General features: G+C 39.2%; 1 protein-coding gene across 3 annotated transcripts; it reads left to right on the plus strand.

Moving 5' to 3' along the window:
• The first annotated feature begins 7412 nt into the window (after positions 1-7412).
• Positions 7413-58136, plus strand: Slc35a3 (solute carrier family 35 member A3). Of its 3 annotated transcripts, none has more exons than XM_085677783.2 (8): positions 7413-7688; positions 28716-28920; positions 32271-32425; positions 32508-32630; positions 38204-38375; positions 48433-48551; positions 52657-52790; positions 54382-58136. In XM_085677783.2, exons 2-8 carry the CDS (start codon positions 28734-28736, stop codon positions 54470-54472), a joined length of 981 nt encoding a protein of 326 aa, XP_085533909.1. In that variant the 5' UTR covers positions 7413-7688; positions 28716-28733; the 3' UTR covers positions 54473-58136. The 3 variants fall into 3 exon arrangements, with proteins under 3 accessions (XP_085533909.1, XP_085533908.1, XP_048312623.1); XM_085677782.2 differs by lacking the exon at positions 7413-7688 and adding an exon at positions 7934-8093; XM_048456666.3 differs by lacking the exon at positions 7413-7688 and adding an exon at positions 8762-8915.
• Positions 58137-60021: the final 1885 nt, after the last annotated feature.

The raw sequence follows: 60021 nt of genomic DNA on the forward strand, positions 1-60021 counted from the left end.
AGGACAGCCACAGAACTGTGGGGATATTTGGTGAATAGCATAATCCCTTGCACAAATGAACTTCATCTGCAAGTGTATTTTAGGATTAGCTGAATAGAAGGGCACCCTGAGTCACAGCTCCCAACCCAATCAGAGGCTTAAGAAGCCGCCTGCAAGCTTCAGTGAATGAGTATATTACACCTGTCTCTCAGAGTCTCCAAAGGAACTGGGGTCACTCTGTTCTGGTAACTGTTACATAAAGGAAGGAATTGCTGGACACTCTGTTCGGGTAACTCACATATTTTTTTTCCTAGTGTTTTGATTTATATTTAACTTTGACTTTGAGATAAAAAGCAATTTCTTGACTCTCAAAGGACTTTAGAGTATGTATCAGGTGATAAGGAAATTTTGATCAAAGTCAACAGTCCCCATGGTTGATCACCAGAAATGCAAGAGAATTTCTTCCGGACCTGAATCTGCAAGGGCAGGGAGCGACCTCCTCCCAGGAGAGGGTCCCCTGGTACTCTAAGCTGAAAGAACAGCGCCAACACCAGCGGAACCCAAACAAGCAGAAGCTGGTTTTCTGGAACAGCCTTTCTGGGCAGAGGAAGAAATAAAAATCAAATTCATTTCAAAATGCTGGCAGAGCCAACTCAAGCGTCAAAGGCTCACCTGACCACATGCTGTGCACTGATATGAAAGCAGCCTAATTAAAATTCTTTTAAAGAAAACTGATGGAGCAGTAGACAATAGTGCAGGTCTTTGAAGCCTTGTTTACTAATGGGTGAAGAACTACCCAGAACAAGCCAGATTCAGTTCACTTGACACCTTGAAGGAATAAACAAGACAAAACTGGTTTTTCTTGCCGTTGACCTGTAATTTCCTATTCAATAGCTTAAGGAGCTATAATACTATAGGACAAAATAAGTGTTAAAGGGATGGCTAGCCACCTGATTCTCTAAGCACTGAACTATGTTCTCTCTTCCCTCTTCCTATAATTTATTTTGAATAAAAGTCTTTATAGAATAGATAACTATTTTTGGTGGTTTGAAAAAAAGTGTCCCCTAAAGGGAGTGGCACTTTTAGGATGTGTGGCCTTGCTGAAGAAGGTATGGTCTTGTTGAAGGAAGTGTATCACTGTGGAGGTGAGCTTTGAGGTCTCAAATATGCTCAAAATACCGCCCAGTGAGGCAGACTACTCCCTGTTGTCTTTGGATCAGGATGTAGAATTCTTATCTCCTTCTCCAGCACCATGTCTGCCTGCATGCCACCATGCTCCCTGCCATGATGACAATGAACTAAAGCTCTGAAATTGTAAGCCATCACCTTGATTAAATGTTTTCCTTTAGGGCTGGAGAGATGGCTTGGAGGTTAAGAGCACTGCCTGCTCTTCCAGAGGTCCTGAGTTCAATTCCCAGCAACCACATGGTGGCTCACAGCCATCTGTAATGAGATCTGGTGCCCTCTTCTAGCCTGCAGACAGACATGCAGGCAGAGCACTGAGAATACTGTATGCATAATGACTAAATAAATCTTTAAAAAAAATGTTTTCCTTCATAAGAGTCGTTGTGGTCATAGTGTCTTTTCACTAAGACTCTGTCATAGTTCTGTCTTTTCTTTTTCTTCCAGTAGGTTTTCTAACTTCTGACATAATAACATTATAACATAAGTCATTGAAATCTAGAAGCCACCAGCAGTGGCTCTCTGTAAAAACACTGTATTATTTGTGTACATAGGCTTGCAGTGTCAACTATACTAACTACTGTTTGATCTGGTCTTAGTTCCATGGTATGTAATGCATCCATGGTTGTACTTGGATGTGTAGGGCACTGAAATTAGAATATTACTTTCTAAAAAACTAGTTTACAATTTAAAAATTAGTTTAAAGTGAGTTTCTTTACGGTATTTTCATATACGAGTAGTGAATTTATTTTTGTTTTGAGACAGTATCTCACTGACTAGTCCTTGATATAAAACTCTATCCACACCAGGCTGGTTTGGAACTCACAGAGATTCACATGTTTCTTTCTCCTGAGTGGGTGCTGGGATTAAAGGTGTATGTCATTGTGTCCAACCCTTTTTTTTTCTTTTTGGACACATGTTCTTGTGTAGCTCAGGCTAGCCTCAGACTCAGTATGTAGTCAAGGGTGATCGTAAGGTGCATGTCTAATCTTTAGGTATATGCCTTGTGCCTAACTCAAATTAGAATTTCTGATAATGAATTTTTCAGTCTAAGTATAGGCCAAATACCATATAACCAAACAATTGTTGTTTATGTGGAAATTAAATATAACTAGATCATCTATATTCTTTTCTGGCATTTTCTTGCTATCGTTTGTATCTTCGGTGTTGTAAAGATTTGCTTTTCAGGTCTGATGAAGGGCACTGTAGAAATGGCTCAGCGGCTAAGAACACTGGCTGCTCTTTCAGTGTTCCCAGCTCCAGTTCTCAGCACAACTGCCCTGTCCGGGGATCTGACACCGCTTTCTGACCTGTTTTATGCACAGCATGCATGTGGAGCACAGACATGCATGTAGGCCAAATACATATGCACGCATACCGGCGCACACACAGAGAGATCAGATAATAGAGAAACCAAAGCTAGTCTCCTGGCCCAGTGTACCAAACTGCTGTTTTTCTTTCTTGGTTATTGGTCTTCTGATTATTCACTAACACTTCTCACCTCTGTCCCTACTTTTGCTTCTGCCGTCTCTTCTTTATTCTGTGCTCGTTTTTCTTCCATCCCATTTTGAAATTCCTATAGTTAAATGTATTTTCTTTCTTTCTTTCTTTCTTTCTTTCTTTCTTTCTTTCTTTCCTTCCTTCCTTCCTTCCTTCCTTCTTTCTTTCTTTCTTTCTTTTTGAGACAGGGTTTCTCTGTAGTTTTGAAGCCTGTCCAGGACCTAGCTCTTGTAGACGTTGCTGGTCTTGAACTCACAGAGATCCGCCTGCCTCTGCCTCCCAAGTTTGGAATTTAAGACGTGTGCCATCACTGCCTGGCAAATGTAATTTTTAAGAAGTTTTTTTTTTTTAAGTTTCTTTCTTCTTTAGGCGTTCATGGTGTAGCTCAATGATAAAACTCTTGCTTGACAAATGCAGAAGGCCTAGGTTTAGTCCCTAGCATTAAAAAAAAATGTATGGGCTTTCTGGGACAAATGAGGATTTGAGTTTCAGCCTGTCCCTTCAGTATACATGGAAGTGTAAAGTTATTTCATGTCTGTGAGCTTCGGGTTTGCTTTCTGTGGGGTGCCAAGTCCTAATGCTTACTTTATCAGGCTGCTGTGAAAGTTAATGGAGATAATGGGCAAACCAATTAAGAGTGAGTGGATTCTTATTGCCAGAAGAGCTTCAGATTGACTATGTGCTCGAACTCCGTGTCCAGACTCGCAGCTCATGGTCTGCTAACACTTGCTCTGGTGAACTTTTGAAGCATCCTTACTTTATCTCTGATGTCATCATTAACTATTTCTGCTCAGCTCTGCTCAGTTCAGGAAATACATTTCTGGTTGTTGTTGTTTCAGACAGGGTCTGTCCCTTTGCAACTCTCTATATAACCCAGGCTGGCCTTCAGTTCACAAGAGTTTTCCTGCTTTAGCGCCATAAGTATCAGAATCATTATTGACATTGTTCAGAGCCCAGGCCCTAGAGCCTCTAACAGGCTAGGCTAGACCACTTGTCCGTGGTAGGTCAATTAAATGGACAAGAAGCAGTAAAAGGTAGTAGAGATAGAACATACCTAGTGAGGTTCAATGTAACCTAACCACATTAGGTATGTTCAATTTATTTACTATTTATTTGTTTGTTTATTCATTTACTGAGACAGGGTCTCTCTACTCCTGGCTCTCCTGGAAGTTACTAAGCAGACCAGGCTGACCTTGAACTCACAGAACTCTTCCTACCTCTGCCTCCCCAGTGCTGAAACTAAAGACATGTGCCCCACACCCGGCTATGACCACATTATGAAGAACAACAAGTAAAGAGATGCATTGAACACCCCAAAGCCCATCTTTGGGGTCTAACATGAAGTTTAAGTTCAAAATGATTTATTTATTTTTATGTACTTTGGTGTTTTGTCTGCATGAGGGTTGTTGGAGTTGCAGACAGTTGTGAGCTGCCATGTGGGTGGTAGGTAACTGAAACCGGGTCCTCTGGAAGAGCGGCCAGTGCTCTTAACTGCTGAGCCGTCTCTTCAGCCCTGAAGTTTAAGTTTAAATAGAAGGGAAGAAATGTATATAACTATATAGTTCTGGTCAAAGTGTGGTCATGCCCATCATTGACTAATTGTTACCCTGGCTCAAGTGTCTCCTGCAAGGTGTTTTGACAAATTGTTTGAACTGGGTGAAATCTCTTTTCTGGAGAGAAGTTCTTCCTCTGGCTAATCCCAGCCTTCATTATTTTCTTTCTTCCAGTCTGAGACTCTTGTGGAAACTGCAATATCTTGGGAACCATTTTTTAAGGAGTCTAATAACTAAAGGGAGGGGCACAAGTGCCTCCTTAGAACAACTTTGTTGCTGCCAGGATGGTTGCTACAGTGTTACATGTGTGCACCCTTGTGCCTGGCATCCATTCTTGTGGGCGAGGCTCTTTAAGATGCCAGAAATCCAAATCATTAGGATAGCACTGACCTCAAGGAAAGTGTTGAACCATATAAAGCCAAATCACAATACAAGAAAGGAAGAAACTATGCAGATATACCAGCATTATTTGAGATGTGATCGCAGCCAATGAGAAGGGATTTAGGCCCTGTGGAGAAAGGGAGCAAGAAGTGCTTTACGTTTGAAGATGGTGGTGTCTAAGTTGAGTGGGTGGGCCAACTATAAAAACAATGACTGACTGGAAAAACATTTTTAAGTTAGTGAAGACCCAAAGAGAGGGATGGGATTGGTCAAATGCATTCTATACACAGGGAATCAGGTTATGTACTGGACTGTAAACTGTGGAGCCAGAAAAGGCCAGTGAAAGTGTTACTTTTCTTTTAATTAGAAAGCAAGACATGCCCCCAAATTAACAGAATCAGGAATGAACACGGAAACACGAAACATCACAACAGACACCAAAGAAATTCATAATGTTATAAGGAAATACTTTGAAAACCTGTGCTGCATTAAGTCGGAAAAGCTAAGTGAAATGGATGAGTGTCTGGGTTCATCCACACCATCAAAGTTAAAGTAAGAAGAGAGGAACAACTAAGCAGACCTCTGGCCTTCTATTGTCATTTTTTTTTCTTTTTTGCAGTCCTGAGGATTGATCCTAGGGCCTCATACATGCTAAGCAAGCATTCTTTGAGCTAACCTGGCTTCTCTCACATCTTTAAAGCAAAGTTGTCCAGGTTAGCCTTGAACTCAAGGCTCAAGTTATCCTCTTATTTCAGATTCTCAAAGCAGATAGGACTACAGTTGCATTTTTGTACCACACCAGGCTCCTAACTTTACTTCATGCCTTGCATTAATGGTGTAGACTTGACTGCACTGCTTTAGGTCAGTTTTTGGTTCCACACCCTCCAAGGCAGCCAAGCACATGTCACTGCCTCATCATTATAAGTTCTTCTAGCTTTTATTTTTTTTAATCACTTTAAAGTTTCCTGGGAAAAAAATGGAAAAATCTTTTTTTTTTCTGACCAGTGTATCTATGACACTGAACATGGTGGTATCTGCCCATGACTCCAGCACTCAAGAGGCCAAGGTCAAAATGAATTACATGTTTGTAGCCAACCTGGGCTATATAGCAAGTTTCAGCGCAGCCTTGGCTACAAAAGAAGATCCTCTCTTCAAAACCAAAATAAAATAACAACAGAAAAGAATTTATGTTGTAAGGTGTATTTTTCTTGCTAATATATTTTAAATCCTCCTTTTTCTTTATAATCACACATTTATGGAGTACCAACTATTTTCTGGGGATTTGTTTACATACTATATAATATACTGCTCAGAATAGTGCCAAGTTGTAATTATCATTATCATGTTCTAGACACATAAAGTTTATTTTTTAAAGAAGGGAGAAAAGGTTCGATGGGAAAGTACATAAGGTACAAAAGCCTGGGCTCAATTTCCAATAGTTTTGGGAGTTGGGGAGGAGAAAGGGGTAAGGAAGGAAAGTAGATGTGATAGCTCAAGTTTGTGGTTCCAGCACAGAAAGGCTGAGGCAGGTCTTACCAGAAGATCAAGGCCTCCAAGGCCAGCCTGGGGCCAGCCTGAGCTATAATGTGAGATCCTGTCTTTTTTTTAAAAAAAAAAAAAAGTAAAGGTAAGTATTGTATTAGTTATTTTCTTTTTGCTGCTGTGACAAAATGCCTGAGTAAACAGCTTGGGAAGGAGGCCTTATTCGGGTTCATGATTGCAGAGTTTTTGGTTCAGGATCACTTGGTTCTGTTGCTTCTGGGTCTCTGGCTGGGGTGTATGCAGTGTGGCAGCTATTTACCAAAACACAAACTGGCTACCATGAGAGCCCCTGAGGAGAGGCCTGGGTAAGATACACCCTCAAAAGTCAGTGACCCACTTCCAAACAGGCCTGTTCCACAATTTACTCTATTTCCTAATAATACCTTCAAAAATTTAATACATCAGTGGCTCTGGCCAGAACCTTTGCTATCCACTCCCTTCTCCCAGCCCGAAGCCCATTCGTTGGCAACCAGCCTTTACCAGGTGATGGGCCATTTAGATTCAGATCTAGTAAAGACCAAAGTCTAGTTTGCATTCCATCATCCGGAAGTTTTCTGAAGACCGGATGACACGAAGATTTAAAGGGAGGTATTCTATGCTAAGTCATCTAATTTTATTTTTCTCTTAGTTGTTTCATAACTGTTCTCCCCAAAGTCATGGTTTTAATCATTTGCAATATGAAGAAGCATAAGCTTAATTCTAGGAGCATTGTATTCACAGGAAAGGGATAAATCTGCCATATCCGATGATCAAACCGGACCCAGAATATTACATTTCAACCTGCCCACCGCCAGCAGAGGCTACAGTGGTTGGAAGACTTTCGAAATGTATTAGAAGGTTTTAAAAAGTAGTGTGTTTGAGATCCTTGCAGACAGGAATAAGTAAAAGGCTCTCCTATAAGGTGGTCTCTCTCTGTCTGCACCTTTGTCCTATTTAGTGACACTAAGCCCATTTTGGATTCCTGAGACTCTCCAGGGCTGTCCGAGATGGGACAGGGGTCATTTCCAACCAAACAAGCAGGTTCCTAGACTAAGGTTGGTAACCTGCACCAGGGATAATCTTGTTTTCAACTCACTGGTGGTCATTTTCAGGAGCCAAGATCCGCCTCCCGGTTCTCTATCAGGGTTCTTTGGCCCAAAGGACTTTGCCCTTGCTTAAATTACGGGTCATCCTGCCACTTTCTGCAGGCGGACTGTCGACAGGGTCACCCTTCCTATCACGGTCCCGCGACCGTGAGACTGTAACGGGGCTGTCCCGGTGTGGTCCCCTCAGGGACACGGCCAGCAAAGCGCGAAGCTGGGGCCGCCCGAGCCGAGCCGGGAACGGCGTTTGCCGGGGCCGAGGCGGAAGCCGGAGCCTTTGGCGGACGGGACCGCGGGAACCCGGAAACGCCTGGGCCGCACCGAGGCGGCCGCGGCGACAGAGACGGCGGGAGCCGGCGGCGCTGCGGGTCAGCGGGCGCGGCGGAGCCGGCGGGCTCGGCAGCCTGGGGCGCCCGGTGTCGCGGAGCCCGGGGCTCCAGTGCGAGCAGCTGGTCGAGCCGCTCGGCGGGTGAGCTGAGGGCTCTGGCGGGGTGTGGCGGGCGCCGAGGCCGGAGGCTGCGGGCTGGGGTGGCGTGGGGGGCGGCTGAGGTGCCCGGGCCACCTGGACTGCAGCCGAGAGCGGCTGCGCTCGTTCAGAGGGAGCAGATGAAGGGGCGCCTTGTACTCCGGCCCGGACGTGCTGGAACGTTCTGGGTGGAGGAGGAAAAGGTCCTGAGGAGAGGGGTGTGGCAGGCGATGTGCCCGCAAGCTCCAGACTGGCGGGCCAAGTGCCTAGGGGGCCAGGATGGCGGCCAGTCCTCCCGTGGGCTTCGCTGGAGCCCCCACCGCGCCTGCGGTAGGGATGGGTCTTCCCGGCGAGGACACGGTGCTCAAGAAGCTGCAGGGGCTTCAGGCGATGGAAAGGGTGCCCGTGGTAAGGTTCGAGCGAGGGCGATTGGTGTCTGAGAGCGTGTGTGTGTGTGTGTGTGTGTGTGTGTATGTATGTGTAAGGTTTCCATCAGAGGGTGGGGGTGGGACGCGGTGGAGTTCAGGGAACATTTTAACTTAAGTCAACCAAAGTTTCTGCTCGTTCAAATGAATTAAGGGCTATTACATATAGTAATGGATCTTTCTGTAACAAGCCACTTATATTTTGTTTCTTTTGAGGAGCGTGTCCTTTCTTATATTCTATTAAATGTAACATTTAAACACCAGAGTTGAGTCTGTATAGACACTTCGTTTGGTAGTTGGAGGTGATGTTTGGGTGTTTCTCACGTGGTGGTCTTAATGCCATTGCTACTAACTCAAGTTGTTTCTTTTCAAATGAATTCTAGCTTACATTTCTGACTGACTTCCTTTCCTTTATTTTTTCCCCCCTATTGTGTCCGCCTCTATTTTCTGGCCTCTTCCAGATTCTAATAACTTCCAAAGGGAACTTGCAGCTTTTAGCCTGTCTGCTTTACAACCCCTGGCCTGATTGCACGCGCATGCGTACACGCCCTCTTTTCTCCGTCCCGTCCCGTCCTCCCCCCCCCCAGTGTTGGGCGGGGCGGAGAGGGGAGGGCGGGGCGATGTGAACCCCGTGGGAATATTGGGCAAGCATTCATATCACTGAGCTGGAACTTCAGTTCTTTGTAATCGCTTTTTAAAGCCGGAAATTTAATGCCGTTCTCTGGCACTTCACTGGGAAATACTCAGCGGCTATTTATTTATTTAGTGGTCCTGCCGATGGAATGTAGGGCATACTGCGTGCTAGGTAAGTGCTTTCCTATTAAGAAATACCCCTAGTCCATAATAGATTTTTAAATAATTTAGGCAGTCATTAAAAACCCTTCAAAATTTAAACCCTTGCGTGACTCAAATCAAAGTGATCCTTTTCATTCTTTTTAAAAAGTTACTTTATCCAGTGCCTTGTATGTTTTTAGACAACCAAACCATAGGATTTTTGTTTTTATGTTTTATTTATTTGTTTAGTTTGAGATAGGGTTGTTCACATCATAGTCCTCCTGCTGGCCTGAAACTTAATAAGTATCCCAGGATAGCCTCTAACTTGTGGCAATCCTCCATTGGATCCTAATTATCTCTAAAGCAGGGTAATTATTATTGGTTCCATTTTATAGGTGGATATTGAGGATCACACAGCCCAGGTAATTTGCTCTAGGTCCTACTTCATTTGTGTTTGAAGTGAATATAATATGTATTTAAACATGTGCCTTTTAAAGAATTTAAATCCTGAGTTAATATGGACAGGTAAGAGAATTAATGGAAATAATTTATGTTAAAAGATTTATGTTATGATTCAGTAAGTAGGAGCTTCTTTTTTTTGAAAAATTTTGAAAGGTGAATTCCTAAATAACTTTGGGTTTTCCCCCAAAGTTCAGATCAATGTGAATTGGCTGCTTAGTATTAGTTCTAAAAACAGCAAGTGTATTCTAAATCTATTCAACTTAATTGTCTCCATTAATGCAAGAGTATAATTCTCCAATAATGAAAGAGTGATGTGTGTATTCTTTCTTTCTTTTTTTTAGATTTGTCAGGGGTGGGCATAGGGTTGTATATCATTCAGAGCACAGACTTTTGCAACTAGGCCTGCTATGTTTACACACACACACACATACACACACACACAGAGTATATATGTTTATATATGTATGTATACATGTATGTGTATATATGTGTTTATATTATAATTTTAAAATTTATTTTTTAAAAGTGTTTTTAAACATTTATTTTCTATATGTGTTTTGCTTGAATGTATGTATGTGTACCATGTGCATGTAGTACCCTCAGAGGCCAGAAGAAAGTTCTGGATCTTCTGGGACTGGAGTTACTGATGGTTGTATACCACCAGTGGTAAGAATTGAACCCTGGTTCTCTGAAAGAGCAGTCAATGCTCTTAAAACCTGGACATCTCTCCAGCCCTGTTATATATTTTTAGTCATCATTTTAAAATGTGTTTTGCTGATGGTATTTATGGCACTGACTTTTGAAGCTAGAATATTAAGCAGCTTCTATAGTTGTTTGCCCAGAACTGTTTATCAGCCACATAGAAGCTACTATCTCAAATGAAAAGAAACCAAACCAAACTGAAAAAAAAGAAAAGAATAAACATGAAGATAAGTGACTGTATTCTAGGTTCGACAATGCTGTAGAAATTAATTAGAGTTAATCTAAAATTGAAACTTTAGGTCAGATAAAAGGCTAAGAAACAGGTTCATTCCACAGAAAAAGATTTACATATGACCTTATACCTACTGTTTTTTTTTTCTTCTTAAAAGTTGAATAAGATTTTTTTTTTTTTCTGGAGCCAGTGAAATGGCTCAGTAGCTATTTTTATTTTGTATGTATGGATGTTTTGCCTAGATGTGCGTCTGTACCACTTGCATGCAGAGGCCAGGAAAGAGCATTAGATCTCCTGTAACTGGAGTTTTTAGTAGTAGTAGCAGTAGTAGTAGTATTTTAGCACTTCATGTACCTAAGTGCTTTACCTGCATTTATGTCTGTGCACCATTTGTATCCAATACTCTCTGAGGCCAAGAGAGGTCTTTGGATCCCCTGGAATTAGGGTTACTAACAGTGTGAACTGCCATGTGGGTATTAGGAATTGAACTTGGGTCCTAGGGAAGAGCAGTCAGTTTCTTAGTCACTGAGCCATCTCTCCAGCCCCTCAATCTCACTTTCTTAAAGTGAAAAAGAAATGATACTTTCTTTTCAAATTAAATTATATTTAAATAAACAAATCTGTGTGTAGTGACTAGCAAAAAATCTGACATGTTATAGATGCTTAAGGCTCTGAACTTATGAAGTTGTAGTTAGAAAACTACAACTATGTACTAGTTTATGTACTAGAAAACATAAGTGAGAACCTTTGTCTGTCTTCTGTGTGTAGAAAGACTTGTCACCATCCTGAACCCTGAATGTTCCAGAACTCTTAAGGAAGACTTAATTCACAAAGAGGTGATTCTTTATGGAGGATTTAAGAACTAAGGATTTTGTCTTGACTTTTGTAAATCTAACACTGAGCAAATGCCTAATGTGACTGGGGCTGCTGGTGAGGGAGTCAGGGAATACAACACTGAGAAGAAAATTTCTATCATGTTGCCTAACCTAGGAGAGATCATGATCACTTACCTTAATCTTTCTGCTTTGTTTTATTTCCATTTGAGATGTATCTTTTTTTTTTTTTGGTGGTTTTTGTTTTGTTTTGATTTTGTTTTTTTTTTTTTTTTCGAGACAGGGTTTCTCTGTAGCTTTGGAGCCTGTCCTGGAACTAGCTTTTGTAGACCAGGCTGGCCTCGAACTCACAGAGATCCACCTGCCTCTGCCTCCCAAGTGCCGAGATTAAAGGCGTGCACCACCACCACCCAGCGAGATGTATCTTCTAATCTATGTGGTTGATGAACAGTTCTGGGTAGACAACTAGAGAAACTGATTATATTTTAGTTTCAGAAGTCACTGACATAATGTGTGCTGGATAAAATTCACGAGTGCTCTTGTAAGACAAGAGGGCAGGGGGAGGGGCTAAGAGTGCTAGAGGACTGGGGGATAGTCCAGTGGTAGAGCATGTGCTTAGCATGCAGTGAATCCTAGGACTACCAAGGGAGAGGGAAGAGAGAAACACTCCCTTCTCTGCTTGTAGGTCTATAGATCTTACAGGACTCAGATACTATCATCTCTTAGTGAAGTTTCCTAAGTTTTCCAGGAAGGCTTTTTAAAAAGACAAATATTTGTTCAAAAAGTACACAAAGGAATGAATAGTTTGAGATAGGTAGTAGTTTATGACAGGAAATTTAGGTAGGACCAGGTTATGGGGAGCACTGTAGCCTCTGTTTGGTAAGGTGTCAGTTGGACTTTACAGATAAGGAAGGGATGTGGTTAAATGTATGTTTTCTTAAGCCACCTGCTGAATGGAGGGTAAGTTAGGATGAGTTTAAGCACATCAGATTATAGTGTTTCTACGTCTCTGAGACTGGTAGCACATCTGTGTGGTGTCTTGCATTTTGATAGTAGCAAGTAAACAAATTGATAGGTACAGTATGGATGTTTGCTGAGCATGGTGAGGTTCTGGGTCCTGTCTCTAGTGTGACTAAAAAGTCTAGAATAAGTAGTAAAGAATCACTTTGTAACGTTGGTAAAGTTTCTCTGATCCTATAGAAATGAATAATTTTTATTTTGTTTTGTTTTTTTCAAGACAGGGTTTCTTTGTATAACAGCTCTGGCTGTCCTGGAACTCACTGTGTAGATCAGGCTGGCCACGAACTCACCGAGATCCACCTGCCTCTGCCTCCAAAGGCATGTGCCACCATACTCAACTTCTTCCTTCCTTCCTTCCTTCCTTCCTTCCTTCCTTCCTTCCTTCCTTCCTTCCTTCCTTCTTTCCTTCCTTCCTTCCTTCCTTTTTCTTTTTTATTTTTCAAGATAGGTGTGTGTGTGTGTGTGTGTGTGTGTATGTATGTATAGCTGTGTAGCCTTGGCTGTCCTGAAATTTACTCTGTAGACCAGGCTAGCCTTGAACTCAAAGAGATCTACGGGTCTCAGCCTCTGGAATGCTGGGATTAAAGATATGCACCACCACTACCACAAGATTTGTTTTTGTTTTTTTTTTAAACAATGTTTTTTTATTGATTCTTTGGGAATTTCACATCATGTACCCTTATCCCACTCATTTCCCAGTCCTTCCATATCTGCCCTCTACCCTTGTAACCCTACAAAAGGAGATAAAAAAATTAAAATTGAAATTGAAAAAAGAAGCATCTCACTTGTCTCCAGTTCCGCCGTGTGTGTACCACTTTACTCCTCCTCCTTTCCCATGTCTCCATCACGTATTTGTTTGTCTAGTGGCATTAGGAGCTGCAGTGTGTCATGTAGTATATTGTTTTACACAAACAGCTTTGCTTGCAAATGTTCATTGCAATGAGTTCTTGGTCTGGTTCAGGTAGCTTCTGCTATGCCATCAATACTGGACCCTCACTGACACTGCTCTCAGCCATCCTGCTGTTGCCCCAGTCATAGAGATCCTTGTGGTTATGGTTTGGCCGCTTCTCCCAAACCCAATCCACCAGGGTCAGTTCTCCAAAGTCCATGCCATCGGGGCCAGCTCTCCCTGGCCCATGCCACTGTGGGCACCACTGTGTGGTAGCTGGAGAGGGGTGGGACCACTTTTCCTGCTGTGGCCGTGTTGAGAATCAGTAAGGACACAGAAAGGCCCTTGAACATCAACATGGCTTCAGGTGACAGCACAGACCATAGGCTTCTGCATGACTTTTGGTGGTAATATGGACCAAGAACATCAACACAGACCCTGGCTGCCACAGAACCGTGGAGGACCTAGACACGGACCCAGATATGGCCTGCAGCAGAGGCCACTTGTATCAGCCTATTCCTCACTGAGCTGCAGTCTCCACTTCTGCCTCTCTCCACAGCATATGGACTGCTCAGCTTCCCTTGCTTGCTCATCATAGTGGCAGGATGTATTGGTGCACCACAAAGTCTACATTCCTTTAAAGTGTTTATTGAACCAATATGAAATGCAGAGAATCTATGTACCCCAATTTTCCTGATAACTGACTGATTCATTTTTATTTTTTGAGACAGGGCCTCTTTAGTTCTGACTGTCTTGGAACTCCATATGTAGATCAGGCAGGTCTCAGATTCACAGAGATCTTCCTGCCTCTGTCTTAATTTTTTTAAAAAGTTTTTTAACATATATATATATTTTTAAATATTTATTTATTTAGTATACAATATTCTGTCTGTGTGTATGTCTGCAGGCCAGAAGAGGGCACCAGATCTCATTACAGATGGTTGTGAGCCACCATGTGGTTGCTGGGAATTGAACTCAGGACCTTTGGAAGAGCAGGCAGTGCTCTTAACCGTTGAGCCATCTCTCCAGCCCCTTAACATATATTTTTTATTGATTTTTATTGAGCTCTACATTTTTCTCTGCTCCCATCCCTGCCTATCCCCTCCCCTTCAACCCTCTCTTAAGGTCCCCATGCTCCCAATTTAATCAAGAGATCTTGTCTTTTTCTACTTCCCCTTTTTGTTTTTGTGGGGTTTTGTTTATTTGTTTTCTAAGACAGTGTTCTTTATGTACCCATGGCTGTCCTGGAACTCACTATGTAGATTAGGCTGGCCTTGAACTCAAAGAGATTTGCCTGTCTCTGCCTGTGCTAGAATAAAGGTGTGCGAATGCCACCACCCTAGCTGGATCAGTTCTTTTTAAGTACTGAAATTTACTTGTTTTCTGTACATCTATATGCATGTCTATATGCATTTTTGTGATGTGGATCAAACCCAGAGCCTTATTCATGGTAAGCACACACTAAATTATACTGCATTCACACACACATACACGCACTCCCCAAACTTAATTCTTACCAGCTTCCCTAACATTAAGCACTTTCTTCCTAATTTGATACAGAGAAAAGTTAATTTGTTTTAAAAAAATATCAGGTTTAAATTCCTTCATGAGTTTTTCTGTGGCTGCTGTAAAAATTAACACACAGTTTGGTAACTTAAGACAAGAGTTCATTCTCTTACCAGAGGCCTGAAATCCAAAGTCAATGTTGGTAGGACTTTGCTCCCTCCAGTGGCCCTAGGCAAGTGTACATTCTTTGCCTCTTCAGTTGCTGGTGACTGCCAGCATTCCTTCCTTGGCTTGTGTCTGCAGGACTCCATTTCTGAAGACTAGCACCTTCAAGTCTCTTGTTCCTCATTATTGTCTGCTTGACCTAAGATCTCACTGTATTCTATCCTTGACCTTGTAAACTTCCTGCCTCAGTTTCCTGAGTAAATTATAGGCATGCATCACTGTTCCAACTATTTTCTTCATTTAAAAATGCATTTTTGTTTTACTGAGTTATATTAACAAATAGAAATTGTCTATACAAGATATACAGCATAATGATTTTATGTATATCAGGGAATGATTTCCTTAACATACCCATCATTGTACTGGTGATAATTTGTGTGTGTTTGGAGGGGTGCTACAAATTTTTCAAAGAAAAAATGGAAGCAGAGATCTGTGTTTTCTATGGGTCCCAAGACTGTTTTGTTTTCTCTGTCTGGGGAGACTTTTTAAATTGATAGCAGGGCAGAGTGTGTACACATACTGGGTGGGCAAGAAATCTGGGGACTGGACTCATCCTCAACCCTAACAATTATTTGTGACTGTCTTCTCTTTCCTTAGATAACACAACTAAGTTGTGGGACTCTCTCAATGGCACTTTGGCAATGACTTTTATTGAACTGCCTGGAGAGACGACTCAGTGGTTAAGAGCACTTGATGCTTTTGTGGAGGATTCAGCATTCTACCACTCCCATGACAGGTCAAAACTGTCAGAAAGTTGAGTTACATGGGATCCGATGCCTCTTCTGACCTCCACAGGCTCCTGCATTCGCATGGTGTACTGACATACATTCAAGTACATATACATACACATAACATAAAAATTTACTAAAAAAAACAAACAAGCAAAAACCCCTCTAGTTGTTGCACTTTAAGTTCATGCCCCCTTTACCGTTCTCCGTCTGGAGATTCTGTCTCCCTCACAGAGAGGGAGAAGCAGGCACGTTTAAGCTAGTGATGGTGAACTACCAGAGCCATCAGTTGGCACAGAGGCTAAGAAGTCTCTTGGTGTTGTCACCAAGTGCTGCTGCAGTGGGGAAGCAGGGTACAGTCTACAGGACAGAACTCTAACTTGTCTGTTTTCCTTTTGTTCTTGCTTACTTTTTTGAGACAGGATTTCTCTGTGTATCTCTGGTTATTCTGGCTTTCACTCAGTAGATCAGGCTGGACTTGGAACTCACATAGATCACCCTGGCTCTGCTGGGATTAAAGGCTCTGTGCCACCCCTGCTGGGCATTTTTTACTTTTTTTTTTAATCTGAAAAAAAAATCAAATTTTACATTACTGCAACAGAGAAGAGAGCTAAGAACAAGCTTCTGTGTGTAGCCTGCCATCCACAGAATGATCCCATTGCCTCTGGCCACTGGATGGGAAATCCATCTTTGACTTGTGAGCTCATGGAAAACATGTAGTCATTTGCATAGCAGTTCATGTCAGTCCTGTAGAGCAGCGCCATCCCTGGGTCAGAAGTAAAACTGGTGCTGAAAGGCATGCGTGGGCTTTGCAGAACCTTCCATTTCCTCCTTGTTCTCCCTTCACACTGAACTGCTGCATTTTCCTGACCTTGACTTGTAGGGAAAGAGTGAAGCAGTCTTTGTCACGTGTAACAATTTTGTTGTCTATTTTTCTCTCAGCCTCTTAACCATAAAAGGAAGAGTAACAATACTGAATATCTAGTAGAATCCTGTAAGCATGTTTAAGATACTACTCTCTAAAAATAAGTTTTGAACATTTTTAAAAAAGAAACAATATTATTCACTGTGCTGTGTACTAGATCCTTGTGTATTATTCTCTTATGTCCACTTTTTTGGAGTTGAGGGGTCTCACTCCAAAGCTCTGGGAGGCTGAAACAAGCCTTCCAGAGTGAAAATATATCAGGCTGGCCTTGAACTTGAGGTGATCTCTTGCCTGTCTGCCAAATGCTGGGATACAAGTATGCACACTTGGCCTATCTTAATATTGCTAATTTCTTAATTTTTTTTTTTTTGGTTTGTTTCTTGAGACAAGGGTCTCATGCATTCCAGGCTGTTCTCAAACGTACTCCATAGCAAAGAAGACCTTGAACTCTTCCTGATGCCCCTGTACCACTTCCCAGTTGTTGGAATTATAGGCTTGACCCATCATCCTAGCTTCAAGAGTGTTAATTTCACTTGCATTTGAACATAAAAGGGCACTCTTTCCATAACCTTCTCCAAGTAATGAAACAAGTGTAGGTTCCAGAGACCAGAATGTAGTATTGGGGGTAGTCAGCCTCGTATAAGTTTGGATGACTGAAATACAGAGTTTATAAAAGTATGCAGAATATAGGACCCTGATCTGTAAGGTTTTAAATTCAATCTGCCTTTATTTCAGCCTCCCATAGGACCAGACTGAATTTTTTTTTTTTAGAAATGCCAAGTTTGCTAAATGAAGCATGGTTTTGTTCCAGGACAGTGGTTGAAGCTTTCTGATTCTGTCTGGCTCTTGGACTGTGAATTTGGGGCCCAGTTTTATTCTCTCCGAGTTTTGTAGCTACTTAGAAGCTACCACTGAAAGCTCTTGTGCTCCTGTTGCCAGCACAGTGGTTGCTTAGCCAGTCCTTCATCATGCATCTTTTGTGGCAGACTGTACAGGAAGATGTAGCCAACTTTTCCCTCTGCGTGACTTCCAGCATCTCTGTTCCTGTTAACCTGGTCAGATGGGAAAAGTAATTCCAGATTCCTGTCATTATGATTCTTGTACTTCTGAGGAAGAGTTAAGGCCACATTTGTTCTCAATTACTGTAGCTAGGGCTCGGTTGGGAAAAGAGAATCCTTTAGTGTTATGGGATAGGACATTTAAAATAGTAACAAGTAAAATAAAGGTGAAAGAAGAAGAGAATTAATTTCAAACCTGCTAAGTGGCCATTGTGACACAGGTGTAGGCTGGACAAGTCAGAGCTTCCAAAGAACTCTAGGAAGTCACATGTCTGCAATCCTGCCATCAGAGAAGGAACATGGACTAAAGCTGGTGAAAAAATTATGGAGCACTGCCACCTCCACAAGGAGGCTCAGAGTCTGTTCACAGTCTGATGGAGGCTGAGGCCACTGCTGCCCATTGGGAAGAAGGGCTGACCTGGAGCTAGGAGAGTTGAGGAGACATTGGAACCTGCTGGTACTAGATTAAACAACTTTAAATTACAGTTATTTGTTATGTGTTTATTTAGTGTGGCACATATGTGGAAGTCAGGACAGCTGTCAGGAGCTGATTCTCTCTTTTCATGATGTGAAATTCCAGGAGTTGAACTCAGGTTGTCAAGCTTAGTGGTAAACACTGCCCGTCCAGTCATCTCCCCAATTCTCCCTACATTCAACTCTGGCAGTCTTCAGTTAAAGTCTCTTAATTCACATCTACCTTCTAATTCTAGTGCATGTTTAGTGTTTACCTGGTTATAATACAACCACATACAGAAAGACTTTGGGGGGGGATCTTTGGAGCTTATTTAAGTTGACATAGCTTCTCTCTTTCTTTTTTACCCTATATTTCCTTTTCTTGCTGTAGCAGTTCATATATAGTTTTCATTTCTTTCCTCTCTCCCCCTTTCTCCTTCTCTCCTTTTTCCCCTCCTCTCCTGTATCTTGAATTGTTTGGGTGTATCTTCCCTGGTAAAGAATAAGGCCCTTGCAGAAACACAGTTTAGGTTGTTTTGATTTTTACTGTGTACCCAGTGCTAACGACAGTGTCTGACCATACTAAGTGTGACTTACGTATCTGATGGCTTATTCCAATCTGGACGGTTGAGACTTGTTTATGTTTTTAAATTCTTGTCTCCTTAGTTTTGAATTTTTCATAGAAGTTGGTGTGTCTTAGTACTACCTGGCTTTTCCATTATGTCCTGTTCTTTGAAGGGTGCCTTTAACCCTTGTCTTTAGTGCTGGGAAATGAGCACAAGGGGAAAGTGACAGTGCAGACTAGTACAGGGCAGGAGGTGGTACAGGGAGTGTGTGGAGTTAGTTCACTGATGCATGACCACACAATGCAAAGGTAAAGCTTCTATTGTTAGGCCACATTGTTTTCCATATCACTGGATGCTGAATAAATTTTATCTGTAAGTTGGCATGACAGGTTTTGTATTTGTATAGCTGAAGAAATATTTGAGTGCAGTTTTGCTTGAATATAATAATGAAAACTCAGTAGTCTATGAAAGAACAAGTTAAAAATTGACAGACCTGTAACTCACACCAGTGATAGTGTCTTGTTTAAACAGACACGGAACACCTTGGAGGAAGAAAGGGCAGTGAGAAACAGTGAAAAGCTGTTTAATTTAGAATAGACTAGGAACTTGTAGGCCAAAATGTCGGCTGAGGATGTGGCTTAGTAGAAGATTCTTGACTAGCATGTGCAAGGACTTAGGTTCTGGAAACAGCATAGCAAAACCAAGTTTTGTTTTGAGACAGGGTTTCTCTGTGTATAGCCCTGGCTGTCCTGGAACTCACTCTGTAGACCAGGCTGGCCTTGAACTCACAGAGATCTACCTGCCTCTGCCTTCCGAGTACTGGGATTAAAGGAGAGTGTTACCACTGATCAGCCCCATGTTACTTTAAAAAGTGTGTGTGGGGATTATTGACGTTTATGTATCTAAGAATAAGTACAGGTCATACATCTATAATTCCAACAGAAGCAGAGGATTGCTTCAAGTTAGAGGTCAGCCTAGACTATATGGTGAGACCTGTCTGAAAACAACAGGGAATAGAGAGATGGCTTAGCTTTTAAGAGCGTAGACTGTTTTTCCAGAGGACTCGAGTTCAATTCCCAACACCCACAAAGGTTGTTCAAACCTTACCTGTAACTTCAGCCCCAGGGGAATCTGGTGCCTCTGGCTTCTGTGGGTGCCTTCACTACTCACAAACACATACATATACTTAAAAATAATAAAAAGTAAATTAAGGCATGTTGGTGTGCTGTTTCAATCCCATCACTTGGGAGGCAGGCAGGTTGAGTTTGAGACTAGCCTGAACCTGGTCTGTATATCAAGTTCCAGGACAACCAGGGCTATACAGAAGTCCTGTCTCGAAAAATGCAAATAATAATAAAAGAACAGCAATAACCCTCCTAAAATTGAGCTATAATAACATGCTTTTCAGTTATAGAATCAAAATTGATCATATCAGTATCATTAATTGCTTCATTTTCTTCTCTTATAAAATCATTTTTTTGTATTTTCCCCATTTTGTATTTTAAGAGCAGAATAGTCTTTGTATTTTTTGCATACCATATATGCTTAAAATATTTCTATTTTATATGTATGAGTGTTTGCCTGCATGTATGTGTGTATACCATATGCATGCCTGCTGCCTGAGAGTGCCGAAGAGGGCAGCAGATCCCCTGAAACTGGCGTTGTGAACTGCCATGTGGGTGCTGGAAACTGAACCAGGGTACTCTCCAATAGCAGTAAGTGCTCCTAACTCCTATATCTGCAAAATCCCACTCTTGTTTATACTTTTGAGTCAGCTAGAAGAGATATAAATCCAGTGTCAGATACCTCATCAGCTGTGATGAATTTTGTCATTAGTACACAGTACAGGTTTGTAAGGTTTATCTACATGGAAGATGGTGAACAAAAAAGTAGTGACTGAGCTTAACATTTTCAAATATCTTTGCTTTTTCTGTTTATTTAGGAAAGCCTTAAAAGGTCTGCTTTTCCATCAGTAGTTATGGGCTAGTAGCTGGTGTGAACTTAGATTTGTATAACCCTATGTATGTATGTGCATGTGTGTTATAAGGCGTGGTTTTATTTTATAGCCCATACTGGCCTCCAGCTCACTGTGCAGCAGTCCTCCTGCTTCAGCTCCTTCAGTGCTGAGGTTACAGGCATGTGCCACTCACTCAGCTTGTGTCTTCACTCGTACTCTGCTGTGTTCTGATTTTTAATAGACTATTATATTGTACTAATCTAAAATCAAATTTTTGTTTTTACAATAGAAAGAAAATTTCAGCATATTTTTAATACTTACTTTTTTGGAGTGTATGTTGGGATTTTTCTTTTTGGAATAACATCTTGCAGTGCAGCTAGACAGTCGTTGTATTTGCTCTTCCTGCCTCAGCCTCCTGAGTGCTGGGATATATGCTACCATGTCATGAGTTTATTACATTTTGACAACAGTGTGTAAGCATGTAATCTGTTCATTTTTTATTTCTTTCTTTTCTTTTCTTTTTTTTCTTTTGCACTCCTCTGAGTCAAACCCAGGGCCCTTGTAAACACACTAGGCAAATGCTTGTACCACTTTGCTGTGTCTCTAGGCTTCCTTTCCCCCCCTGAAGACTGTGAAATAATAATTACTGAGAATCTTTTCGAATTTGAAATATGTCAGTAAATTTTTGTTCAAAATGTTTGTTCAAAAAGAAAGTTCTGGTCAAGCCACCATCTGAACTCATTGAATCTAAATGAATGGAATTTAGATCAATGATGCATATTTTCCTTCAAGAGATTCAGAAGTAATAAACTCAACTTTGTAAGTATTAAATGCACTCAGCTATTCAGGTGAAATGTGACAGTTGATAAGCAAGTACAAGTTTTATTGATGAGGGCTGGGACCTGACCTAGTATGTCGGGACCTGTCTTTGATCAGTCCAAACAAAAAGGAAGGGGAGTTCTATAAGAGAGCCTAACCAAACTAGAAACACTTCCTGCCCCGAGGACGAGAAGGGTTTGAGAGGTAGGAGCTGCATGGTTGCCATCACGTCACTGTGGATTTGAGAGTGTGTACACAGATGTTTGGGAATGGAAAAGCAAAATTATGAAAGTACATACTGACTTAGGCACTTTGTTTATTGAGACAGAATTTAACTGTGTCCCTGGGTGGCCTGGAACTCTATGCAAACCAAGCTGGTCTTCAGTTTGTGGTGATCTCCTGCCACTTACCCCCAAGTGCTGGGTTTACTTGCATGTACTACCATGCCTGGCCAGAAACTGAACCTTTTATATTTTCATTTGCTAATAAATTGGAACATGGTTGTTAAAATCCGTGTATTAATATTCTTGGTAGCACAGAATAAGTCCATAACTGACTTCTTTGAACATATTTGAAATCACTCTTAGACATTTTCTGTGGTGGCTGGCAACTTTCTTTCTTTATAGAGAAAAAAGCACCATCGTGCACTAGCATTTTACCATAGTGTGTACTATGAACCAAGAAAGCTGTTAACTACATGAGCTGGTTTTTCTAATATCTAATTATGTGACCATGAACAAATTTTCATACTTAATTATTTTATTCATTTTTAAAATGAAAACCAGTCATCTTAGATAGTTTATAAAGCATGACCAACTTCTAAAATGCTGTCCGGTTACTTCCCACTCCCCAAGTGTTGGCAGTTTAATAAGTATAGCTTATTGTGGTTTTACTTTTATTTCTTAAATGTCTGCGAAGTCAGACATTTTTTTCTTTACTGATTCATTTGTCTTTATTATTGGTGAAATATCTTTTGATAACTTTTAAATTGATTTTTGTCTTCTTTCTACATTATAACAATTCTCTCTATAAATTACATAATATATATTCTGGATATAAGCCCAGTATATAAATAATTATTTATACACATAGGTGTATATATACATAAATATACATATTTATTTATTTTTCACTTTTAACATGAGGAGGTTAAAGTAGATGTTGTTCTCAAGTATGAATGACCTACAACATGCTATCTTTGCATTGCATATTAGAACTTTTCTTTTTTTTGCTATTAAGGGTTTACAGAAGTGAGACAGTGGAGTTAATAAAGAAGTCTTTGTATTTGTTCCTGTGAGGTGATTCATTTGTATAGCAAAGAATTATATTGTTTAAGTTTTGTCTCTGAAATTCAAATAAAATGCTTATGATAGTATCTGTAGTGATTTATGTTTGTATATTTAGTGGTGAACATGTTTTTCATTATTAAAATTTTTATGCTTATAATGTGGCATTTGTTCATATTTGGAGTATATTTAGAAGTGGATTTGAATTGCCAAATTTTGTAAACAGCACTTTTGCCTTCAAGAATAGTTTTCTCAGCTGGAGAGATGGCTCATTGGTTAAGAGCACTGGTAGCTCTTGAGAGGACCTGGATTCTAGTCTAAGCACCCACGTAGTAGCTTACAACACTTTGTGACTCCTTTTCCAGAGGATCCACTGCTTTCTTTTGGACAGTGTAGGCACTTCACGAACATGGCATACAGACGCACATGCAGGCAAACACTCATACACATAAAATAATAATGACAGCATTTTTAAGGGGCTAGAAAGATAGCTCAGTTGTCCAAAATATTACTATTGCAGAAGACCTGGGTTCAGTTCCCAGTACTCACATGATAGCTCACAGCCAACTAATTGCAGTTGCAGGGGATTTCACATCCTTTTCTGTGCTTCATGGGCACCAGGCACACACTTGGTGCAATGCATATATGCAAGCAAAACACTTCTGCATATAAAATAAAAATAAATGTTAATCTTTTTAAAGAATAGGTTTCTGAGCCAAGCAGTGGTGGCACACACCTTTAAAGGCAGAGACAGGCAGATCTCTTAGTTCAAGGCCAGACTGGTCTACAAAGAGAGTTCCAGGATAGCCAGGACTGTTAAACAGAGAAACAGACAACTTAAAAAGTATTACTAAAGAATAAAAGAAAAAAAGAAATCAGCTTTCTAGCTTCTAGTAAAGAAGAAGGTATTTTAGTCATTGTTCTATTGCTGTGAAGAGACACCATGATCAAGACAACTCTTATAAGAGAAAGCATTTAATTGAAGGGCTTGCTTACAATTTCAGAGGTTTAGCTCATTATCATCATGGCAGGGAGCATGGAAGCCTGTGGGCAGGCCTAATGCTGGAGAAGTAGTTGAGAGCCACATCCAGATCCACAGGTGGGAGGTCTGGGGTGGGGGGGGGGACACTGAGCCTGGCTTAGCCTACCACCTCCAGTGACACACTTCCTCTAACAAGTCCACACCTCCTAATTCTTCTCAAATAGTGCTACTCCCTGCTGACTAAACATTTAAATATATGAACCTATTGGGGCCCTTCTTGTTTGGTTCACCACAGAAGGCTATAGGGATTTTATTTGGAATTGTATTGTATCTTTAGATCAATCTGAGCAAAAGGTATAAGATCTTGGGTGCGAAACACTGGCAACAACTATGCTTAAGCTGTTTCTTGGAAGATCTGAGTGAACTGTCTCCTTGTGTTCTGTAGTTATGATAGTTTATAGAATTGTTGAAGCCTTCTAGATCTTTACTGATTTTTTTCTCATTTTCTTTTTAGAAAAGTAGTTAAATATTTTTAGTTATGACTGGATTTATCTATTATTTTTCCTTTATTTTTGTTAATTTTGTTTTATGTGTTTCAAGCTACCATAATGGGATACATATACCTTAATAATTTCTTTAACTTGCTGGTCTATTGACCCTTTTGTTGTGGGATATTTGATTGCACAGTGATGCTCCAAGACAGCTAATGAAGTTAAGCCTTGAATCAAGGGTGGAGTCCACAACTATCTAACCAGAATTAGCCTTAGAGATTTTGGCTGGCCTAGATAGAGAGGCATAGGAAGAAATAGGGAGGAATTTGGAGAGATTTGCAGCCTTTTCCATCTCGGAAGGTGGAGAAAGAAAGTCAGCAAGTCGTTCCTCTGTTGCTTTCTTGATCTATCAGGTTTGTACTCCATTGTTTGACTCCCAAATTTTTATTAATAATAGAACAATTTAGGTAAACACTTCACTCTTTTATTACTATGAAATATCCTTCCAGTCTGGGAGTAATTTTTATGTAAACTTTTGCTTGATATTAATATAAGTCCATTTTTGTCATACTTTTTTCATGGTATCTTTTTCCTTCCTGCCCATCTCTCTTTCCTACTCCTCTTTCTTCCCTTCAACAAATCCCTTCCTTTTTTGTGAGACTGGACTTCACTAAGTTGCCCAGACTGGTCTTAAGTGATCTCCCTAGCTTCGTCTCTCAAATAGCTAAGACTCTAGGTATCAAAGGACTAAGATGGCCTAGTCCTTTTACTTTTCAACATATTTCTGGCTTTACATTTAAGGTGAGTCTATTGGGACTGAATTGTAGCTTAGAGAAAGACAGCAATGTCCGTGTGTGTGAAGGTGTGGGTTCAATTCCTGGTGTTATCCAAATCATATTTAAAAGAAATAATGATAGTACTAGTAAAAGTCTCTTGGAGCAATATTGACATATTTTATTGGAGTAGAAGGACTGTGGCTGTTGTTATTAGGGAACCTGGGTAAAAGTGCATGAAAACTATTCTATTTTTTGTCTTTATAAGTTTAATATTATTTTTAAAAGTTTAATAATTTCTTGTTGCTATATTTTCTTTATTCTTTGAGTCTTTCACATTATTCATCTCCATCACATTTATTCCCTGTCTCTTTGTATCCACCCTCTGCCCTTGCAACCTTACCACCAAAATAAAATAAACTAATATCTAAGAGGAAAAAATAAAGAAAAAGAAAATTTAATATTGTCATCCAAGTTGTAGTGTGATACAGTGAATCACACAGTAAACTCTTTTACCCATTTATCTTTACTTGCAAGTGTTCATTGCAAAGAGTCATTGGTCTGGTTTGAGGCCTCTGGTTTCTGCTACACTATTGATGCTGGGTTCTTACTGGAACTCTTCTTGGTTATCCTGTTATTACCCTCTGTCATGGAGATCATGCAGCCTTGGGTCTGCAGGTCTGGTCTCTTCACGTGCTCCAGTAGATCTCAGATGGGGCGGATGTTGGTGTGGGTCAACTTATAACCCTGGTTCTGGGTAATTGCAGGCAGGGTTGGTCAGCCCATTAACTCTCCCTTATCCTCACCACCAGGGTGGACTCTGCAGCACTGCCCTGGCTAGTTCACCTCTTGCAGTGATTAGCAAGGGATACAGCCAGTTCTCCCTCTTTCATATCCTCAGGGTCGGTTCTCTCACACCTACCTCTTCAGAGCCAGCCTACTATGTTTCCTAAGTGTGGCCTGGGAGCCATTCTCCTGAGTGTTACAGTTGATGAGGAGCTCTTTTTTTTTTTTATTTTTTGGTTTTTCAAGACAGGGTTTCTCTGTAGCTTAGGAGCCTGTCCTGGAACTAGCTCTTGTAGACCAGGCTGGTATTGAACTCACAGAGATCCGCCTGCCTCTGCTTCCCGAGTGCTGGGATTAAAGGCATGCGCCACCCCTGCCTGGCAGCTGCTCTTATGACCTAAGTGTCAGCTCTCCCACCTACCTCAGGCATTGATGGGCAGGTTTGGGGTGGGGTGTGGGAGGGCAGCTCTCACAACTTTGGGGCTGGCTCAACCACATCTCCACCAACAGGACTATTGTGTTGTCCAGGTGAGGTGCAGGGCCTGCTTTCCCAAGTGTTGCAGTTGACAGGGAACACGGGCAGCTCTCACACTCTTATGACCTCAGGGCCAGCTTTCCCACCTACCTCAGGTGATGATGGGGGCATCTCACCCCCATATGCTGCCACACGACAGATGAGTAATGGGGACATCTCCCCCATGCTCACCACTTTGTGCCTGGCTCTATTGTGCCACCCAGGCAAGGTGCACTGCCTGCTCTCCTTGTGTTTTGTTGCTGTATTTTTATGGTAACTTCCTTAAAATTCTTGTGACACCAATATCTGGGTTACTTTTTGTATCATCTATTGATTGTTGCCATTTAACCAAGTTAAGATTTGTCTTGATTTTTGGTGAATTGCCACGAGCCACAGAATTACTCAGTAATTAATCAGCCTCTTTCACAAGGTCAACCCATCAGAGCCAAGAGCTCTGGAGGGTTAGGCCAAGATGCAAGGCATGTTGGAATTATCGTCTGCTGTTTCTTGCTATAGATTTCTCTCTGTAGCTTAACTCCTTCTGTTACAAATTTGGAATTTATCTCCCACAGTTCAGTACTATTTGATCATTTACTGGGCACAATTTCCCCAATGCATTTGGGGTTTACTGATTATATCCCCTAGTTATGTGTGAAAACAGTCACACAATCAAGAAACCTGCTTCCCACTACCAGGTCTCTGTTCTTTCCTTCAGTGTAAATTTCTACAGTTATCTTTATTGGCAGGCATTTGGTCAATGTCTATGGTCCAGGCAAAAGTATTCCATTTAAGACATTCCCAGATATACAAGGACATATAATTACTACATACCCAGAACTGTTAATTCATAGCTGCTCAGATAGAAAAAATAAGCGTGCCCTGATTTTACCTCATTTGTAGATAAGAAAGCAATGAAACTAGATAAGAAATAATAAAAACTAACCTTGCATTAAAAGATTCCTAACTCCTCACATTCACCTTCACCTCAGTTTATTGATGACTTTAGTTCAGGAGATTTACTGCTTGTTGTCTTGTTCTTGGGAAAAATAATTAACCATCTCCCCACAGCCTGGAGAAAGACAAACCTCCACTGCTGCCTCTGATAGGCATCAAGCCCCATATCTGATAATTTAAAGGCTTGGGTCTTCTCTTTGTTTCAATTGCTTAGAGTAAATGCTGTGAACTTCAGATCTAAAAGGCCTTTGAGCTTGCTAACATTTGACAAAAGTGCTAATGGACCGAGGACCATAAACTTCCCTTGTCTCTGTACATGGGTTGCCTGGTTACTCACTGCCTGCAAGATTTTGTGGGTCTTTATCATTGGATAAGAACAAAAAGAACAGAACATAAGTTGGAGCAGGAGTTGGAGCTGAAGCATTCTGAAATTAGCAGAGATAAGAAAAAGAAGGAGAAGGAGGGATAGGAGGAGGAGGAGGAGAAGGAAGAAGAAGAAGAAGAAGAAGAGAAGAGAGGAGAAGGAGGGGAGGAAGGGAAAGAAGAATGTAGCAGATAATTGGAATTAGAATTGAGACAGAATTATAAGAAATTATAGACAGTTAGGACAGAAGAACTAGAATAGAGAACAAGGAAGAGAGCAGTAAAGAGACACGGCTAGAAAGAATATGTTGTGAGGAGATTTTTTTTTTTAACCCTCGAAATTTAGTCTTTTCACTTATTGTAGTGTCTTTCTTTTGAACCCCGAGAGAAAACTCTAGAGGCCAGACCTTTAAAGATTTTGATAATGAATATACTCATTTTCAGTTGTATCTTGAACACTTGTATATTGTGAAACTCTGGTTCCTACTTAAATCTTTTTTTTATTTTTTTATTTTTTTTTAAAAATTATTTATTTATTTATTTATTATGTATATAATATTCTGTCTGTGTGTATGCCTGAAGACCAGAAGAGGGCACCAGACCTCATTACAGGTGGTAGTGAGCCACCATGTGGTTGCTGGGAATTGAACTCAGGACCTTTGGAAGAGCAGGCAATGCTCTTAACCGCTGAGCCATCTCTCCAGCCCCTACTTAAATCTTTTTTATTCATTGCAGCTTGGGCAAAGAGTGGAAATTCTTCTTGCTGATACTCACTTTGTATGTGGCAGGAATGACCAACAGGGACACTCATAGTCTCTGCAGGTTCTAGTGGGAAAGGGAGGAGTCACCACCTCTGCTCTCATTGCTTCAGGTGCTGGGAGTTAACAAGACTTTCCCCTATAATTCATACAGTATTTCGCTGGAATGGTAACGGTTTTTAGGATAATTGTCTATAGTCGTTCGATTAGAGAAACTGTGTTTTCCTCAGATGTTTGTTGTTCTACACTGTTGGCAGTTCCAAATTATATGGTACTGTAACACTTGGTAGAAAACATAGGTAACCAAAAATCTCCAAGAATTCAATACTGGCTCATCTCTTAAGCCTAAATCAGCTTGTCATATTTTTTTCAGCCTGAGTTTTCTGGGAGGTGCCATTGTCTGCCATTTAGTCCAGGCTTTTTGTTGCTATTAGAAAAAGGGGAGGCTTCTATCATCTTGTTTGGAACCACCATCTCTTGTTGGATAGTAGTTTCTGTATTTTAAATATAGAATACTGATTAACTTGCCCTGTTTATTTTGTTTTTCAGACAAATGAACAGAAAACAATGTCTGCCAACCTAAAGTATCTTTCCTTGGGAATTTTGGTGTTTCAGACTACCAGTTTGGTTCTAACAATGCGTTATTCTAGGACTTTAAAAGAGGAGGGTCCTCGTTACCTGTCGTCTACAGCGGTGGTTGTGGCTGAACTTTTGAAGATAATGGCCTGCATATTTTTAGTCTACAAAGACAGTAGTAGGTATCTAGGGTATCCTTTTGCTTTTAATTTATTAGTTTAATTTTTATATATTTGTAACTGCACATTTGATCTCTTGCATTATTTAATTTCTCTAGACATTATTTAAATTCTCTAAACATCTCTATTTAAAAAAATTATTAAGACAGGGCCCAAGGAGAGGGCTCAGCTGGTAAAATGCTTGCCATGTAAGTGTGAGGACCTGAGTTTGGATCTTCAGCCCCCACATAAGTAGCTGGGTGTGGCTGTGTGAGCTGTTTCAGCACTGGGAGCCAGAGATAGGAAGACCTGAAGAACCTATTGACAAGCTTGAGGTTCAGTGAGAGACCATGTCTAAAATGAGGTAAAGAGTCACTGAGGAAGACAGGCAACATCAACTCATACACACACACACACACACACACACACACACACACACACACACACACACTTGTGTTAGTACCAGTTTTATTTGGTTGGTACTAAAGCTATTCTAGTGTTTTTTGTTTGTTTTGGTTTTGTTTTTACTTTTGTTTTGTATGTGGGTTTTTTTGGGGGGGGTAGAGTTTCTCTGTGTAGCTCTGGCTATTCTGGAACTTGCTCTGTAGACCAGGCTGGCTTCATACTCACAGAGATCTGCCTGCATCTGCCTCCTGAGTGCTGGAATTAAAGACATGTGCCACCACCTCCTGGCACCAAAGCCATCCTGTTCAGTCTGTAATATGATCCATGCCTAGTTAATGCTATGAATATGAATCCAACTGCAGTCATAGTTTATTAAATTGAAAAAAAAGAAGTTCTCTAATTCTTTGAATTATAGAGTCTACAATAATTTTTTACTAAAGACTTTTTCTTGTTCCATTGACTAATCAAACAGTAAGTCACTCATTTGGTGCATTTAAAGGAGTTCATTGGGATATAATTTATGAACTGTACAGTTAATTATTCTTTGGTGGTAGAGGTTGAACGTTGGGTTTTATAGGTCCTAAGCATGTGCTCAGCACTTGCTCTAACATCGGGGTACATTCCAGCCTCAATTTAGCCTTTTGCAGGCAGGTTTTTTTGAGATTCAGTTGTGAATTTTTTTTTCTTGCTTGAGACAGTGCCTTGTTATGTTATTTAAGTTGGCCTCAATTTCTTGATCTTCATTCTTAGACTTCTGTGTTTTAGGTTAATAGGTATGTGTTAATTTTTTAAACTTCAATAATGTGTGTACATACACATGTGTGTATCTGTGTGTATGTGACATTTCTCCATTGCAACAATGCATTTTTATATTAACAATGTTGTATGGCTATCACTATTTTCAAAACATTCACAGTACACTGAGTAGAAAGTCTATGACTGTTAAGTAGTAATTCTGCATTCATCTTTTCTGCTACTGAATTTATCTATTCTAGGTATGTCATATAAAGTAGATTATATAATGTGTTCTCCTTTGTCTGGCTTAATTCACTGGCATATTTTCAAAGTTTATGTGTCAGATTTTTTGTTTTTTATACTATTTCATTGTATAATATACCTCTTTTTGTTTTCTTAGTCATATGTTGGTAGACCCTGGTTATTTATACCTTTTGGCTACCCATGAACCGTGTTGGAATGAGCAGTGGTTAATGCTGCAATAGCTATACAAGTATCTGGAGTTTCAGCTTTCATTTTGGGGGGATAGGTATTTACCCTCCCTCCCACAAAGCATAGTTGCTGGGTCATTGTCATCTGGTTGTTCTTCATTTATCTTTTAAACGAAATGTACTACATGTATGTATGTGGTGGGTATGCATGTACCATGGCACGTGTATGTAGGTCAAAGGACAACTTGTGGGAATCCATTTTGTTTGAATATCCCAGGGATTGAATGCAAGTCATTAGCAGGTACCATTACCCATAGAGTCACGTTGCTAAAAACGTTTTCTTTTTAAGGAATTATTAAACTTTTCCCATAGTATCTGTACCATTCTGTTTTATTTTATTAATTTTTTTCATTATTTATTTATTGTGAGGGTGTGTATGAGTGTGTGCCATTGTGCAAGTGTGGAGGTCAGAGGACTACCACATGTAGGAGTTCGTTCTCTCCTTCTATCATGTGGAACTTGCAGCTTGAACTCAGGTTGTCAGGCTTGGCAGCAAGCTCCCTTACCCACCTACTGGATCGTCTTGCCAGCCTCCATTTTATATTTTTGCTGGCAATGTATGAACTTTACATTTTTTCACCACTTCTTTCTTCCTATTATACTCTTTCCTGTGTGTGTGTGTGTGTGTGTGTGTGTGTGTGTGTGTGTGTGTTCAAACCTACAGCCTCATGTATACTAGACAAATGGTTGTCCTCTGAGTTGTGCTCCAGTCCCTGCCTACCCTTCTTTATAGCCATTCTAGTGGCTATGAAGAGGTATTTCATTGTGGTTTTGACTTGCACATCTCTAATTGCTAGTAATGCTGAACATGACTTGGTTATATATATGAAGGTCAGGAAAGAAGGCAAATACAGTTTTAAGAATGATTTATAGGTTTTTAGATTAAACTACGGTACATGTAAGTATAACAGTAAAATATACAGAAAAGATAGATTTGGAGACAAATCAAATGATTTCCTTTGGATTTATGTTAAGTTGGAGATACCTATAAAGCCAAGGATGAAACTAGATAATATGTACACTAGAGGATAAGAAGATTGAAAAACAGCCCTGGCTCCTTCCCAGCACTCAGAGGCCAGATTCAGAAGGTGCAGTCAATAAAAACAGGCTATGAAGAAGCTATCAGCAGGACAGAAAACTATGACAGTGTAGCAAGACATCAAGGAGGTCAGCTTTTCTTGCTAAGGTCTAGATATTACTGCATTAATACTGGAGCCCAGGAGACCTTTAACATGAATGGTTGCATTGTGGCTAGATGTGCGGAAACCAGCCCTTCGTGAGCTGAAGCGTGACAAGGTTCACAGTACACCAAGGTGAGTTCCAGGGCTGGAGAAGTAGCTTAGGTCGTACTTCCTACTTTAGTTGCTTGGCATTAGTGAAGTCTTCAGTTCCATCCCTAGCGTTGTGGAAAGCTGGACCTGGTGGAACATACCTGTTATCCTAGCGCTTAGGAATGTGTCTGTCTGTGTTTGTCTTTGTGCCGTAGTGCAGGTGCTCCCAAAGGTCAGAAGTGCTGGATGGATCTTCTTGAAGCTGGAGTTACAGGTGTCTTTAAGCCACCCAGTCTTGGTACTCGGATTCAAACTCTGGTCCTCTGCAAGAGCAATACTTTCTCTTCATTGCTGAGCCCATCTCCTGTCCCCATTTTTCTGGTTTTAAAATAAAAAACTGAGGCCTATAAAGAAGGAGCTGATGATTTCTTCAGAGCTTACTGATATTTTCCCCATTTTGTATTCTAGAGTGTAGTGTGAGAACGCTGAATCGAGTACTGCATGATGAAATTCTCAATAAACCCATGGAAACTCTTAAGCTTGCTATTCCATCAGGGATATATACTCTTCAGAATAATTTACTCTATGTGGCACTGTCAAACCTAGATGCAGCCACCTATCAGGTATCTAAGGTACATTTCTAATTGTCCTTTTAAAAAACAAAAAAAATGCAAGCATTAATAATACTGCTGTTTTCTTTTTTAGGTTACATATCAGTTGAAAATACTTACAACAGCGTTATTTTCTGTGTCTATGCTTGGTAAAAAATTAGGCATGTACCAGTGGCTCTCCCTAGTAATCCTGATGGCAGGAGTTGCTTTTGTGCAGGTAACTATTCAAAATAAGTATGCCTTTCGTTTCTATCACAGCTTGAAAACTTGACCTATTTTGCATAGAGAATATGGTTCTATTACTTATTCAAGCAAGTAAATGCTGACAGTTTTTTTTATAGCTTCCTGTAAGCATTGAGAGTATGCGGTATAAATAAATAAACATGTGAATGAATTTTTCATAGTAAAGAACTGAATAGTTGGGCTGCAGCATAGCTTTACTGACGGGGGCTCACCTTGGTCCTCAGCACCACACAAACACCCACATAGCACTTCTGAGTGCTGAGATTATAGGCATGTGCCACCATGTCTAGCTTTTTTAAAAAAATTATTATTATTTTTAAATTTATTTGTATGTGTCTGTGGGTATACACATATTTGTATAGAGGCCAGAGGAGGGTGTCCTCTATCACTTTCTGCCAGTTGCTTTAAGGCAAAGTCTCTCCCTGAACCTTTTCATGGGTTGGGTGGAAGCTAACAAACCCTAGTGATTTTTCCTATCCCTGCCTACTTCTGAGCTGGGATTATAGGTATGCCCAGGATACATAAACCTAAATTGTGGTCCTCGTTATTACACAGCACACACTCTTAACTGCGGAGCTAGCGCTAAAGATGTAGATCTCCATCTTTTAGACTTTAGATTTTTTTATTAACTTTATATGTATGTGTGTAAGCCTGCATGAGTTTATACTGTGTAAATTCAGGAGGCCATGAAAGTGAGAAAATGTGTCAGATCCCCTGGAACTGGAGTTACAAATAGTTGTGAGCTGAAATGTGGGTGTTGGGAACCAAGCAACAAGTGCTCTTTACAGCTGTGGTATCTCTCCAGCCCTCCCTTTCCCCGCAAGAAGGTCTCACCATGCATTCAGCTCACAATCTTCTCTTTCAGCCTGGAGAGTGCTAGGATTGTAGGTATGAACCAGAACGTTTGAGAAGAGAGAAAGAAAAAATGAAGGAAAAATCCAAGAAAATAAGGCATGACACAATGAAACTCTATCTCAAAAACAAAACAAAGCAAAACAAAACAAACAAACAAAAAAAAACAGCATATAAAAGAAAGAAGCTTAGGTTTTATGAGAACCATGGAAGATCTGAGATCATTGGTGATCCTCTGATCCCTTTAGCATCTACTGTCTTTATTGATACTGTTTCCTAACTCTAAGAGCTTTCTAATGATTCCCTATTCTTATTCTTCATGGAGTCATTGTTCCCAACTTTTGTATTCCTTTTTATTTTGTATGTGTTTATGTGTATGATGTGTGTGTGTGTGTGTGTGTGTGTGTGCGCGCGCGCGCGCGTATGCGTGCACGCTTGGGAGTCACATTAGATAACAGTTATGCTATTAGTAGAGACCTGGAATGTTTCTATCCTCATAGAAAGCATACTGGGTAGTTACATAGAGCCAAGGGAGAAAGGAAACAGTCTCAAGAGTCAAGGAATTAGTCCATCAGTGTCATGTTGTTGCAGTGAAGGATAACTGAGTAGGAAGTGACTCTTTCATTGTTAAAAGGTTTTAAGGGGGCTGGAGAGATGGCTCAGTGGTTAAGAGCACTGACTTCTCTTCCATAGGACCTAGGTTCAATTCTCAACACTTACATGGTGACTCACAACTGTGTGACTATAGTTTCAAAACTATTACACAGGTACATACACAGGCAAAATACACATAAAAATGAAAATAAAATTTTTTTATTAAAAAGATTTACTTCTCATTTTATACACCAACCCCAGTCCACCCTCTTTCCCCTTCTCATGTTTCCCCTCCCCCTCAAATAAACAATTTTTTAAAAAGTTGTTTAAGCCTGTATGGTAACCCATACCTATAATCCCTTCACTTGGAAGCTGAGGCAGGAGGATTGCTGTGAGTTAAAGCTAGCCTGGACTGTGTAGTTTACTTTCCCACTCCCATCTCTCCAAGATTTATTTAATGTTGAAAAGTCTCTGGTAACGATGAAAAGGATGATTTTAATACTACTAGACATAGAGATAAATTCAGATATAATAAGAGTAGATAGGTGGCTTCAATGCCTAGCTCTTTTTTTGTTTGTTTGTTTGGGTTTTTTGGTTTGTTTGTTTGTTTGTTTGTTAAGACAGGGTTTTTCTGTAGCTTTGGAGCCTGTCCTGGAACTAGCCCCTGTAGACCAGACTAGCCTCGAACTCACAGAGATCCGCCTGCCTCTGCCTCCTGAGCGCTGGGATTAAAGGTGTGCCACTGCCTCCCAGCAATGCCTAACTCTTTTATCTATAGATCGTTAACAAAAGTAATCAACAAACTTGAGAATTACAAATACTTATCTTGTAGAGATATAGAATATTGTATCTTAAGGTAAGGAATACAGATTCTTAGGTAGTCTGGGATTTTCTCCAAAATAGATCACATTTTAGGTCATAAAACATGTTAAAAGTTGTGAAAGATTGCCAGGCAGTAGTGGTGTGTTCATTTAATCCCAGTACTTGGGAGGCAGAGGCAGATGGATCTCTGAGAGTTTGAGGCCAGCCTGATCTACAGAGTGAGTTCCAGGACTGGCTCCATAGTTATTGAGAAACCCTTTCTCAACTCCAGCCCCCAAAAGCTGTGAACAATAAAGAATAAATTTTAAAAAAATAAATAAAACCTTCCTCCAGCCCTCTACATTAAAAAAACTGTAAAAAATTATTAATATGTGGGTAATATAGCTAAGGAATATTTCAATTACTACTCTATAGAAATTATAAAGTATATGTGGAGCCACAAAAGATCCTGCATAGCGAAATCAATCCTAAGTAAAACTAGCAATGCTAGCCATGCATGGTTGCTTTCATGCTTATAAAATCTTAGTACTTAGGACTCTGATGCAGGAGAATAGCCATGAATTTGTGGCTGTCTTGGGCTACCTGGTGAATTCTACGCTAGTGTACTACAGTATGAGATCTGCCTCTACCTGCTCTCCACCCCATCCACAAAGCAGTGCTGGAGGTATCACAGCTCTTGATTTCAAATTATGCTTTAGAGCTGTGATAATAAAAACAGCATGGCACTGGGTACAAAAATAGACTAGTTGGCCACTGGATGAGAGGAGAGGTCTTAGGAATAAACTTGATTTTTGAGCAACTTGATATTTGAACAAGGTGATTAAAGCATGCATTGGAGAACAGAGCCTCTTCAACAAATGATACTCAGAAACTACACATATGCATCCACAATAGAAGTCTAAGGCTAGCACATTCTGCCTCACTGTGCACAGAACTCAGTTCCAAATGGACTGAAGACATTAACCTAAGCCTTGAACCCTTGGAGACTCTAAAAGGGAACAGGGACAGCCCTTAAGAGATAGCCAATGAGCCGAGTGGTGGTGGTGGTGCACACCTTTTTATCCCAACACTGGAGGCAGGTGGATCTCTGAGTTCAAGAACAGCCTGGTCTACAAGAGCTAGTTCCTGGACAGGCTCCAAAGCTACAGAGAAACCCTGTCTCGAAAAGAGAGAGAGAGATAGCTAATGGCATGGATTTTTTTTTGATAGATCCCAACATTAGGAAACAGTAGCAAGAATTAACAAATATAATTGCATGAAATATAAAAGCTGCATGGCAAAGAAAACAGCAAACAAAAGAGACAATCTTTGGAAGGGGAGCTGGTGTTTACTAGTTCTTCATCAGACAGGATTAACATCCAGTTATATAAAAAACTCAAAAAATAACTAATCAACCACAAGTCCGAAACCTATCAATAATCAGGCAAATGAACTCAGCAAATAGTTCTCAAGAGAAGACAAACCTAAAATGTTCAGCATCTTCTTTGTCTTAAGACAGGGTTTCTCTGTATATCTTTGACTGTCTTGGAACTAGCTCTGTAGACCAGGCTGGCTTCAAACTCAAAGAGATCCATTTGTCTCTGCCTTCCGAGTGCTGGGATTAAAGGTGTGCACCAGCACCACCCAGCTATGTTCATCACCTTTAGCCGTTATGGAAATATAATCAAAACTACACTGAGAGATTCCATTTCTCCATAATCAGAATGGCTATTATCAGGAAAACAAACAACAATGTTGGTTGGAAAATCAATCTTTCTACACCTGCAGTTGAAATATAATTGAGAGCAGTCAGCTGGAAAATAGTATGGAGATTTCCTCATGGGAAGATTTTGCTTGTGTGTGTGTGTGTGTGTGTGTGTGTGTGTGTGTGTGTGTGTATGATGTGTGATATGCATATCACAGAGCTCATGTCAAGGTCAAAGGACAACTTTATGGAGTCAGTTCTCCTTCCACCTTTATGTGGGGTACAATGATTGAACGCTGGTTGTCAGGCTTTAGTAGCGAGCACTTCCTTCACCAAACCATCTTGCTCATATAGTAAAAACACTATCATATGATCCAGCTATACCATTTCAAATTATATACTTGAACACACTACAGAGATATTAATATTTTTTTGCAGGATTGTTCACAATAGTTGTGGAATCAGCCTGCTTGCCCATCAGTGTGTGAATGAACAATATAAATGTGTGTGTGATAAATAAAACAATGGAGTTTTAGGCTGGTGGTGGCACATGCCTTTAATTCCAGCACTTAGGAGGCAGAGGCAGGCAGATCTCCCTGAGTTTGAGGCCAGCCTGATTACAGGACAATTAGGACAGTTGACAGTTACACAGAGAAACTCTGTCTTGGGAAACCACACACACACACACACACACACACACACACACGCAAAAAAAAAAAAAAAAGAAAAAAAAAAGAATGGAGGGATGGCTTAGCCATTAAAGGCTAGGCTCACAACCAAAAATAGAAGAGTTCGGTTCCCAGCACCAACTGCTGTCCCTCCAGGTATTAAAAAAAAGAAAGAAAGAAAAGAAAAAGAAAAAAATGGAGTTTTATTTATCCATAAAGAAGGAAATTATATCATTTATTGGAAAGTGTAGAATTAGAGATTATTATTTTAAACAAATTAGGGTAGACTCAAATAATGTATTTTTGAATTTGAAAAAAAGCTAGATTAAGGGCTGTGCCTGGTGGTGCACACCTTTAATCCTAGTACTAGGGAGGAAGAAGCAGATGGATCCCTGAATTTGAGGCCAGTATGGGCTACAGAGTGAGTTCGAGGACACTCAAGGATATGTAGAGAAACCCAGTCTTGAAAATCCAAAAGAGGAAAAAGAGAAGGAAAAATCTAAATTAAAAAAAATTATATGAAAATAGAAAGGGGCTAGTTTGAAAAAGACAGTAGGTACCACGGCGAATGGATAGCAATAGTTAAAAGATGCCAATTAATACACCATGTCAGTAACATCAAGATCATGTGGGCAGGCCTGGTGTAGTCACTTTATAGTCTTTCATTTTCTGATGGACTGTATTTTCCTTACGGTGTATGGTTCCCTTCCCACCAAGCTTCCTTTCTACTGTGCTTGATTTAGCTGTCTTCTTCCATTTGTAAGCACTTTCGCTGGTGCAGCACCATGTGTACTGTGGAGGTCAGGGGACAACTAGTGAGAGTGGGTTCTCTCCGTCCACCGTGTAGATCCGGAAGCTCAGACTGAGGTTGTCAGTCTTGACTGCAGTGTCACTGCCCTCTTTAGTGTTGTTTTTATTTTTATTCAGTGGCCTTCAGATTCTCAAGAGGTGACTTCTAAGGAACTTTCAACGGGCTCGCAGTTTGTGGGCCTCATGGCAGTTCTCACAGCATGTTTTTCAAGTGGCTTTGCTGGAGTTTACTTTGAGAAAATATTAAAAGAAACGAAACAATCAGTATGGATAAGAAACATTCAACTTGGTAAGTTTTAAAGACTTTCTAATAATATGTAAGCCAGGCAGTGGTGGCGCGTGCCTTTAATCCCAGCACTTGGGAGGCAGAGGTTGGCTTGGGAGACAGAGGTTGGTGGATCTCTGTGAGTTCGAGGCCATCCTGATCTACAAGAGCTAGTTCCAGGACAGGCTCCAAAGCTACAAAGAAACCCTGTCTCGAAAAACAAACAAATAAACAAAAAGGATTTTCTAATATGTATTTATTATTGATTAATTTTTCATTTATTTTTCATACTGACCACAGTTTCTGTTGCAAATTAGGTGGGTACGATAAATAACCAGGCCAGCTCAAGAATAACAATTATATTTTAATGGTTATAAGGGGAAGCTCAGGCTACAAGAGTGGGAGGTCTGACTTCCTATCTGTGCGGTGGGAGCCGCACACAGAGAGTGCACTCCTGGGTCCTCCCAGTTTTTCTTCCTGGGCTCCAGGTAGCCATGCCTTAACTAGATATGATTGGTTGACAGAGTTTGCCCATCATCTCCCTCTTTTTGTCTAAACAAGGTCGATCCAAACCCAATACAACTATATACAATAAGAACAGATACCAAATAGAAAATTACAAACAATAAACAATATTAAGGAACGCATAACAAAAGTTTTACTAAACATTCTAGTTTAAGGAGTCTAAGTATTGTATTGAAATTAAGCTTGGCTAAATCATGAGGAAGGTAACTACAATTATCTAGTCTTTAACTCCATCGCAGATCTGAGAAGGGAAACAATATTACTTGAGTGAGCGAACAGGAAGTGCAATCGATAAACTTCCAAAATGTGTAACAAATGACAGAGACAACTGATTACCTGGGCAATCACCCAAAGTCTCATTTGTAATATTGAAGCAGCTAACTTTGGCTAAGGCCTAAGGTAGCTGACATACCATTTTTAAAGGCAAGAAACTTTTTAAAACTATCTTACCCTGTCTTAGCAGGATATGACAGTCCTGTTTTTTTTATTTATGGGTACTATGTATCTTTGTTAGTGGTTTAGGTATGGGCATTTCTTTGTCCAAAGGCCAGTTCTGCCAAGAAGAAAGCTCGGGGTGGAGTGCCTTTGGTGCTCAACATTCTTTCAGGAATAAATTGGTGTTGCCAGGAGCGATTGTGTCTCATTACCACGGAATTCTAAGTTAGATTAAATGTCATTTTCTACGGCTCTTTGAAGAGGTTGAAGATTATACTATCTATACTGAATATAATCTCTATGTATCTTAAGAACTTGATTAATCTAATTACAAATATGACAAACATAGATGACTATTGATCTATAATTCTCAATACCTATTTAACTTAAAGACTAAGACAATAAACAACTGTGCAATAAATGAGGACAATGACCTTCAAATGTAAACAATGTATAAGTATCTTGATCAGAGGTAGTAATGTACACTGCAATATGGTAACTATATATATCAATACATAAACAATGTTTTAAACAGAGGTAGAAACATACATGTATACAATATTTAATATAATTTAACTTTGTATCAATATACAGGAATCTATACCAGTATAATTGTCTAAAAACAATAACTCACAAATGCCATCTATTATCCCATCATCTAACATTAAAAAAAAAAGATCCCTGAGCTTATAAAATTTCTCCCCCAACCCTCAACTGTATACCAATTATAATCAACCCCTAAATGATGTCCCTAAGCCTGAGGGCAAAGTTTACTGGGAGAGGGGACATCGTTCTCTAAAATTGCTTCCAGCTGTCATGGGGGCGACGTTCTTTTTAGGGGATCCTGTGAGAGTAAATGATTTTTAAATTCCAAGATCAATGTCTGGTAAGATTGTAAAGTCTCTGAGTATTTCGTGGGGGTCTGGCCAGAATGTTGTAAAAGATGTGCACCATTTCAGCTAACCAAGTTGGAACCGTCTTGTGCAGCTGATACTCAAAACAGATCTTGTAGTAACGCTATTAGTATTATGACGTCATATCAACCAGGTGGAGTTGTAGTTGTGGGACCCCATCTTCTTCCTGGTAACTTTAAAGATTACTGTAGGAAAATTTATTTTTTATTATTGAAACCTTAAGCATTATCTATATAGACATATACAGACATATATTTAATGAAAGGTATGATAAAGACAAAAATAGATATGAAGAAAGGCAAAGAAGTTTTATAAATTATTTTTTTCTTCTGTCCCATATCATGACTCTTGACATGAGACAGAAACTCTGGGTTTTCTCTTAACAACAGGCTTGGAATTAGAGAGGGACTGAGCCAGAGTCCAACTCCAAAACCAACTTTATATATTTATAAATATAAATACATTCATATATATCTAAAAGTATGTGTTGAATATTTTTACTTATGGAACCTTTTTGATTTTTTTTGTTGATCCTTATTGGGTTGTAAATTGTTTTTATCTGTCAGTATTCAAACATCCAGGGTCCCTTGAATTTTTTGAAGATGAGTGTTTTTCTGCGGAGATAAGAACAGAACCCTGCCCCCATCCTATATGTTTTTCTTACCACTTGTATGATTATCATCATTGTGGTTGAGCTCTCATTTTTTCCTTTTCAAGAGGTTCCTTCTCTTTAAACTGAACCTTTATTAATTTTGATGGAATCCACAATTTTTTTTCTTCTGTGGAAACAAGAGCAAAACCCCTTCCCCAACGCAGCATATCTCCTGGCTTCCATTGCGAGGTCAGCACATCCTTGAAATAAACCGGTTGATTTAATTTAGTAGACTTTTCCATTATTTAATATCTTTCTGCTGCCGTTGTCCCTTTCTCATTAGCGTTAAGAAAATTTAAGGTTAATAAAGTATTATGTAATCTATTTTTGGGGTCATTTTCCACCCCTTTTTGTTTGTTTAACATATTCTTTATAGTTTGATTGGATCTTTCTATAACTGTTTGACCTGTAGGATTGTGTGGTATACCTGTAACATGCTTAATATTATAATAAGCAAAAAACTATTTCATTTTTCTAGAGACATAAGCTAGACCATTATCTGTCTTTATTTGTGCAGGTATACCCATGATGTCCATGACTTCTAATAAATGGGTGATTACTGAATTAGCTTTTTCTGAGCTTAAAGCAGTTGCTCACCGAAAGCCTGAATAAGTGTTAATGGTGTGATGTACATATTTTAATTTTCCAAATTCTGTAAAATGGAACACATCCATCTGCCAGATTTCATTTCTTTGAGTACCCTTTGGTTTAGTCCCTGCAGGTAGCAGTGTTTGGGTATATAAAGAGCAAGTAGGGCATCTCTTTATAATCTCCTTAGCTTGTTGTCATGTAATAGAAAACTCTTTCTTCAAACCTTTGCTATTGACGTGATGTCTTTTATGAAATTTTGAGGCCTGTAACACGCTTCAATCAATAATTGATTAATTTCTGTATTACCTAGTAGACCCGTATGGGATCGGATGTGTGTTGTGTACATAGGACAAAGCCTATTCCTGATCATGTCTTGTACCTGGATAAACAATGAAGTCAATTTTATATTATCTGGTATAAATTTGGCAGTTTCAATATGCAAGATAACTCTTTCTGCATATTGCGAATCAGTAACTATATTGAGAGGTTCTTTAAAATCCCTTATCACCATAAGAATGGCAAATAATTTTGCCTTTTGGACAGAATTATAAGGGCTTTGTTTTACCTTACTCAATTTGTCTGATTTGTAACCTGCCTTTCCTGATTTATCTGTATCAGTATAAAATGTATGGGCTCCAGTTATTGGAGTGTCACGTACAATTTGAGGAAGAATCCAAGAAGTTCTCTTTATAAGGTTAAGTCTCTCACTTTTGGTATAGTTGCTATTAATTTCTTCCAAAAAATTAGCACAAGCTTTTTGCATGGTTTATTGTCTTTCCATAACTTTTTTATTTCATCAGTAGTGAAAGGCACTATAATTTCTGCTGAGTCTATACCTGCTAGTTGACGAAGTCTCAGTTTACCTTTTCCCCATCAAGTTTCCCTTACCTCCTCTCTTCCTTTCCCTCCCTCCCCATTTATCCACCCCTTCCACTTCTCATCTCTGTACAGAAAGGGGTAGAACTTCCATGGGCATCAACAAAGCATGGCACACCAAGTTGAAAAAGGACCAAGATCCTCTCCTGCATCAAGGCTGGGTGAGGCACACTAGCATGGGGAAGTTTCCCAAAAGCCAGTTCAAATGCCAGGGACAGGTACTGATCCCACTGCTTGGTACCCTACAAACAGACCAAGCTACACAACTGTCATACATAAGCAGAGGGCCAGGTCAGTCCCATGCAGGCTCCCTAGCTATTGGTTTAGAGTTGATGAACTCCCAGGAGCTCAGGTCAGCTGTTTCTGTGGGTTCTACCATCATGACTTTGTCACCCCCACCCCCCTTTACCACTCCAACTCACAAAATCCTTCCTTCGTCACTTCAACAGGATTCTTGGATCTCTGCCCAGTGCTTGGCTAGGAATCTCTGCATCTGCTTCCATCACTTATTGGATGAAGGCTCTCTGCTGACAATTAGGGTAGTCATCAATCTGATTGCAGGAAATGGCCAGTTCAGGCACCCTTTCCACTTTTTTTTTTTTTTTGGTTTTGTGTAAGGTTTTTTTTTATACATTTTTTATTGATATTTATTGAGCTTTACATTGTTCTCTGCTCCCTTCCCTGCCTCTCCCCTTCCCCCTTCAGTCTTCCCCCAAGGTCCTCATGCTCCCAATTTACTCAGGAGATCTTGTCTTTTTCTACTTTCTACTTCCCATGTAGATTAAATTTATGTAAGTCTCTCTGAGTGTCCACATTTTGTCTAAGTTCTCTGGGATTGTGGTTTGTGGGCTGGCTTTCTTTACTTTATGTTTAAAAACCACCTATGAGTGAGTACATGTATGTGATAATTGTCTTTCTGTGTCTGGGTTACCTCACTCAAAATAATGTTTTCTAATTCCATCCATTTTCCTGCAAAATTCAAGATGTCATTTTTTTCTGCTGTGTAGTACTCCATTGTGTAAATGTACCACATTTTCCTTATCCATTCTTTGGTCGAGGGGCATTTAGGTTGTTTCCAGGTTCTGACTATGACAATCAAAGCTGTTATGAACATAGTTGAGCACATGTCCTTGGCACGATTGAGCATCCTTTGGATATATACCCAAAAGTGGTATTTCTGGGTCTTGAGGAAGGTTGTTTCCTAATTTTCTGAGAAATCGCCACACTGACATCCAAAGGGGTTGTATTCCCACCAGCTTGCATTCCCACCAGCAATGCAGAAGTGTTCCCTTTTCCCCACAACCTCTCCAGCATAAGTTGTCATCAGTGTTTTTGATTTTGGCCATTCTTACAGGTGTAAGATGGAATCTCAGAGTTGTTTTGATTTGCATTTCTCTGGTGACTAAGGATGTTAAATATTTCCTTAAGTATCTTTTAGCCATTTTAGATTCTTCTGTTGAGAGTTCTCTGTTTAGGTCTGTACTCCATTTTTTTTTATTGGATTATGTGATCTTTTGGTGTCCAATTTCTTGAGTTCTTTGTATATTTTGGAGATCAGACCTCTGTCTGGTGTGGGGTTAGTAAAGATCTTTTCCCATTCTATAGGCTGTTGTTTTGTCTTGTTGACCATGTCCTTTGCTTTACAGAAGCTTTTCAGTTTCAGGAGGTCCCATTTATTAATTGTTTCTCTCAGTGTCTGTGCTGCTGGGGTTCTATTTAGGAAGTGTTTCCCTGTGCCAATGCGTTCAAGTGTACTTCCCACTTTCTCTTCTATAAGGTTCAGTTCTATAAGGTTGACTTTATGTTGAGGTCTTTGATCCATTTGGACTTGAGTTGTGTGCATGGTGATAGATATGGGTCTATTTTCATTCTTCTATATGTTGATATCCAGTTATGCCAGCACCACTTGTTAACTATGCTTTCTTTTTTCCATTTGATATTTTTTGCTTTTTTATCAAAGATTGGGTGTTTGAAGATTTGTGGATTGATTTCCAGGTCTTCTATTCGGTTCCATTGGTCCTCCTGTCTGTTCTTATGCCAATACCAGACTGTTTTCAGTACTGTAGCTCTGTGGTAGAGTTTGAAGTCAGGGATTGTGATGCCTCCAGAAGTTCTTTTATTGTTTTGACTATTCTGGGGTTTTTACTTTTCCATATGAAGTTGAGTACCATTCTTTTGAGGTCTTTGAAGAATTTTGCTGGGATTTTGCTGGGCATTGCGTTGAATCTGTAGATTGTTTTTGCTAAAACACTCTTTCCACTATTGCTAGGAATCTAAGCTGGGGTAATCCTTGTGGATTCCTAGGAGTTTCCCTGGCACCAGGTTTCTCCCTAACCCAGAAACGGCCCCCTATGAAGATATCTCTTTCATTAGTCTTTCTTTCCATCCCTCTCCCAAGCTCCTCCCCTCAGTTTTGGAGTCCTGGTGTGTTTATCCTTACTGCTTCTTCCTTTGTGAAGATGCTACAAATAACTACACATTTTACTCCTAAAATGGAAGGTGTTGGACATGAAATGATTTCTATCTTTTAAAGCCATCACATGATGTTTTATCTCAGTGTAATGTTTTGACTTTTTACTGTAACCTTTTTCTTAAGTGATGGTAAATAGCTTGGAAGAAGAAAAAAAACAAACCAACCAAACCAAAACCCTTCCTTTATTGTAGGATTCCCTTTGAACATATGCTTATATTATTTATGATACTGTTATTCTTGAGTAAGGATTTGGACATTAATATTATCCTGGCTTATATCTTGGATAATGCTACATATAAAACTGTATATATAAGAGTGGCTTATTTGTACATCAGAATGTTCTTTTGTGTATGTCTCTTTCCTTTGTCTCCCCAAGGTTTGGGCATTTGAGAAACAAACACCCAAAGGTGTTTTTTCCCCACAGTTAGCATCAACTTAACAGAAATACCATGTCCCTTGATCATTAGACATATGAGCCTCTCTAGGTCCTATACAGCAAGCTGTACTTTTTAATAGCCTAGGATTTCATGTCAACACTTCCAAGTTTGATTAAAGTCCATAATTCCAATTGTTTTCAAGTAAATATGGTTATAAAAACTTCAAACTTAATTTTGTCACAGTTTATAAAAAAAAAATTTAGAAACCATCTCTCCTCTGATAACATTAAATTTAAATATTTTAAAGCAAAATTTAATTGTTCTGCTTGTCCAAAAGACAAATTCACAGACTTGAAAATATCAAGCAGTTTGATTTGTCATTTCATAAAGAGTGCTTAAAAACCTTGGTTCTGAAGTTATAGTGCTCAAATCTTGAGTTCATCAGTTATCCATGCGCCTTCCAGAAAGTTACTCAACTTTTTGTGCTTCATTTTTCTCATCTGTAAAATGTAGTTCTTAGTTTTCATACCTCCCTCATATATTGCTATGAGGGTTAAATCAAAGAATTCATGTGTTTAGAATAAGTACCTTATATATACGTACTATATATGTAGTCATATACATCTGCAAAAAGAAAAGAAGAAATAGTCAAGGTCTCTGGGTTGCCTAAAAGTTTGTTGAATTGTGTGATGAAAGACAAGTCAGAACTTCTATTAGGATGTTTTTTGATATCTTATTCTTTATTTTGCTATGATAGCACAACACTCATGAAAAAAATGGTAAGCCAAACTGAGTTTAGAAAGAATATTTGTAAGTCAGGATCATAAAATAAAAATTTGAAACTGTAATATTTCAATAACAAAAGACTAACAAATGTCAGCCAGCAAGTATAAAACAAAAACCTTACCTGTGCCTGCTAAGATGTTTGAATAAGAATTTATCCTATAGAAAAAAACATAGATGCCAAAGCAATTACTTTTAGCATTGGTTACAAATGTAACAAACAGAAAAACTAGTTGAATGAATTATCATTTTGGTTAGATAGCATAGTTAAGGTTGTGCTTTGGAAGATAGAAAATGTGAAATAAAAGAAGATCCAGAGCCACACTGCCCGAATTCAACAACTATTGAGTCCGTTCTGTTGTGTGAACCTGGGGAAGTTTCTTCATCAATAAAATGAGCTTACAGGTATCTGCTTAGAGACTTGTAGTGTGTTAGTGTCCATATAGCATTGGGAACAACAAGTGTTACATACATATCTGTAATATTATTTAGACAGTAGATTATACAGCCACTATAAGAATGTAATAGGTCTATTTATATATACTGACGTAATACATATCCTTGTATGCTGTTAGACAACTTTCTGTCACCGTAACAAATACCGAAGGTAGGTCAGTTTATAGAGATAAAGTTTGCTTCATCTTAAAATTTGGGGATTTCCATCTGTTGGTCCATTGACTTTGGGTCCATGGCAAGGCAGGACATTATATCAGGATGTGCAAGACAGAAGAAGCTATATATTTCATCGTGGCCAAGAAACAAAGATAGAGGGGAAGAGGCTAGGGACCCACAATCCTGATCATGGGTATGCCTCCAATGACCTAAGACCTCTCTCTTAATAGTGAGAAAAAAGAAAAAAACAATTCTTTAACATGTGAGGTCTTGCGGGGCTTTTGAGCTCCAACAAGTATTTTGTTGTTTTAGCATTTGTGAAATTTTAATTTTATATATTAAATTTTAAAGTGCCTTTGGACATATTTTTAAAGTCACATGCCATGCTTAATTTCATACTCAAAATGAGACACATTAAAAGATTAGATCTGCCGGGCAGTGGTGGTGCATGCCTTTAATTCCAGCACTTGGGAGGCAGAGGCAGGTGAATCTCTGTGAGTTTGAGGCCAGCCTGGTCTACAAGAGCTAGTTCGAGGACAGGCTCCAAAGCCACAGAGAAACCCTGTCTTTAAAAAAAAAAGGTTAGAGCTTGTATAGACAAACTTTTTATGTTCCTCACATTCTAACTAGCTATGACTTTGTTTAAAAACCATCACCTGTATCCTCTTTTACAACTGTTCTGTAAGATGTGGTCCTTGTAGGTTTCCATAGGCCAACAGTTCTCCAGGAATCTTAGGGTCTGAATTTCACTGAGACTTAATAGTAAATGCAGAACCTGATGCTGGCTTTGACCAGTTCTTAGACTTTATTGTACTTTAAGAATATCTTAACAATAAAGTTTATTATTTCAAAAAAATAGTTGCAAATAACATCACACATGGAAAGTAGGCCAAAGACTACATAACTCGGTGAGCTTACAGTTAAAGTAGAGTAGGTATCTGGAAGAGAAGCTGTGGTTCTTCACATTGGATTTTATACTTTTACTGTCAAGTGTATATTATATAAATATATAATTTTTTTTTGTCTTCATTGGTGTTTGCCTGCATACATGTCTATGTGAGGGTGTCAGAATCCCTGGAACTGGAGTTACAGACAGTTGTGAGCCACCATGTTGGTGCTGGGAATTGAACCCAGGTCCTCAGAAAGAGCAACCAGTGCTCTTAACCACTGAGCCATCTCTCCAGCCCTCAAGTATATGTTTATGTACTTATGCACTTACCCACTACCAAAATAAAACAAACAAATAAATCCATGACAAAATTAGAGCTAGAGCTTTTTCTTTTGTTTTTTTAAGACAGGGTTTCTCTGTGTAGCTCTGGTTGTCTTGGAACTAACTCTGTAGACCAGGCTGGCCTCAAACTCCAAGAGATAGGCCTGCCTCTGCCTTCCGAGTTCTGGGATTAAAGTTGTGCACCACCACCACCTGGTTGAGTGAAATGTTTTTAAATTATTCAAATTTGCCAGGTGGTGGTGGCGCATGCCTTTAGTTCCAGCACTCAGGAGGAAGAGGCAAGCAGATCTCTGAGTTCGAGGCCAGCCAGGTCTACAAGAGCTAGTCCCAGTACAGGCCCCAAAGCTACAGAGAAACCCTGCCTCGAAAAAATAAAAATAAAAAAAAAATGAAGTATTCAAACTTCATCAAAAAGAAATACTTAAGTTTTACCTCTGTACTGGGAGACTGAGGCAAGAGGAGCAAGAGTTTATGCTGCCTGCTGAGCCGCAGGTCAGCCTGGGATGTAAACCAGTAGCCTGCCAACTGGAGCAGGGGGAGGAGCAGGACTGTCAACAGGAAGAAATTTCTTTAGGAAACCTGCCATATGACCTTTGTTTTACTTTCTTTTAGGTTTCTTTGGAAGTATATTTGGATTAATGGGTGTATACATTTATGATGGAGAATTGGTATCCAAGAATGGATTTTTCCAGGGATATAATCAACTGACGTGGATAGTTGTTGTTCTGCAGGTAAAGCATATGTGTTTGATTTAAGACTACTGAATATTGCTTCAGGACAGAGAATTAAAGTGGGTACTAGTGTTGGTGTTTAAGGGGTAAGGAAGGTCCTTCCTATTTTCATCATATCTGCTTTGTTCAGGGAAGTTAAAATATAACTGTTCTTAATGTCCTCGTGAAAGCTGATTTTCTTTTTTTTTTAAAAGATTTATTTATTTATTATGTATACAACATTCTGCCTCCATGTATGCCTGTACACCAGAAGAGGGCTCCGGATCTCATTACAGATGGTTGTGAGCCACCATGTGGTTGCTGGGAATTGAACTCAGGACCTCTGGAAGAGCAGTCAGTGCTCTTAACCACTGAGCCATCTCTCCAGCCCTCGAAAGCTGATTTTCAAAAGATGTCATGAATAAAACTCCATGGTGTTTAAGTTCAGTGCCGTGAAATGCAAATATTAGTGTTGTTGTTACTTTTAGATTTATTTACTTTTATGTGTATCAGTGTTTTGTCTCCATGTATGTATATTCACCAAATATGTGCTTGATACCCATGTTAGTTAGAAGACGGGTCAGAAACTAGACCCTCTAAATGTGGGTGACAGTTACATGGCTGAGGAAGACTGTGGGGCCACTGACAGTGGCATTCTCTTTGGATGGATACCTTGCTCAGCCTAGGTGTAGTAGGGAGGGCCTTGGTCCTGCCCCAAAGCACTGTGTCTTATCCTTTCTGAGAAGTAGATGGGGGGGGTAGAGGGAGTGGGAACTGAGACTGGTATGTAAAATGAAAAGATAGTTTGTTTTCTTTTTTAAAAAAATAATCAAATGTAAATTAAACAACTAAAAGGGGGGGGCGTGTCAGATCCCCTGGAACTAGAGTTTCAAATGGTTGTGTGCCACTAAAGTGAGTTCTGGTAGCCAAACGCAGGTCCTCTGGAAGAGCAACCAGGGCTCTTAATCTCTGAGTCATCTTTCAAGCTCCATGGAAATATTAAGTTTAATAATTAAATAATTATGTGACATAGTGGCAGGCACCTTTAATCCCAGCACCCTGGAGGCATAGGCAGGCAGACATCTACATAGCCAGGATTACATAGAAACCCTGTGTCGAAATAATAATGAAATAATAATAGTCAAAACTAAGAGTAAATATAACAATTTTTCTGCTGCAATTATCATTCCATAGAAAAACTGTGGTCAGCCCTTTAAAGATGGAAGATGCTGCTTGAGATAATTGTGCAAGTTCATAAGCTTCATTTCATATTTACATGTTAGAATGTTTCTGTCAAATATCTTCAGTGTGAATATGACTTTGTTTAGGAGTTGAATAATTTTATCTCCCAAAGTACATCGTGACATTCTGAAAAATATAAAAATGAAGGAGGAAGTTATTTTCCTCAATGCCTACTTTTCTAGACCTGGAAAGTAGGGAGAGGTCAAAGGGTAGTGGTGTTTCAAAAGTAGGAAATGGTGGAGGCGGCCCAGGCCTTTAATCACAGCACTCAGAAAGCAGAGGCAGGTGGATCTCTGTGAGTTCAAGTCTGGCCTTGTCTAGAATTCCAAGACAGCCAGGGCTACACAGAGAAACTCAGTCTCAAAAGGTAGAAAGGGTATTTTCATTTTTATAAAAGAAATAAAGGATACAGAAGAGAAATTTAGAGAAAATTGAAAGTGGAGGTATGGTAAGCATAGAGAACTTATGTGATATTTTTAAATCCAGTTACGAGGAACCTCTCCTTTAAAGAGGACTAAAGGATAAGAGTTTTTTGTTTGTTTGTTTGTTTTTAAAAAATATATTTAACATCAGGCAATGGTGGCACACGCCTCTAATCCCAGCACTAGGGAGGCAGAGGCAGGCAGAGCTCTGTGAGTTTGAGGCCAGCCTGGTGTCTACCAAGTAAGCCCCAGAATAGCCAGAACTGTTACACAGAAAAGCCTTATCTCTAAAAACCAGTGTGTATGTGTGTGTGTGTGTATAGCTTTGTGTTTTGAGACAAGGTCTCTCTATGTAGACAGGTCTTGACTTTGTAGACAAGACTTGTCTCAAAGTCACAGAGATCTGTCTGCATCTGCCTCCTGACTGCTGGAATTAAAGGTGTGCGCCACCATGCCTATCCAAGAGCAACAGCGTAAAAGAAGCTGGTATGGGACTGGAGATGGCTCAGTGGTTAAGAGCATTGCCTGCTCTTCAAAAGGTCCTGAGTTCAATTCCCGGCAACGACATGGTGGCTCACAACCATCTGTAATGAGGTCTGGTGCCCTCTTCTGGCCTGCAGACATACACACAAACAGAATATTGTATACATAATAAATAAATAGATAAATAAATACTTATTTTAAAAAAAAAGAAGTTGGTATAACTGGTATGAAGGATCCAACAGGGAATAAATAGATGAATAACAGTATTTCCTTCAAATATTAATTCAAACATAATTCATAGTAGCCCAATGGGCATAACTCACGACTTTTATAAATTAGACTTTCATCATTAAAGACAGTTAGAGTGGGACCCTGATTAGGACACAGATATGGATGGTCTACTAGAAGGCAAATAGAGGCTAGACAAATTGAGTGTTCATTATCTGTTTGAGAAATGTTTTGAGTTTTAATTAAGGGTAGGAGATTTGGAACTTTTGCATACACATAATGAGATATCTTATACCTATATCTCAAGCCTAAAAAATTGTTTTATGCATGTATATACACATAGCCTGGAAGTAATATTCATACAGTTTAGAACGCACCTGCTTTGTGTGACTGATTCATTAAATGAGGCAGTTATAGACTTTACCTGTGCTTCATGTCAGTGCTCAAGGTGTTGGGTTTTGGAGCATTTTGGATTTTTGTAAAGTTCAGTGTCTGTGTGTGTGTGTGTGTGGGTGTGTGTGTGTGTGTGTGTGTGTAGCTTGTATTGAACCCAGTGCCCTCATACCTTCTAGGCAAGTACTTTACTACTAAGCTACGTGTTACTTATTAAGTTTGTTTTTTTTTTAAAAAAAAAAAAACTTGTTTAATTTTATGTATCTGTGTGTGTACCTAAGTGTATGTTGTCCATCATGTACATGTAATGCATGCAGTGGTCAAAAGAGGTGTCAGAACCTCTGGAACTGGAGTTACAGATGGTTGTAAACTGCCTGATATGGGTGCTGGGAACTAGTCCCAGATCTTCTACAAGAACAGCAAGCACCCTTAACTCAGCCATCTCTCCAACTTCTCCCATCTCCCATTTGTAGGTAGTCACAATCTAGAATTTGAGAATGATTTGGTAGAAGGTTCTTTATATGTTGTGGGCATAGCTCAGTGGTAGAGAATTTACCTACCATGTGATAGGTTGGGGCTTCAGTCTCCAGCACTGCAAAAAACCCAAAACAAACCATACACCTTGACAGCCATAAGAAGTAGATTAGAATGGAGAGAGGCCGGCCAGTTGTGGTGCACGCCTTTAATTCCAATATTCAGGAAGCAGAAGTAGGCGGATCGCTGTTGAGTTCACGGCCAATCTGATCTAGAGTGAGTTCCAGGATAGCCAGGACTGTTTCACAGAGAAACCCTGTCTCGAAAAACAAAAACAAAACAAACAAAAATAGAATGGAGAGAAAATTAAAGAAGGCAAAGCGAGAAGACTGCTGGAAAGGTAGTAAAAAAGAGTTTTTATGCAGACATAAACCTCGTGTGCACTTGTCCTTCAGCTGTCCAGACAAGTGTTTAGTTATTGAATTTGGTGAAAATAGACTTTTTGTAACTGACCAAATTCCATTTGATGATTATGTTGTGGACTATGAAACAAAACTGGGGGCTGGAGAGATGGCTCAGTGGTTAAGTGTTTTGCCTGCTCTTCCAAAGGTCCTGAGTTCAATTCCCAGCAACCACATGCTCACAACCATCTGTAATGAGATCTGGTGCCCTCTTCTGGCCTGCAGGGATACATGCAGGCAGAACACTGAATAAATAAAATTTTAAAAAAAGAAACAAAACTGAAGGTCTGTTGTTTTTATGCTCATATGAACCATTTGCTAGGATATAATTAGATTTATAGAACAAGCCTTAAACCTTCCCCCAAAAATTAAATTGTTGTGAAATGTAGTTTTATAAAAATTATTCTCTTAAAACTTTTACAGGCACTTGGAGGCCTTGTAATAGCTGCTGTCATTAAGTATGCAGATAATATTTTAAAAGGATTTGCGACCTCCTTGTCCATAATATTGTCAACAATTATATCCTATTTTTGGTTGCAAGATTTTGTGCCAACCAGGTAAAAATACTTTTTTCTATTTATTTTTTTTCTTCCTATTCTTACTCTTTCCTGTATGTCTTATTGTGTTGTTAGTATTACCATGTTTCCATTTAGGGTTGATTATTAATTTTCCAAAAGTTTAATAAATGGCCACTCTATGCCTGCAATCACTCTGTTGGATTCTGGAAAAAAGAAACATACGAATGAGGTGGTTATGTTCAAGAAAGTCACAGTGACTGGAAAACCAAACACAAGACAAATGGAAGTATATATACAGCTCATTAAAGGGGCTCAAATCATTGAAATAATCATAGTATAATAGGTTTTCTGTTTATAAACAATAAAGAGTACATAACTGAGCAGAGTAACAAATATGCAAACAGTGTAGTAATTAATCACAGTGCAATAAGCATTAGAGTCACTCACTCAAGAGGAGTCTTGGACAGTAGACCCGAAGCATTATCAGTAAACACTTGTTAACAGAAAGGAAATTGTGACTGAGAGACTAGTGTCTACCGTGACAGTGTCATGGAAAAATACATGGAGTCATGGGGCCATATTTCTAGAATGGATGGGAAGAGTGTGGAGGATGTTGTTGGTTGGAATACCCTGGCACATAGGAACTCTGAAGCCAGCTTGGGCTACATAGTGAAGCCCTGTAACAAATAGAGCAAAGCAAAGCCTCTGTTTTTATAGGAAGGGTAAAGATGCTGACTCTTGTCCTTTTGCTTTTCTTTTCTTTTCTTTTTTTTTTACTTTGAACCATTAATAGAAATCTTTTTGATTTTATTTAATTTTTATTTTATGTGCATGATCTTTTGCCTAAATGTATGGCTGTGTGATGGTGCCAGATCCGCTGGAACTAAAGTTATAAGCAATTGTGAACTGCCCTGTGGGTGCTGGGAATGGAACCCTGGTCCTCTGGAAGAGCAATCAGTGCTCTTAACTACTGAGCCATCTCTCCAGCCCCCATTAATAGAAATCTTAGCGCCAAAAACTATTCCATGCTTCTGGCAGCTTTTTAAAAAAAATGTATATATAACAAGTTATGATTTCTAGTTGGGGTTATATCCAGTTTCTGTGAAGTAGATTGTATCTCTACATACATAGAATCAAGAGGAAAACGTGATCCTGATTTCTTTCTGTTAAACATCCTGTAAATATTCGTCCTGAGCTTTGGTTATTATTACCTTGGATTCTGGACTGAATTCACCTAAGTTTTGTATAAAAGAATGAACTTTTCCTTGTACTTTTTGCTTTTTAAACTTTGGGCATTTTCTTCCTGAATGAATCCCGTACAGAATATACATTAGGTGAGGCACTGCACTCTTTCCAGTGCAGTGGATGAGAGTGCAGGCTCAAGGCCAGTGTCTGCACTCCGTCTTTTGGGACTTTTGCGCAAGTTTTTCAAGTCCTTTAAGACCTTTCCCCAGAGGTAGAAAGTACTCAGCCAAGCACCTGGAACATAGAATGTACTCAACATTTATTGCTGTTACTAGAATATATTTCTTTCCAAAATTGCAATTATTTTTATATTACATATATAGAAAAAACTTAATTTGCTTTTAATCTGACTTTCTCTTTTTCTTTTTCTTCATCCTATTTATAGTGTCTTTTTCCTTGGAGCCATCCTTGTAATAGCAGCTACTTTCTTATACGGTTATGATCCCAAACCTGCAGGAAATCCTACTAAAGCATAATCATGTATTATCTTTAGCTGGTTTTTCACGATGGTGCCCTAGGAATCTCAACATTAATCGTGCACAGAGGACTTCAGCAGATTCTGTGAAGATATCATCATGCTAAGTCTGATCATACTGTTCAAATAACTTGAAAATGTGTAGGCTTCAGGATGAAATGTGTACTACATCATCTGGAAACCCAAACCTGGAAGTGTGTCCATGGAGTAGGGTTAGAGGGATACTGGGACAGGCCTGAAGTCTGAGCTCATAACGACTTCACCCTTTTGGTTGCTGCAGAACTGTCCAGTGCAGCCTTTGGAAGAGCACACAAATGCAAATACCAATATTTGCAAGGCAGATCTACTTACCCTTATCACGTTTTTAATCTTACTCTTCCTGTACAGATACATCAAATTACATGGACAATTCAAAGTTAGAAAATTATAACTGCCTATAAAGCTGTGGACAAACAAACATAATTTAAAACCATTTTCGTGTATCTGGGATCTTTATATTCATACAGAAGATTGCTAAGCAAAGGATTGCTAAATGTTATTTGTTAAATTACATAAAACTTGATAAAGTAATAGTCTGGGTTTGATTCATATTTAAATTTAGTGTAGAGAGAATCTATTTCTCCCTGTGTATCTTAGGCCATTTATTGCTTTGAGACGGCTGAATGCAGTTTGGTTCTTTATATGCTGGAGTAGCCAATGACTTTGACACTAATGAAGTTTTACCTATCATTTTTCAGCTGTATTTCTTTTCCATATAAGAGAAATTCTTATTATCACCTCAAATTGAATTTGTGTATGTTGCCATTAAATTTTTAATGAATTTAAAGGGATTAAGTACTCATTTATAATTGAAAATAAAATAATGATTATTGTCCAATCTCCTTGTGGAGAAATCTGAACTGTGAAGTATATACTGTATATAGTTTTGAAATGGAGAATTTCCTTGTTATTCTGCAGTAGGAATTTCTTTCAATCTGTCACTATTGGCAGAAGCAACAATCAAAAAAGTAGTATTAGTCATATTAGTGAACCAAGAACAAACTGACTTCCTTACAGACTTTCCTGCTGTCATTATTATTGTTGATGTTGTTGTTATTTAAGGCAGGGTCTCATTATGTAGACCAGGCTGGCCTCAGACTCACAGAGAGCTACCAGCAGCTCTGTCTCCCAAATGCTGGGATTAAGGGTCTGGGTCACCCTGCCCGTCTCGCTACATTATTTTAAGTAGCACTATAATTTAAGTTCAAAACCTGTTTAGAAGTTTTTAAGTCTTAAAGCCCACTATTCTAGGAATAACATGATCATGCGTCTGGAAGAGATGGCTGCATTCTGAGTTCCCTTACTCTGTTCCCATGAGTGCTGCTGGGAAGGAGCAACCATTTGCTCTAAAATAGTAGATTTTGTTTCTTTTTAACACTGGAGTTGAGGATACAAATTATGAGTTATTTAATAAGCTGACTCAAAAGAGAGAATATATTAGAAATAGTAAAATGAACTAGGAGGAAAAATACATTCTATATTTGGAATATAAGTTATTTAATTATCGACTATATGCAGAATTGCCTATTGAATATAAATGTATTTTACTTTATTTTTTCATTTATATTGTATATATATATTAAAAGTTTGTTCTAATAGATACAAACCTATAAGGAGATGACAATTTTTTATGTAGTTCTAATAGATTTTGTTAAATGGAGTTTGACTCAAAAGTACTTTTGTTAAGTACTGTAAGGTACCCTTGGCTAACTTGGCCTGGTTGTTTGATCTTGCTAGTGCAGATATACTCTCCACAGTGTATATGCCTGACCAATTCCATTCACTTTCAAAGTACTTGAAATTACAGAGTGTTTAAAGTCATTGCGTCAGCAATAACAGACTGATACAGGTTTATGTTTTCAATGATCACCCTATAGAGATCGAACAATTGCATTTTGAGCATGGTGTAAGACACCACAACATGCAAGCTGTGCCCAAGGACCTACAACTAAGTGCAAATGGAGAAAATTCATGAATACAGATTAAAGTATTGTGTGGGCCACTGTGATAATACAATGTGGATTCACAATTAATGGTTACTTAGATCTAGTCTACCCCTGTCTTAACCCTACAATACAAATAAATTATTGGGTATCAAGGTTGTTCAAGTAATATTACATTTCAGGTGTCTGAAAATTTTTATTGGGTGTCATTTATATTGTTCTTTTCTAGGCAGTTAAAATGTTATTAGGCTGAATGTATAGTTTAAAATTTTATAAGGAAATAATCACACTTAGGGAAAAATAGCTTGTAGACTAGATTGTATCATACATATTGATACCAAAATTTTGTTTAATGTGGGTTGTGTTTTGATGACATTCAAAAGTGTGGTTGTGTCATGCTTTTATAATAAGAGTATTTAAATTTTATGCTTTTAAAGGTGTACTTGTTATTTCTCAGCTATTTTCACTGATATGGAATGTGTGAATTCATGGAGAATTTAATGTGGGTCACACAGGTGAGACCCACATTAAATTTAGGCAGAGAGCTTGACACACCAGTCAGGCCCTTGAGTACAGCATAGTGGCTCTTTACTGAATGCTTTTCCAGTTGTAAGTTACTTTTATAATAGAATACATAGTTTAAAAATGCAGAACCTAAATGTCTACATCAATTCCTATGGAATGCCACAGAATTTCATAGAAAGAAAAGGCAGTTTGATATTTAAACCAGAGTCTATTAAGAAATTCCAAAAGAAAATTAATTGACAGTCTGCACTGAACACTTAAGTAGAATACTGACTATTCTTACAAATCAAGTTAGTAGACTTTAAATGTCTTTATGCAATCATTCAATTGAGATGTTTTGTTTTGTTTTTGAGACAGGGTCTTACTCTGTAGCCCTGGCTGACCTGGAACTTGCTATGTAGACGAGGCTGACTAGAAATCACAAAGATCTGCCTGCCTCTGCCTCCCAACTGAGGGGACTTAAGGTGTGTGCTCTTAGTCCCATTTGAGCTTTCTTTTGTTTTTAAAGAAAGGCCTTGGCATCACTCATTCTATTTAAACATTCATTGTAAAAATATTTGATTTCTAGAGATATAGCTTCAGATTGAATTTATAAAAAGTGTTTATATTATATTGAAAGTCATCTCAAGAATCTCCAAGATATTTAAAGTAGTTATAGGGCCAAAGAAAATGCACCTTTACCACAAACTGGTCCTATGTGCCTTGCTTTACCAAATAAATACCTGACTTTTGTGGAGACTATTTATATAATTTACAACTTTAGATACATACTTGAAATTGGGATTTTTTTTAAAAAAAATAACTGAATAACTATAATTCTAGCTTTTGGTTGTCTCAACATTTGCTCTTTAAACCCATTATTTAACAAACTGATACTAAGTATCCTATCAATGTATCTGAATAGCACTTGTTTAAGTGATTTGTGACACCTGCACTATGGTTCAGGTCTGAGACTTTCACAACTGTCTATAAATGTCTGTTTGTTGGTTTTTTCCTGTAAGACATAATTTGCTGTGATTTGGAGCAATATTTTTAAAATAATTTTGACCCTAAATTGATCTATTCTGTACTTCATTGACATAAAGTGATTCTTTGGTGTTTGGGAATGTGATTTGTATGTTTAAATTTTTATAAATATAATTCAAAGAAATGTATAAACTGGTATTTTATTAAGTGACTTTTTAAATGATAAATTCTCATGTCAATTTTTTGGTATCCATTATTACCTATGTTTAATAGATAAGGGAAATAGATTCTTTTCATAAATAACTATATGCATTTTCCTATATTTCCGCTTTCACTTCTTTTTTCTTATTTTTTTAAAATTTATTTTATTCAACATACATTGGTGTGAGGATATCAGATCCCTGGAACTGGAGTTACAGGCAGTTGCGAACTTTCATGTGGGTGCTGGGAATTGAACCTGGGTCCACGGGAAGAACAGCTGGTGCTCTTAACCACTGAACCATTTCTCCAGTCCCCGCTCTTCTTTTTTACTTGTGTTTGATTTAATCTATAGATTAGTTTTTTTTATTTTTATGTGTCAGGAGTGACTTGCTCATCTTCATCTTCCGGTAACTTGGTATCACATGTAATTCTGTTTCCTTTTCCTTGTTTTAGCCAGAGTGCTTAGAATTTCTCTGACTACACAGTGATCACAGCCCCAAAGGATTTTGTTTGAAATAAAATACTTCTTTGTTGCTGGATGGTGGTGACGCACGCCTTTAATCCCAGCATTCGGGAGGCAGAGGCAGGCGGATCTCTGTGAGTTCGAGGCCAGCCTGGTCTACAAGAGCTAGTTCCAGGACAGGCTCCAAAGCTACAGAGAAATCCTGTCTTCAAAAACAAAAACAAAACAACAACAACAAAAAAACACTGTCTTGAAAAACAAACAAACAAATAAATAAATACTTCTTTGCTGCCAGTGAGGTTCAGTTGTTACTCTGGACCTTTCCTTCTCTGCCTGAGTGTAATCACTTCTGTTGTGACATCCATATTCATCCCCACTTCTACTCTGATATAGCCACACATGGAATACTTTAAGAGCAAAGAAAGGATAAAAATCTCAGCATTTTACAAATGAGGGTATTTTTGCTAAGTTCTCATGAAAAGCAGTAACTGAAATTCAAATGTTACTTTCTGTACTAGAGTACTTCTTCTAGACTGGAGAAATAATAGCTCAGTGGTCAAGAGCATGTACTGCTCTCCCAGAGGACTCACATCAGGAAGCCCGGGGGAATCTGAGGCCTGTTTTCCACCAGCTCTTGTAGCCACATGCAAACACACACCTCCACATAATGAATTAAGTCATAAAATCCAGGCACAGTGGCGCATGCCTTTTTTCCCAGGACTTGAGAGGCAGAGGCAGGTGGATCTCTGAGTTTGAGGCCACCCTGGTCTACATAGTGAGATCCTATTTCAAGTAAGTAACTAAATAAAAATTAAAGGAATAAAAAATAAAAGTTTGCAAGGCATGGTGGCATACAGAAGTAGGAAGTTCCCTTAAGTTTGAGACCATGCTGGTCCATATAGGGAATTACAGCACAGCCAGGGCTACGTACTAAGACCCTGCTCCCCCCTAATCTTAAAAAAGGAATGCTTTTGCTAGAAGCACATCACAAGCTAGATGTGTTGGTGCAGCCCTGTAATCACAGCCTTCCGGAGGCTGAAGTCAGTGTGGGCTACAGCAAGTCTGAGGGTCAGCCTGCGTCTCCCAGTGGACCCCAGTCTCATCTTCCTCTGTCTCCTCTCTTTTCCTTTCTTTCTCTTTCTTCCTCCTTTCCTTTTCACTTTCTTTTTAATTATATCTTTGAGAGTCATTTCGCCATTTATTTGTTATTTGTCTCCTTTTTCCATATCAGTTAAATTTGATTTTGTTTTAAATATTGTGTGTGTGTGTGTGTGTGTGTGTGTGTGTGTGTGTGTGTGTGTGTGTGTTTGGTTTTCTGAAGTATGGTTTCTCTGTAGCTTTGAAGCCTGTCCTGGAACTCTCTCTGTAGAACAGTGTGACCTCGAACTCACAGAGATCCTCGTCTCTGCCTTC

This window comes from Myodes glareolus, chromosome 17, assembly GCF_982192425.1.
Source record: "Myodes glareolus chromosome 17, mMyoGla1.1, whole genome shotgun sequence".
Taxonomy (NCBI): domain Eukaryota; kingdom Metazoa; phylum Chordata; class Mammalia; order Rodentia; family Cricetidae; genus Myodes; species Myodes glareolus.

Excerpts from the sequence above, each read along its gene's own strand:
- Slc35a3 (XM_085677782.2), top strand. The coding sequence starts at position 7,965 with ATGGCGGCCAGTCCTCCCGTGGGCTTCGCTGGAGCCCCCACCGCGCCT. Across the intron at positions 28,921-32,270 it reads TTTAGTCTACAAAGACAGTA|AGTGTAGTGTGAGAACGCTG; the intron begins GTAGGTATCTAG and ends TTTGTATTCTAG. Across the intron at positions 38,376-48,432 it reads GATAAGAAACATTCAACTTG|GTTTCTTTGGAAGTATATTT; the intron begins GTAAGTTTTAAA and ends ACTTTCTTTTAG.